Source organism: Dysidea avara, chromosome 14, assembly GCF_963678975.1.
Source record: "Dysidea avara chromosome 14, odDysAvar1.4, whole genome shotgun sequence".
Classification (NCBI taxonomy): domain Eukaryota; kingdom Metazoa; phylum Porifera; class Demospongiae; order Dictyoceratida; family Dysideidae; genus Dysidea; species Dysidea avara.
The window spans coordinates 4,814,502-4,886,590 of NC_089285.1; the positions used below are offsets into that span (position 1 = coordinate 4,814,502).

A 72,089-nucleotide genomic window follows, 5' to 3' on the forward strand; every position below is an offset into this window, starting at 1 on the left:
AGTTGATATTGTGTTACTATAGTGTATTTGTTTACCTAAATAGTTGTTGTTATATGTGACGGTCTCAGCAAAAATCCAACATGTTCTCAAAGTTTCAAAAGTTTTTTGTTTCTCAGCATTATCTTCTGTATTCAAGGAGTAGATCACCAAAGGTTTAGTCTTCTGTAGTGAGAAGTTTTTGAATTATAGTGCTAGACAGTAGTGTTCCACTGATAATTAGATCAGTATTGAATTGGATCCGATATTGGACATTTCAGCATCAATCGGTATTGGTTATTTAGTATTCTGATATATGCTGATTAGTATTCACTTGCGCCAATCGTCATTGTCATAACTATCATCATAAATGCTATACTAGCAAAATGTAGGGTATAACAGGCTGGAAATATTGTTGAGCATCATTGTAGCATAAAAGGTGCAGGAATTGCTTCATTAAAGGGACAATGTGCTGTTTACAACATCTGACTTTTTGGACCCTTCAAAATTATGTGATGACTGTACTTTACCACCTGTAACATGAACTTGACAAGATACACAATGCAATCAGCTGGTCTTGGAGAGGGGTTGAGTGGCTTCCATACATCAAAACATAATACAGCATGTAAACAGCGCATTGTTCCTTTAAACATTGAGAAACTGCTATATACTTACTATGTTTGCACGAAAAAGATCAAAATACTCTAATAGAATGGTCACTGCACAATAAAATATGACACTACAGAGCGAAAACCCAACTAGTTTGCATAATTCTGATTTTTCGAAATATTTCATTGAAATACATTGAGTAAAAAGCACGTGCTACTAAAATAATTTATTAAATTGTGAAACAAGGCTTGAATCGAGATAACTAAGTGACCAACGGATTCGCCTGTTAATGGTAAATAAGAATATCTTTATTTTGTTTCAGTGCCTTGTAGCAAACGTGAGTTATCATCATTTGTTTACATTGCAGTATATCATTACATAAACGTCGCCATGTCTATGTTTAAACAGCCTTTTTGCTTGAATGCATCAGTGTATGTATGGTAAAAACCATACCTTGCTGAATGCCCCAATCCATTGTGAAGACAATGAGCCAAGTCCCATTTCCATAGCTTGTTTACTTTGTGAGTTATGATCGATTAAAGAGTGCCTATAATTTTTCCCGTATAGTTGCTGTACAAATTGATTGTTTTGCACTTCCTGCAGTCTATCACTATAACTCCACAACTATTAATCATGTAAGCCTGAAACTTTGACAGCCCATTGGTTTTTCCGTCTGGATAACAAAGAAGTTATAGAAAGTAGTTTGATAAAAATCCAATCTAGTCGGGTATTCGCTCAGCAGGTCACAAATATTCTAATACATAGCTAACTTGAGAGGTGTGTATATTGTGTAACAATTATTGGTATCTGTATTGGTGAAAATTTACTGCTAAGGTATCGGTATTGGATCAGTAGGTATTTTTCTGTATCGGTGGAACCAGTAGTAAGAGCAAGATAATATAATTGTACAGCAAATATGTTGAAAATATACTGCAGTTGCTTACATTCACCACCATAACTTCTGTTTGCATTAGTTTACAATGTTGCAATTAGGCTTAAAATGTTCACTGTGGTATTGGCAAATCACCCAAGGAATAGTGTTCGCCCTGGATAGTCACTTGCACATATAGGTATGAAGACGGTATAGTTGGAAGAAACGACGACGATCTCGCCTACGTTTACCACATTATAAACAAATGCACGTGACATGCATACCATTGGGGCTACAGAAACACAAAACAAAGAATTTTAAACTCTCCATGATCAGGCGAATAAGGTGGTGTATAGTTTGAGCCTTCCTTCTCTAATTACTGACCTGATAAAAACACTTGCGTATTTTTCTTTGTAGTATGTGTAATTAGGGTTCCACCAATACAGAAAAATACCTACCGATCCGATACCGATACCTAGCAGTAAATTTTCACCGTTACAGATACCAATATCAATAATTGTCATACAATTTACACACCTCTCAAGTTAGCCTGTGTGACTGCTCTATTAGAATATTTTATTGTGCAGTGAATGTCCTATTAGAGTATTTCGATCTTTTTTCATGCAAACATAGTAAGTAGCAGTTGCTCAATGTTTAACAAAGCAATTCTTGCAACTTTTGTGCTAGAATAATGCTCAACACTATTTCCAGCCGATTGTACCTCACGTTTTACTAGCATAGCACTTATGATGATAGTTATGATGATGACGATTGGCGTGAGTGGATATTATTCGATATCGGAATACCTAAATAACTGATACCGAACAATACCAAAAGCCCAATATTGGCTCTGATACGATACCATCAAGACACACGGTAGTGTGTCGTGCGGCCCAAGAAGCCGGCTCGCAACACCTGTGAGTATATTGACAGGAAGAAAGAAAATGCAATTTTTGCACCTCCGTAGCTCTGTGCTGCATTGATGAAATGAGACGATTTTTGCTGTGGACACTTCCTCCAACTTCAGTACTCCACATTCCATATTTGAGCAAAATCGCTTAAGGCGTTCCCGTGATATGCGACTTCAAAAATTGGCTTAGTTTCTTCGTTTTTTTTTGTCTTCTTTTTCTTCCTCTTTTTGCACACTTACAAAAACTGCTATAAAACGCGAACGACTTATCCGATTGCCTTGAAACTTGGCACACAGAAGGGGGGGAGGGTATAAAGACGCATCTCTGTACCAACTTTGGCTGGAATATGATAAACAGACAAAGAGTTATGAGCGATTATTCACGAAAAATAACACCAATATGTTGTCACGCCTACAGGGTAAACTGCGTATGGGAAGAAGCTAAAAATCGGTGGGTGAATAGGTTAACTATTGAACCTCAAACCTTTTGTGGTTTGAAAGAAATCGAGCTAAAAACCAGGAAGATACAACGAAAAAACCAACGATGTGTAACAATTATGCAACCAAGATTAGCTAATAAAAAACGACTACTTGCCACACCTACCAGAAAAACCGCTTGGGGTAATGCTTTGAAATTCGCGGTACAGATGGAGTAATCATCTTAGAAAGGCTCTTCAATGGCGTAGAAGAATCAGACTTAAAGCCACGGAATTATAACACGAAATCCAACTTGGTGTAGCGAGTGCGAGATACTCTAATAGAGCAGTCATCCTAATAGAGCAGTCACCCTGAACAGAATTCAAGAGATCAGTTAGAAACAAGTAACCTGTATAGAGATCAGCTACAAACAAATCACCCTGTAGAGAGTTCAGCTACAAACAATTCACCCTGTAGAGAGATCAGCTAGAAGAAGTTACCTTGTAGAGAGTTCAGCTACAAAGAAACCATCATGTAGAGAATTCAGCTGCAAACAAATCACCTGTAGAGAGTTCAGCTACAAACAAATCTCCCTGTAGAGAGATCAGCTAGAAGAAGTTACCTTGTAGATCGTTCAGCTACAAACAATTCACCCTGTAGAGAGATCAGCTAGAAAAAGTTACTTTGTAGGGAGTTCAGTTACAAAGAAATCACCATGGAGAGTTCTGTAATAAATATATTAATACCATACCTGTTTCACTGCCCATACAAAAGTCTCAATAGTAGCAGTGAAATTTATCCTGTATTTCACTGGTAGCAGTGAAAAAGTTGTAATTGTAATTTCACTGGCTAGAATTTATGTTAACAATTAGTGTTGACACATGTTTAGTACATAGTGACAAATTGCGTACATAGCAATGCTAATGCACAGCATGCGTATATGCAGCGAGTATGGTATTAACTGGGAATAGCATGGGTAGCAGTGAAATTTGGGATAAATACCACTCTTGTTGTATTGGAAATGGTAAATTTCCAATACAACACTCGTGGTATTTATCCCAAATTTCACTGCTACCCATGCTATTACTAGTACGTATTACATATATAAAATGTACATTTACTGATAAAATCAGAAATATTTAAAGTATTCAACATTTGTTTCATCTTTTTCTTCTTCCTGTGGTAAAGAAAAAAAGATATATAGGTTAAAAAAACTTCAAAGCCGGCCGTATACAAATGCAAAAAGAAGTGAAATCTAATCCAAAACAGCCAAGCTGTAAAAAAAGAGTGCGCCCCCCAAAAAGGCTATGGTGAAAAAAGATGTGAAATCCAAGGTGGCAGCCAAGAAATGGCTGTGATGGTAGGTTAATGGTAAAAAATTTAATAACAACAATTCAGGTGAATTTTGTGCCAAGACCAAGCGGCACCAAAATTCACCTGAATTGTTGTTATTAAAAGTTTTACCATTAACCTACCATCACAGCCATTTCTTGGCTGCCACCTTGGATTTCACATCTTTTTTCACCATAGCCTTTTTGGGGGCCGCGCTCTTTTTTTACAGCTTGGCTGTTTTGGATTAGATTTCACTTCTTTTTGTATTTGTATACCCCAAAGCTGGCCTATGGCCGGCTTTGGGGCTTTTTAACCTATCTTTTTTTCTTTACCACAGGAAGAAGAAAAAGATGAAACAAATGTTGAATACTTTAAATATTTCTGATTTTATCAGTAAATGTATATTTTGTAGTACATATATTTATTACAGAACTCTCCATGGTGATTTCTTTGTAACTGAACACTCTACAAGGTAACTTCTTCTAGCTGATCTCTCTACAGGGTGAATTGTTTGTAGCTGAACGATCTACGAGGTAACTTCTTCTAGCTGATCTCTCTACAGGGAGATTTGTTTGTAGCTGAACTCTCTACAGGTGATTTTTTTCCATCTGAACTCTCTACATGATGGTTTCTTTGTAGCTGAACTCTCTACAAGGTGATTTCTTCTATAGCTGATCTTTCTACAGGGCGATTTTATTGTAGCTGAACTCTCTACATGATGGTTTCTTTGTAGCTGAACTCTCTACAAGGTAACTTCTTCTAGCTGATCTCTCTACAGGGCAATTTGTTTGTAGCTGAACTCTCACATGATTGTTTCTTTGAAGCTGAACTCTCTACAAGGTGATTTCTTCTAGCTGATCTTTCTACAGGATGATTTGTTTGTAGCTGAACTCTCTACAGGGAAACTTCTTGTAGCTGATCTCTCTACAAGGAGGTTTGATTATAGCTGAACTATCTACAAGTGATTTGTTTGCAGCTGAATTCTCTACATGATGGTTTCTTTGTAGCTGAACTCTCTACAAGGTAACTTCTTCTAGCTGATCTCTCTACAGGGCAATGTGTTTGTAGCTGAACTCTCTACATGGTGGTTTCTTTGTAGCTGAACTCTCTACAAGGTGATTTCTTCTAGCTGAACTATCTCTTTCCGTAGTTGAACTCCCTACAAAGTAACTTCTTCTAGCTGATCTCTCTACAGGGTGAATTGTTTGTAGCTGAACTCTCTGTAGGGTGATTTGTTTGTAGCTGATCTCTATACAGGTTACTTGTTTCTAACTGATCTCTTGAATTCTGTTCAGGATGACTGCTCTATTAGGATGACTGGATGACTGCTCTATTAGAGTATCTCGATCTCGCACTTGCTACACCAAGTTGGATTTCTTGTTATAACTCCATGGCTTTAAGTCTGATTCTTCTACACCATTGCAGAGCCTTTCTAAGATGATTACTCCATCTGTACAGCGATTTTCAAAGCATTACCCCAAGCAGTTTATCTGGTAGGCGTGGCAAGTAGTCGTTTTTTATTAACTAATCTCGATTGCATAATTGTTACACACTGTTGGTTTTTTCATTGTATCTTCCTGGTTTTTAGCTTGATTTCTTTCAAACCACAAAAGGTTTGAGGTTCAATAGTTAACCTATTCACCCACCGATTTTCAGCTTCTTCCCATACGTGGTTTACCCTGTAGGCGTGACAACATATTGGTGTTATTTTTCGTGAATAATTGCTCATAACTCTTTGTCTGTTTATCATATTCCAGCCATAGTTGGTACCGAGATACGCCTTTATACCCCCCTTCTGTGTGTCAAGTTTCAAGGCAATCGGATAGGGCATTCGCGTTTTATAGCAGTTTTTGTAAGTGTGCGAAAAGAGGAAGAAAAATAATAAGAAAAAAAATGAAGAAACTAAGCCATTTTTGAAGTCGCATATCTCGAGAACGCCTTAAGCGATTTCGCTCAAATTTGGAATGTGGAGTACTGAAGTTGGAGGGAGTGTCCACAGCAAAAATCGTCTTGTTTCATCAAGACAGCACAGAGCTACTGAGGTGCGAAAATTGAGTTTTCTTTCTTCCTGTCAATGTACTCACGGGTGTTGCGCGCCGGCCTCTTGGGCCGCACGACACACTACCGTGTGTCTTGATGTATTTTGTTGCATTTAAAGTAGATATCTTCTAGTGCACTGAAATGATGCATGTGAGCATGCACATATGTTGAACAAGCAATTGTACATGTGTGTAATAATACTTTATTGTACATACAGTGTCGTGCTAAGTATAGTATCTGTCCTGGCTATCAACAACTTATAGTGACAAAAACATGCACTATGTACCCTCTAGTTATGGGTTGGTTGCGTTGTACTATGAACTTTTCATTGCTCAAGTCCTCCATTATGTGTATCCGTGTACAAAATCCTTTGTATAAAACATCTTAGCATAGAGTTACAGTGCGGTGTGGATGGGCGTGCCATTAGGGCCGGTTCTTCTCTTTAAATTACAAGAAATTAGGTTGTATGTATGATAAGGATTTAACGCTTATTCAAAATGGAGCTATATTGACATGGTATAATTATTTTCCTACATCACATTTCTATAATCTGCTTCACTTGTGTTCCCTGTACTGATACTATAGTCATATCCCATTCCTGTTAATTCAACATCCTTATTGATAGTATGCACTTTAACACTTGGTGTTTGAAGCTGTTATATAAGTGCAGAAGAGAGAAGTGTGACTTTAAAGTAAACTCAATCTTATCCTATACATATATGACTATATTGCTGTAGTCAGTAGCTATGCTTTTTAACATGAGACTTTGTATTGAAACATTTGGTAGCTGTTTGTACCATCCAAAATGAATTAACATTATATGCATGTGCAATGGACACAGCTATATGTACAGTAGCATAAAGCTTACAAACACTGAAAACTGAAAAAAGGTACAGTCATGCAAAATATGATGGAAAGGTGACATGAAATCTACACAGTGAAAGAATACAAAACTGGTTGTACCAAGCAGAAAATTATTGCAAGTACATGCCAAAACACTAAAATGTGGTGTTTGTCCTAGTCAGTGAACATGTTACACCTTCAATTAGGGTGATAGAATGTCACCTGTGCATGTCACATACTAATAAAAAGCATGTGTACAGCACTGAACCATGTAAGCTTCAGCTTTTGCACTAAAGGAATACTTACAGTTCCCTATGCCCTACAACTAATAATGTCATCATCATTCACCTGTATGCTACTATAAAAGCACTCGGCAAAAAATGTTGGTATTTAGCTAAAGTTATACATGTAACATGAAGAAGTACACATAACAGTGTTGCTTCAGAAGAAGGAAAAGAAGGTGCATTAAAAAGTTGTAGCCAACAGATTCCTAAAGCAAAAAAAAGAAAGTTGCTCCATCTGGGACTTGGACTCACAACCTGACAGTCATGAAGCATACGCCCTACCCATTTAACCAAAAAACACTTGCAGTCAGGGAATGAGTAAAACCTGGTTATAATGGTGTGCGTAAGTTGAATTGCTTAGGTGTTTACTTGCGGTTCACCATGCGGTTCATACAAAAATTCCAGTGAGTTTTGCTCTATAGCCCTGCATTCAACACACTGTAGATGGCAAACAGCAGCAGTTAGGGTGGCGCTGAACCGATTAAGGGCAGCCGCACAAAGTTAATTGTACAGCATGTTTGTGGTAATGCACGAACAAACGCAGAAATTCATAGACCACAGCGTAGCATCTCAGTTGACTAACAGAACAAACCCTGTCAGACCGCCCAGCTACTTTTGTTGATACAACTAACGTTATTCACGCTTTAAAACTATTGGCTTGTCACAACTCTGGTTAATTCACTGGTGAACGGCACCAGCTGCCATCGTGTGATTACTGTTATACGGACCGCGCCCTGATTAGCCACACCGTCTCTTTTCTCGCTAAATGACTTCAAAATTATGCACCACAGACCATCAAAATGTGGTATAGGCAATGGGTAAGCGATACTCTACAATAGTACGCTTCGAATTGTCGCGATTCGGATTTGATGGAGTTGTTAGCCAATGTTGTAGCCCACAGGTGTGCGTTTTCACTACTTTCCATGTTGTTATCAGTGAAAAGGAAAGCGTAGAATTGTTCTACAAGGTGAGAAATGGTTGGAACCGAAGTGGCTTAGCGCTAGGTTGTTCATTGGCCAAGTTATTTAAAAAATCGGGTAAAGACTTCAGAGTTTTATATGCGAAAAATGAAGGCGTGTTATTTCATGAAACTTTGTATGCTAAACTATAGTATGTTCACGTCGCGCTGAATGGACACTGTACTTATATGGCTTCCCCATAGGAAATGTATTGTGAAAATTTTGATTGGCCGTAAATATTATGTCAAATATTTGAACAAAAAGATTTTGAACTATTTTTAGCGGATCAAGCAGTACTACAAATGAGCCAAATTTCAAGATTGTGTGTTATTGCATCCATGAGTTATTAAATGTTTTTGAGGATTCAGCTCAACGTGAACATACTATAAAGCATCACAGGCTATCACAACAGCTTTTAAGGCGTAGATTAAGTTGTACACTAGTGAAGTTTTGGGCTACCCTAAAATAGCTCATTAAGCGCGTGGGTTGAAACAAATTGTTTTGTGCAGCTGGACTTAATCGGTTCAGCGCCACCTTAACAAACTTGGTGAAGCTAGATGGTGAGCGCTTCGTGAAGCAAACAAACTGCTTTGATACATGCAGTGGTTAGCAAGATAGCTGAGTGATCCGAATAGAGTGTAGATAATTACAATTCAGCTTTATACGTATAGATAATTAGCAAGAGTTCATATTATATATAATGAGGAGAGTATTCTACTCTCATATACCCCTGTAGAAGGGCATATCGTGAAGTCATGACGTAGCTTTTCTGAGTTCACCGATTTTTCTTTGTATAATTAATGATGTCATTAGTTGAACATGGTGTCAATTGAACGCGTGCCTAACAATGTCACTAGCAACCAAATTAACTCCAGCTCTAAGCATTTCTCACCAAACTACATTTCTTGCTAGGCCATTCGTGAATACAGCTATCCTGAGCATTGTGAGTGTGAAACATTTCTTGCACTTTTATGGCTGCTTGTGCATCACAAACCACAACATCTTGTCGTTACGTCATAGCTTCACGATACGTCCTCTACAGGGGTATGTGAGAGTAGGATACTCTCCTCTGTGTGTATATGTGTATGCGTATATATATTATGAACTCTTATTAGTGATATGTGATACATGTACACCTGAAATGGTATATCAGTATCTAATAGTTGTGTAGTCATCATATAATATGTGTATTAGTGCTGGGTGGTATTGAAAAATAGCAAACAGTATACCTTCCATAAAAAGTATCACGGTATTGCTAAATATCGCAGTATTAATGGCAAAGCCATTGGTATTGAAGTAACTGCCATTTACCTCAACAAAAGCACCAAATGCCCATGGTAGCTCAGCAAACCTAAGGTGCAAATTACCACAAATAAACTTGTGTACATAGTTTGGTTAGCTGACTACATCAGCACCTGCCTACAAACATTGTCGCATGTCTGGTTGCCTTCTAAATATGGAATGAAACAAGCCCACAGGGAGGCCATAGTGCCCAGACAGTATGGCGGTATTAAATAAAACAGGTGGTATCAAAACTGGTATGACTTAAATATCACAGATTACTAACAATACCGGTATATCACCCAGCTCTAATGTGTATCACTATATAATACAGTTTGTAGTATATCAAATTAAGTGTGTTTGTATGTGTTATTACTCCATTGTACTGTTATATAACAAGCTTTGTAGGAAACAAGTAACCAAGCCACTTGTAGTATCCTGTTTAACAAAACTAACATTGATACCTGCTGTATATGCTGGAACATCTCCACTTTAAGTAAAAATCATAATCGAACACAACATTTGAACTTCAGCACCATTATGTATTAATCTTATTGTATTAGCCAAGCCCAGGTGCATGATTGGCCTAATTTGGGAAATATTGGGTAGCCCAGAATGTGGCTGAGTGAAGTGCCTGACCAAGTTAGTGCACAGCATTCTGCATTAATATCATGATCTCATCACCATAGCTATTAAATAGTAAGCATAATTCTGGTCAAGCAGCTTCATTGTGCCCTGTTAGTCCTGAGATACTGGGTGTATGCATGTATGACTATTTGTGTGGGTGTTTTATCCATGATGGGCTGTTATTCAACTGATAGAGCTGGATAGCATCTGTGAACCCAATACTTCTGTCTGCACCTTGAATTGAGTGCGCACATGCACAGCTATAAACAGTAACACTGCATGGTGCACATGGCCCATTGTCCCCCCCTTACCTCCTGTTATGATCAATGATGTTAACTTCTATTTACAGAGTAAACAACATTTAACACCTTATTGTATTAGCCAAGCTTACCCAAGCTCAGGTACATGATTGGCCTAATTTGGGAGAATATTGGGCATCCCAGAACGTGACTGAGTGAAGTGCCTGACCAAGTTAGTGCACAGCATTCTGCATTAATATCATGATCTCACTACCATAGCTATTAAATAGCTAGCATAATTCTGGTCAAGCAGCTTCACTGTGCCCAATTTCCCCAACTCAAAGTTATGCACACACAATAACCACATTGTACATGCAGATGGATGAATCCGGTAGGATCCACTCATGTAATAAGCTACATCCAACATCACACACATCATGAGCATATCAAGCAGTACACATAAACCAAGATGACGAACAATGCACATAAAATGAGTACATCAAGCAGTACCCAGCAGTACACATACCATGAGCATATCAAGCAGTACACATACACTGAGTATGACTAGCAGTATGCATACCATGAACATATCAAGTAGTACACATACAAAGAGCAATATACACATGACAAGCAGTATACATACACTGAGCATGACGAGCAGTACACATACAATGAGCATACTGTATCAAGCAGTACAGATATACCATGCACGACAAACAGTAGACATACAATGAGCGTGTCATGCAGTACACATTCACTAAGCATGACAAGCAGAACACATACACATGAGCATATCAAGCAATACACATACAACAAGCAGGGCATACCATTATGAGGATCTGAGATTAACATTCAGAAGCTGCTTCATTGTGACTGGAAATGTTGGCATAGGCGAGGAGTGCTGGTACTGATTGTAACATCTTCAGAGAGGAATGTACGTACAGTTGGTAAGCATTGCTGCTCCATCTCCCAAGGACCTTAATGAGCCAATCTGGTATGCCTGCTGCAGCAGCAGCAGTGGTTGCTGCATCACTTCTGAAACTGTAACTGGAATAGTTCTGTTTGCTATAGTTCGTATCCTGCAGAAGGCGACGAATGGTACTTGTAAGGTGCTGTCTATTTAATGGAGAAAATCTGCCACCTGTAAAGACTGGTGAATTATCTTGAGGCTGGAGGACTGCCTCAACATATATCTGGAGAGCTCTAACAGAGCAGGTGGATGTGCCACTAGCGTGAATGGTAATTGTATGGCCACAACGGAAGGGGTCTGTCTTAGACTGCTTAATGAAAACTGTATATTTATTGCCAACCAGTTGCACATGCTGCCAGGTTAGGGATGTAGTTGCAAATTCACTGGCTCTCAAGAACCCATAAAAAGCCATGGTAAATGCTGCCCAGAGCAGACATTTCTCAAGGGGGACAAAGAAGAGTCAAGGCAGAGTTGTAATTTTAATGTTTGGAGAATGCTGAGTAATGGGTAGGCAAGTGTGAGTTGATACTCCTTGTGATCTCTTGATTCCTGTGCAGAGCAGGTGAAACAGTTCATCCTTTGTAGGGTCTTCAAAGCCTCTCTCTAGGTATTCCATACGAATGCCAACAAGGTATGCTTTGATGGTTTTATATGATACCTGGCAAGCCATATAGCAGCAGAAATATCATACGGTGAGTGATGAGGCTGGGAAGGGTACAGTAGAGTATTGAGCACAGAATTGATGAAGTGCCTTGACTCCAGTGTGATATGTTCTCATGGTTGATGCAGCAGCCCCTAAGGTTTGATAATGGCTGAGGAGTCTCTTAAGAGCTGGTTCGGCCATGCACGGATGGTATCTGGGTTGTTGGCTGATTCCGGAGCAAGTCTGTGGAAATAATGTACCTGGAAACAGGAGAGAGCATTGGCAATACAATTGTTAGTGCCATCAATGTGGGTAACTATGATATGTATGTTGCACAGAAATAAAGCGTGTGGATAAGGGCCATGATTTGCAAGCATTCTGGAACCTTTTTTCCAAATGTCTACAACCACTTGGTTGTCACAGTGCACTAATACTTTATTTCGAGACCAATGGTGGCCCCAAGTGTTTACTGCTGATGCTATGGAAAATAGTTCCTTCCATGCAATGTCTCTGCCTATTTGATCAGGTTACTAGTGTGCTTGGATCTAATGTCCATACCAGTAAGACCCCCCCCAGTCAAGGTCAGAAGCATCCATATAGAGAGGCATTGATGGGGAGGTGGACCAGCTGCTCTCCAGGATGTATGATATTCCACTCCAGGTGGGGAGAAAGGCCAGCCACCAATTAAGATCTAAGTATGCATCTCTACTTAAGTGGACGTTGTGATGTATTCGTGACACTTTGCAGCTAAGGTCTATCAGTGGCAGAGGAAGATTCTACCAGCTGGGATTACTTTGCATGTGAAGGATAGCTTTCCTACTTTAAAGTAGTTGATATTTGGTGCATTTGTCCTTTCGCCTAAGCGACTGAATTGATAAGATGAGGTCTGCCTTTCTTTCAGGTGAGATACCGGCAGTCATCCCCTCAATATCTATGACGATCCACAGGAATGTGAGGGTCCATCAATTTTAGAGGTCTTAACAGGAGCGTTGATGGTTGTGCAGAGCAGAAGCATTGCTTGCAGGTTGTTTGAGCATTCTGTTGAGTCAGGTGAGCTGGTGGTAAAGAAATCGTCAAGGTAATGGAAAACATGGCGCATACCATGATTGTGTTGGAGGGACCAGTGAATAGCATCAGCTAGTTGGTTAAAGAGGAAGGGGGCAGATTGAAAGCCAAATGGGAGACAAGTATCTATGTAAAATTGGTCACACCATTTAATCCCAAGGAGTTTCCAGTCCTGTGGTCTTACTGGGATGAGGCGGAATGCATTCTTGAGATCAATCTTGGTCATTAAGTCACCTCTTCCTAATGTGGATACTATTGCAAATGCGTCGTCTACAGAGCAGTAAGATAACGTATAGTCACGCGAATTGATTGAATCATTGATGTTGGAGCCATAAGGAGTAGATAAGTGGTAAATTGCACACTAGTTCCCATCGTGCTTGGGGACCAAGCTCAGTCCTGAGCAATGGAGGTTGGGGAGTGGAGGGGTTCTGAAAGGACCCAAAATTCGACCTGCCTGACACTCTGCAGCAATGTTAGTATCTAGTATGTCTGGTTGCTGGGATGCAGAAGTGAGATTGGTGTTAAAATGTGTAAAGTGTGGTCTGGTGTAGCCGATGTCACAGCCATGTTGGAGATTGTATATAAAAGTTTACACATATGTTTGATCAGGATGAGATAAAAGTTCTCTATGGAGATCATGTATGTTGATTGGGGTTCTGGGTGTGTTGTGTAGCTTATGTATTACAATAAGATTCTGTAATCGCTGTGGTAAGTGCTCTGCAGGGATGCATGGTGACTGGGGGAGTAGTCAATGGTATGTGCACAGGCTGGGGAGCTTTAGTGCCCAATGAGTGTGTATTAGTTTGAGAATGCATGACCATGTAGGGGTTACGTCCCAAAGTGCAAGAATAAGGAGTGTGTACATGGTATAAGCCTTCCATGCATGAGTTGCATTCTAAAGTTTCAATGTAAGATGTGGTGTGGCCACTGTCTAAACTGTTGAGGTGTGTTGTAAAAGTGTCTGTGTACCCTATAACTTCAGTGCACAGGATGTGTTCCAAAGTTGTAGTGTATGTTGTGTATGCATGGCCAGGCATGGCCTCATTGTTTGTCTGGACAGGAGATGTGTGGGTGGCGGCCCTTGCAAGACAAGCAGATGTGCTGATAGGTGCATGCATTTCTTGAACACTGTTTGTTGTTATAGTCACTGCATATTGGAGGTCCGGGTTCTCTGTAATTAGGTGGTCTAGTGCGTTGTGAGCTATCACAAAATGGCGAGTTAGGACAGTTGTCTGGGAATGGTTCTTGGCACTACAATAGAGACATGGCCAACGTTGTGTGTTGCTATTAGTAGTGCTGGTAATAGTTTCATGCCATAGGTCTGGAAGGCATTGGTCATATTCACACTTCGTTAAAATCACGTGTTTGGGTTGTGGTGCACCGCAACTATTAATTATCCTTCGAGAAGAACAAAGAAGCGAATGAATGATGAAAGCAAACAACATGGTGCAGTGGACAGAACGTAATCGGAACAACAGATTCATGAATCCGCCATCATTACCTTGGTTGTCTGATATTTCTGGAACCATACACCTGGCACTACTGGGTATTACAGCAGACAGGCAGGCAGGCAGGCAGGCAGGCAGGCAAAATGTAGGTGAAATTTGAATTTTTTAAAACTCACTGTACATTGAAATATTCGACTTTTCGCTTCATTTGCCCAAGGTACAGCACTGTTATTTACCAACCCCTACTATACAGTGCTATTGTACTGTATGATATTTGCTTTTAGAGAGACACACACCCAAGATGTGGGGGAGTCTGAGGGCATAACCTTTTATTACGGAATGGCCAATATATTGCCAAAATGCATGTTACAGGTGCCCTTTATAAATGGACCCATAACTCCTTCATCCTAAGGGCTACGAAGTAGAAATAACCACCAATTTGTTGAGTCGTCTCAGGCGTTTCTAATAAAGTTTAACGCGAAGTGATAAGGATGAGTATGGAGAACTATCAACACTTATAAACACACAAAAAACGCATCAAAAACAATTGTACTTGTTTAAATATCGATAACTTTTGCTCTGAGCATCATGATGTGTTCTACTCAGAATAAAACTGTTCCTCTTGTGATAAGGATTCTAAAAATATACAGTATGATGCAACCCAGGGTTATAACAAGATGGCGGTGCCCATCTTTTACTGCTGTGGTGAAGAATAACAATGCGACTTTCTTCACTTCAAAGTGCGCAAGTTATGTGTTTTCCTGTAAGGCTTTTAGATGTTTGGGTAGAAGGGAAAGAGGGCTTTCATATGGTATATAGCATTCTGTGTTAATTAATGGGTGAGGTCCTCACATATCACGCAAAATCACACAAGCCATAAAAGATCATTTCCTGAGGTTTTTCTGCGGTTTTACAAAATAACTTCGGTAAGAAAGGGATAACCAATTAGACAATTTGTGTTTCACAATTCTGTAGGTTCTATATAACAAAATGTGTTCCATGTTTGCAAGTATAGGTAAAAAGCTAATGGTGTGTGTTTTCCAAAGCTTTACAGCAATAAAATTAGCATACAGGTTTTAGAAACAGTACTATCAGTCAGACCTTCATCTATATGAAATGACTTAATGGGAGTCACAATGAGAGTAAGGGGGGATGATGGTATAAAGATCTTTGTGTTCATAGCTGGTTTACACTCGTGGCATCTAAAGGAGCATGCCATGTACCCAGGATATTTTAGACTCTCTCAGATGCATTCTCAGGTACATGAGAATGACTTACAGTACCTGAGAATGATGAAAACAACTGTTGATAGAGCAATTGTACGTATAAGTATGAGCTTTTGTTCAACTACCACAAGAGAGGAGGGGTACGTAACCCCATTCCCCACCCCTGGATATCTCTCCACTTTTTGGTTGTATATGTAATCTGCAGTGATCATGGTTAGCTAAAAAGTATATAAAATTGAGTGGCAAATAAAGAATGTAGATGAAGAATGTATTTGCGTGGGTGGTTGAATTTATATGAATTTGCTGCTGGTAAAAATTAACATAACTGTGAAATGGAATATGCTATGAACTTGCAACAAGTATCAACTTAGTTCAACTTAGCTACATCAGTGACATACTTGTATAGCTTGTCCCATTCTTCATCTTCATCATTGCAAAATTCTTGCAGTGTTGCAATGCTGGCAGTAACTAAATCAGCTGCTTTTGCCATATTCATTTTTGTACTTTGCAGTTGGTCTGACAAGCCTTTTGTAATAGACAGTACACGCCAAAATAGAAATAATGCTGTCAGATATTTAAATGATTGCACCTGCAGTAAAATACCTGTTGCCTCAGTTGCTTTTTTCCTATCATTTCCATCTGCAATAACTTGCAAGGTTGCCAAAATTGCACCATATGTGGTGTATACAGCATCTACAGCAAAAAATCTGCATGCCCACCGAGTGTCTGAGAGGTGTTGAAGCTGACGTACTGGTTTATTGGGGCAGAGCATGGACTGTTGTTCAACATATATTGCATGTGCCTTAGTTGTGGAAATAAACACATAAAGGGTCTCCATAAGTGCAAAAACTCTGATGCCTCACGTACATTTCTTGTGGAGTCTACCAAAACTAAGTTCAGGCAGTGGGCATAGCAGTGCACATATATGGCCATAGGTACAACTTCCTTAATCCGCATTTGCACGCCTGAGCAATTCCCACTTATTACTGATGCTCCATCATATCCTTGAGACACAATAGTACTTGGATTAAACTTGTGGTAATGTAAGGTCTTAAGAATATGTGAAGCCAACCCTTCTGCATCAAGGGATTTTACCTCTACATACGTCAGGAAACGCTCATTCTGTGCTGCAGAATCATCTACATATAGCAAGCTGTTCTTTTTTACTACAGTCCTTACTTTCATCTGCTAGTATGGAAAAAAAACCCAGCTTTATTGACTGCAGCACAGATTTCATCTTGCACCATACCAACCATAGTCCGTAACATATCGTTCTGAATACCAGGGGATGTATAAGTGGCATTCCTGGGTCCTTGGCTAATCCTCTCTTGTACTATAGGATCATGTTTAGCAACTAAAGTCAACAATTCTAAAAAGTTGCCTCTATTTTGGGATTCAATAGACTCTCTGTGTCCTCGGAGAGCTATTTCTTGTCTGCTGCACAAAAGTAAAACTTCTGCAACAGACTTTACATAATGCCGGTTTTTGAAATTGCAGCTTCTATTGTGCTTCCCATTTGATCTGGCAATAAAGTACCACGCTTTGCATTGATCTTGTATTGCTCCCATGCTACTACAACCTGCTTGTGGTTGTAGCAATTGGAATGGACATGGAGTGCACCAGTCTTGCCAGTTGCATGCTTCCAACTCCTAAATCCTACTGTAGTAAAGACTGGCTCAGGTCTACTACTAAACGTACTACCCTGTGACCCAAACAAATGACAAGGATAACAAAAACATGCATCACGTTCAACTGAATATTCAAGCCAATCATAATTCTTGTACCATGCAGGGTTGAAACATCTAGATGTTTTGGAAAACAATGTTGTTGGAAATGTGATGTTTTTTGGCATACTGGGGCACAGAGTGGATTGTGGGCAATGTCACTGGGTGGCTGCTGTGCAATACAAGATGTAGATCTAGAATCAGTTGTAAGACTATGAGCAATGTTAGTAAGGCTTGGGGAAATTGGTGACCTAGGCAAACAAGCTTGTTGTGTTTTTGCTAGACTTTTTCCAACTCCATATGTATTATTACAATTTGACAATTCATCCGAGCTACTGTCAGTTAGAATGGGGCTAATACTGTGACTGCTGTCAGCCTCAAGACTAAGTGATTGGGATTGCTGGCCTGGATAACTACTACTGCTGCTTATAGCAGGTACAGATTCACTGTCACTAATGTCACCATCACGTACCTCGGATAGTTCATCTTGATGCAAATGGCTAGTCCCAGGGGAAACTTCAAGCTCACTATCTCCTTGACTATCACTGACTAGTTAATTCGACTGACTGGGCTGAGATGATACCAGTGGTGACAACTGGCCTTGACTTGACTGCTCAGCTTGGTCCGTTCTGGGCTGCTTATTCGCAAATTTAACGAAATGGAACAGCGTTAACTGCGAAGGATCCATCCTAATGTTACAAAACACGTGAAAACACTTGAAACACGTGCATGCACGTGGCAGACTAAAAGGGAAAACCCAAGGGAAATCTTTCGTTGTGGGTGCAGTCTACAACGCTACTCGCCAAGCTACTCGCGCATTTTGCTTGGCTATGTAGAAGATCTGCAATGGCAACAACTGTCATGGTGGCATGATTCATGGTTACAGCCGGGTTGGTGGTGAGGGGTACTATAATTTTGTTAAATGCATTACTTTTACGCGTGGCTGGGTGACTGGCATTTTCTGATGCCTGGGCAAAGTGAGGTGATGCCTGGGCAAATGCCCGGGTGTAGCTACGCCACTGCTGTAGACACCACAAAATTATTTCAGGAAGCGCTTATGCTGCTGAAAGAGCGAGGTGCTTATAATTTCAAGTGTTGTATGTGAAACATTAAGGCTGCTGAGTTGTCACTTTAACTTTTGGACTGCAATTGATGAAGAGACTTTAGAGTTTAGACGGACTGATACTCGACGGCTTGTTCCTCTGAACACACTGACTCAGCCACTCAGTGCTGGACGGCGAGATCAGCAGCGAGTGATTCATGTGATTGGATAGTACTCGAGTGGAAATTGTATTACTTCATCCTGTTAGTTGAGACTAAACTCCAGACAACTGAAAGGGCCTGTTTGTTTGAACAACTTCCAGCCGGGGTGAATAGAACGCGGACCATTGTACTGAGACACGGGTCATAGATCTGAGCGCTACTGCTACTGACTATGATCAAAGGTAAGCTATGCATGCTACTACGGGCCTAGCACAGTACTTACTTTAATAAGCTGTAACTAGCTAGCTGTGCTACAACAAAAAACTAAACAAACTAGTATTTTAGAAATTGTTAATTTAAAAATGAAGTAGGGATCTATGCAATAAAAAGTAGTGAAACAAGAGATGAATGATGGTATTACAGCATAGCTCGATGCGAAAGTCCCTACTTTGGCACATTAGCTATAATTTTGCTCAATGCCAAAGTAGGGACTTTCCCATTGAGTTATGATGTAATACCATCATTCATCTCTTGTTTCACTACTTTTTATTGCATAGATCCCTACTTCACTTTTAAATTAACAATATTTATAATACTAGTTGATGTTAGGGGAGAGCCACGTTTCTGTACCAAAAATAACATCAGGTTGATGTTTGTGAATTAGGTTGGAGGGCTCTGCTCTTTTAGCTAGTACACTGTGAAAATTAATCACAAATAATTTTAAAGGGGTTGGCTTATTATTTATCAGTGCATGAGAGGGATCTAGTCCCTCCTCTGCACTATTCTCCTGTTTTTTCTTCTGTAGCGATTTCCGCCCTTGTTCATCTCTTTGAGCTTGAGGCACAGTTGTTGGTTGGTTTCTCTCTCAGCGGGAGCCTGGAGTGATGTAAACTTTGGTGAATAGGCTAGATGGATCAGCCTTTTGGAGGTTTGTACAATTTCACAGAATAAAAATCTTGGACTATAAAGTGTCTACAGTTACCTTGGTTTATCGGATTTTTTTCTAATCTAATGGCCTTGGTCAGACTAGCTTTTTCCCTGAGAATCTTAAAAATATCAGTAACATGCTTAATATCATCTGTCTTACGAGCTTCTACTTGGATTCAACAAAGTTATGAACAATCAGGTTAAGTTGTCTTCTTTGCCTCTCTCTTTCCTCATTGAATTCTGTGGTAACTGTGCTTGCTATAAGAACAGGTGGTTTAGGGGCACTGTCAATATGTGTAATAAACATTTCACAGCATTTAGATAATTGAAGGATCAGTTCTTCCTTAATCTCAAACAGTATTGTTTCAACCACTGCTATCAGGTACACTGTCCTTCAGAATTTGCGGTGCTGCTTTGGTCTTGTTTTCATCGAAAAACTCAAGGGCCTCATCAAGGTTTGATGCACAAATGGTGCAGAAATACACAAGATTGATGCTAGATTTATATAGAACTAGCACTGGTACCTGCCCTATGTGTAGGAGCATCTCCACCTAAACATTTTAATGCCAGGAAGAGGGACCAAGCATTAAACACCATCACTGCTCATGTAGCTATGTAGGGTACATGGTGATGTCACATTTTTAAAGATCATGAGGTTTTCTTATGTCATTAATGATGCAAAACACTAAAGTTTATTGTTTGTGGTTTTGACAGGAATGTAGTTTAATTATTCAATGCGTCTTCCCTACCAGTGACTTCAACATGCTGTATAGAACAAACGAAACCTTTGCTGCTTTACATGACAACTAATGCAACAATAATTAATATATTGGGAACCAAACATAAATATTAGTGTCCTATATTTGCTGTGTAACATGCATGTCGATAGTGCTTTAAAGTACATGATCCTTATGCAGTACATAATAATTTATAGTGAAATAATGAGCATGCAAGACTAATTAGTTAAACTGTATGCGAGCTAAGGCAATTGTATATACAGTATACCCTACATTACATACAGGCGGTGTACACATGGTACAGTTTCAGTTTCTACATTATGATGTTTACCTTACCGACTGTCACAAAGAGAAATGAACTTGGGCATAATTTAAAGCCAACACAATTTGCAAATATAGTTACTGCATGGCAAGCGAAGATTCAGAACTTGTCCTATGCTATGCACTTTCAGTTCTGATGTTGCAGTGACACATATACTTCTTGCCATACAAAAACCCAGTTTTGAAACACCTGCAGTGTAACTGACCATTAAGGTAATGTACGAATCTTTATAGTGAAAGCATGTAAACAGGATTATAGTATGTCAGTGCACACCTATGTGCTTAAAACAAAGGTGTAGATATTCTGGATACTGGTGAAAGAAACTTTTACCTACTCTAATACAACACACTGGACCAACACATAGATGGACAAATATGTTGGCAATTTGCCTGCCCTATCCCAAAAGTGCTATAAGAGTCCCTATGATGTGAGGCAGTTAAGTGTCAGTGCTGAAAAACTGAGCATAAGAGTTTGTAGATGAAGACTTGCATGGAACAGATAGAACAAAAGGTGCATCAAAAAGGTCCCAAATGTGAAAAATGTTTACCTAGGTGGGGATTGAACCCTGGCTGGTTATAATAACTTGGGGTTAAGGGAGGTGCACAAATCGCCACAGTTGTTTATCTTTCACAGGAATGTAGCTCAACTTTTCAGTGATCCTTCCCTACACCAGTGCCTTCATCGCCTTATAAAGAGCAAACAAAAGCACTTATTGATTTGCTACAACAACACTCGAGTAGCCAAATGATTGGCGTTTAATTTTGCTAAAGTTCCGCGTCGATACATGCTTTGCATGCCAAGATACGATGAGCTAAAAGTCGTGTTTTAAAAAGGTGTGCACATAAAGGTACAGAGCAAAAAGAAAGGAAGAAAGGAAAAGAAACAAAATGCCGACACGTGGATTCGAACCCACGACCTCTTACATGCTAGTCAGGCGTTCTACCACTTGAACAGTATGTACTGTGGTTTTCAAAGGAATGTTGCTCAAGTTTTCTCTACACCTTGGCCTTCTACGTGCAGTAGAGAACGAATGGAAGCACGCGTGAACTTGCAGTAACAAACTTGAAGTAGGCGGATGATGAGCACTTCGTGTTGTGTACATGATGTGTTGATATAGACAGTCTCAGGGGAGTAATCGGCGTGACGGACAGACGGACAGCTTTTCAGCTTTATATATATAGATATTGCATTTTTCATCCTTCAAATTGGAGCACTTACTGTGCACCCATGAATGACACCACTAACACTGAATGCTACATTCCTCATCATCCTTAATTACAGATTTACACTCAACACATGTGTCACTTCCCTTTCTTTGACCAGTTTGCTTCCGGTGAGATTGAGCTAACCAGTTTTTTTTGCTTGAGAGGTCCAGTAGATATCTTATTCCCAAATAGTGCATATCAACTGTTTCAACAAACACAAGGACAACAGCAATTCTGCAAAATTGTAGGTCAAACCTTTGAAGGTATTGTTAGTAGATCTGAATGCCACGGTACAACAGCTGGAATGTTTGTTGGGTAAATCGTCAAATTTCGCTACTATCTGGATCACATGTTATTTTTTGTCTATGTGATTTTTTTTAAATTTGCAGAAACGATCAGTGAATAAGCTATAGCACTAGTTCTCACCTTTAGCCCATGCTTGTGCTCTCAAGTTTAAAGATCAAAGAGTTATTGTTTGTTGTGTATATATAGACCACCATCATCAGACATCACCTACACTCAAGCTTTAATCTCAATACTTGAAGATATTGCACAACTCCTCCCATATGGATAGGTGGGGACATAAACCTTCCTAATATCAACTGGAATAACAGTACAGTTGTAAATAACAGTTACCCACTTGCAATTTGTAACAGTATCCTATACTTTATAGCATATAATGGTTTCTCACAAACTGTTTTAATTCCCAACAAGAAACCCAAATTGTATAAGACATCTTCCTCACCAACAGACCATCTACAATTACATCATGTGAAGTTATACCAGGTATCAGTGATCATGAAATTGTCTCGATTTCTACTTCAGTTGTCATATCTCACAACAAAAACACAGAAAATAACATTCCTATGGCACAAAGCTAACTTTGACTCAATAAGACACCGCATAACTGAGTTTGCCAATACATTTTTAAAAGTTTATCATCACAGCAATCCAATCAATGTATTATGGAATGACTACAAAGCACTGTGTAAAGATTGTATGGCAATGCAATGATACCACAAATGGAATCTGTCAAACAGCAACTACCTTGGATTACTAGAAATATTAAGAGACTGTCAAGAAAAAAGCAAAGAAAATATAACTTAGCCCGTAGGACAAACACAGATGATCATTGGAAAGCCTGTTACAACCTAAAGAAAGAAGTCCAAAGATTATGTCATTCCTCACACAACAACTATGTTTCATCCCTCTTAGACTCTCATAGTAAATGTACTAAGAAATTCTGGCGATACATCAAAAGTATGTGTAAAGATCAGGTCTCTATCAGTACCTTGCAGGTAAGTGGAGAATCCCATTCTGACAGCTGCTCCAAAGCCAACATTCTCAGTGACCACTTTTCCTCTGTTTTACTGAAAATGACCAATCTCCTCTTCCTGACATAAACAACGAGCCAGTTCCTAACATCTCACAAATATCAGTTGAAGTAGATGGAGTGCGCAACCTCTTAGTCAACTTAAACCCTCACAAAGCAGCAGGTCCTGACAGCATACCAACACGATTGTTTAAAGAAACTACACAGCAAATGGCCCCGCTACTTACATTTATCTTTCAAGCATTACTTGATCAGGGTAAATTACCTTCTGATTGGAAATCAGCTAATGTCACACCTATACACAAAAAAGGAAAAAGAACAGACCCTCAAACTACTGACCAATTTCCCTGACTAGTGTCTACTGCAAGACTCTTGAACAGGTAGTATACTCGTCAATATTCTCACATCTAGAAAACCAACAAATATTAATTGATAACCAACATGGGTTTCGTACACAACAATCATGTGAAACACAACTTATTAGTGGTATCTCTGACTTCCAACAATACTTCAACAATAAAACACACATTGATACTCGCTTTCTCAATTTTGCTAAAGTGTTTGACAAAGTTTCTCATACTAAGCTCTGTCACAAGCTATCTTATTACGGAATTAATGATCAACTTTTATATGGATCAAAAACTACCTATCTGATCGATCTCAATCTGTATGGATTATCTAGTAAACCAATTTCAGTTGTTTCAGGTGTGCCGCAAGGGACTGTACTAGCTCCACTACTATTTTACTTTACATTAATGACATAATACTTCTGTTAACAGTACAATCAGACTGTATGCGGACAACGTTTTAATATATGTTATTGACTCTGAAAATGACTGCCACATGCTACAAAATGACCTTAATAAACTGGAACACTGGGCAGACTTATAGTCAATAAAATTTAATCCTACTAAATGTGTACACTTAGGCATAACTAACAAGAAAACTTTCCTCAAATATAGCTACAGTATCTATAGCCAACAGTTAAAACAAGTCACTTCAGGCAAATACCTAGAAATCATTATTGACAGCCATCTCACTTGGAAGGACCACATTAAACAAAATTAGCTCCAAAGCCAACTCAGCCAAAACATTCCTAAAACAGAATATATACCAGTGCCCCACAACAATCAAGTCTAACTGTTATAAATCCATTACCAGACTAATTTTTGAATATGCCACACCAGTTTGGTGTCCTTTTTGACAAGCTCAGATATATCAAATGGAGAGGATACAGTGCAATATGGCACGGTTTGTGATGAATGACTACTCCCGATATAGTAGTGTTACAAGTATGTTAAATCATTTATCCTCACCCACAGTAGCAAATAGGTGAACTTACTTAAAACTATTTTACGAAATTGAAAAGACTCCTGTCAAAACCACCATAAACTTGACACCATTGGCTTCAGTCACACGGGGTCACCCCTACCGCTATACCATCCTTCCCATCAGAACTGAGAGACCTTTGCGCATTCCTATCTACCTTCAACCACCAAGATGTGGAATGATCTCCCTGAGTCACTGGTGATGATTAACAACTTAGATGAGCTTAAAGAAAACTAGCACACTATCTGTTATAGCACTCATTTGTACCATTATCTGTGTTGTATACTCTGTATGAGGTTTACACAGTAATAATAATAATAGTTTTCGAATATGGATACGTCCCCATCATGAAGCTACCACTCTGCACGGAGTAACCACTCTACAAACAAGCTTATCTATGTAGGCTTTTAGTGAACTCCGTACTTTTTCCATAAACGATTCAATAGCACTGATTAAAACATTAAACTTGCATAATGAAAATTCTTTGTGATTATCTCTAGGATATATCCGTTCATCGTAACCAAATATAACCGGAACGTACCTGCTGACTCACACTTGAAAATTTTAATATATATATATATATATATATATATATATATGTAACACTTTCACACCTCAGATCAAAGGAACCGCCCAGGCTACATTTCGTATGTAGCCAAGCTGGCCGGGCTACAACTGGGCACTGATTGTATAGACGTAGATGCTGAAATCGATTGTGGGGATCGAATAATACTCACGTGATTAGGATTCACAACTTGGATTTCGCCATGAAAACCACACAGACGGAGAGCGTTTTGTTATCCTCGCCATCCTACGAGTTGAAAAACGTTGGGCTAAGGTGAAAACTAGTGCTACAGCTTATTCATTCAATCGTTTCCACACGTTTTCAAATACAGACACACCCCCATCACGAAGCTACTGCTCTGCACGGAGTAACCACTCTACAAGCAAGCTTACCTGTCTAGGCCTTTAGTGGACTGTGTAGTTTTCCCATAAACGATTCAATAGCACTGACTAAAACATTAAACTCGCGTAATGGAAATTCTTCTTGATATCTCTAGGATATGTCCGTTTATCATAACCAAACATACTAGCTACTGACCCATAATCGAAAATTTTAGGTATGCATATATAATACATCCAGTGGCTGCACTTGTATTAGCTTGGGTGATTGATTACCCTGTACAGGCTATCAGCGTAATAAGTGTTACATATTAGTTGTAACAGGGCTTTGCCTGATATGTATGCCCTCGGGCATACATATCAGGCAATGCCCTCGCACCCGTGTTACAACTATTACACATATATATATAGTACATCCAGTGACTGCATTCGTATTGGCTTGGGTGATTGATCGTTCTGTACAGCCTGATAAGTGTTACATATTAGCTGTAACACAGGGCATTCGGGCTTTGCTTGATATGTGAGTAAACCCATAAACAAAATCAAAAAATGTGGCTAGAATTTTGATGCGATTTGCTGTTGTTCATCACTTCATAGCAACTAAGCCACTGTAGTTACAGTGTTCATTTAACCTTCTTCAAGTAGCCCGGTGAACACACTTTTAAGTGTTAAACCGCTAAGTTACCTCACCTAGTGTCACCATGCATGTCCATATTTGTGTAAACATGTATTTTCCAAAAGTTTTCTGTGGGGTGTAAGGGTCAATGCCATACATACATTGGATCCCAGTTGCTTCTATAGTAATTACTGTCATTAGTTTACAGTATTTTAAAGGTATTTTATATCTATGCGAACTTTGAAGATCAAGTCTTACAAATACACATGCTATTTTTTTAAAAATTATTTATTAAGGCTTTACAGCACAAGTGCTGAAGGTCTGTAGGCCACCTGGTCCTACAGGCTGTTTAAAGTTGTTACAGAAAGTGTGTTTGAAAAGGTGGAGAAAGGAAAAAAATCCATGACTGGACCTAGGCAGCCTCGAACCTGCAGTCATCCGATTAATGCTCGAAAAAATTTGCCTCCTGCATGTGTATATGCATGAATACAAGATTTGTTTTTAGGTGTAAAATACTTTCTTAAAATGCGGTAACATTTATTTTCATTCATTGAGTTTACAAGTAATGTACATGTGTCATGGTACCCTTCTCTCATGCATGGGACCGACCATGATAAAATGTTCATTATTAGAGAATCTGTAGAAATTATCCAAATGCATGTGTCACCATTAAAATAGGACTGTGAACAAGTATTCTCCCAGGTGTCTACTGTTCAGGTGTCCTTTTTGAGGAGTTCCATGCACTGCACCATGCAGTAACTTAAACATTGTAGTGTGGAGTGGGCTTGTGTAAGTGCACTGTGATGGGGTTTGACTTAGTAAAGAAGGTAACATGTTCTGGGCACATGGTGGTTTTATTTTAAAGTCCACCTTTTTAGTCAGGACCATTTTGGATCCATTAGACAGGATGGCTGCATTGGATCTATAACATTAATGTCCAACTAGAGAAATAAGAATCAACAGTAGTGGTCTTTCAATACAAGTGGTCACTAATACAGGTTGTACTGTACTTGTATACCTCTATTATGTAAGACAAACTTGGAGTGGTTTATTAGAGGTGTATACTCCCAGTGTTAGGCCGTTACTTTTAAAAAGTAATATATTACTTATTACTCATTACTACTAAGCAGTGTTGGGAGTAACGCGTTACATAATATTACTTTTGTGGTAACTAAGTAATATAACTCAAGTTACTTTTCTTACAAATGTAACACGTTACCTAAGTTAGGTGCACTGATGCCTTGTTCATTCTAGCTTAAAACGTGGTTGTACAGATGATCATGAATACCACAAGTAAAAGCTACTAATTGCAAGGTTATAAATACATTTTACTACTGCAGCACAGGTGACTGATACAAGTAGGCTGGCACAACATAGTAAACTGTTAACCTCAGAGATTAACTTGGGCATGCCTTTGTGGTCAGTACAAATCAAAAACACAACTTAATTACATGTCAATACCATCATGTCTGGCCTCCCTCCTAGCCCAATGCTAACACTATAAACTTTGAAAGGACACTATTTCCAGACAAATTCAATTATGGCCTGACACCTCGTGTAATTGACCGGAAATTGTCCGGTGTCAGGACGCTATTTCGCACACTGATATACATGGTAGCATATATGAATGCAGCTACTGATAGTTCATTGTGGATTGTATTTTCACAGTTGCTGTGTTAACCATGAAATCCATAAAAATTACGTACTGTGAAAATATCCTCATGCAATATGCACAGCTATAATATTACTAGTGTATTAAAATAAAGTAGAGATCCAAGCAATGAAAAGTAGTGATACAAGAGATGAATGATGGTATTACAGCATAGCATAGCTCGGTGGGAAAATCCCTACATTGGTATGTAATCAAATGATAGTATAGGAGCTACAGCATCTACACTAGCTATTAACACTCCAAACTCTGACATGATGGCCGTCATGATGAGGGCATATAGGTTGGCTCCCCTTGAACGGATGAGCACCCAAACATCTTCAGGAATGGAATGAGGTTGTCCCTAGCGATTGCTTGTAGTAGCACATTTTTGTGTATTGTGGAATTGTGGTGATTTCTAAATGTGACCTGATTTACGAAAAAGTACCTTTTCCACACAGTTTGCATGCTGGTAATCAAATATTATAACACTTAACTTCTTGTACTGATTAAGCTGCTACCAAAATGTAGCCAAGTACTGTAGTTTTACTCATGGAAAATTTCAGACACTTTTATGTAATTATGGAGCTTCAAAGTTAAAAAAAAATGATCAAATTTTGTGTGTGAGAAAGGTACCTTTTTGCAAATCCAGTCATAAAATACTTCTTTGTTAAAGTCTGGCTACAAAAGACAAGAAAACAAACAAAATCTCAAGTACAGTTTGTCCAGTCCAGTAATCCAAGTCCAGTAGTCCAGTCCAATGAATGGATATACCCAAGAATTTTAGTAACAGCATTACAATTAATATTGATACTGTACTACCGTATATATATATAATGGAAAAATTAAAAACGTTAAATTTTCAAAAAAAATGATGCTTGACAGCAAGTTTGATAAAATGTTTTCAAAACAGTGTCTTCATCACTGCGCTGCGCCTTAGATAATTAGCTAGTAGGATTTGCGAGCCATACAAAAACCTTTATATCATCGCATTTAATGCCTGTTATGACTACACTAATTAACTAATGCTTTACCTGTCCAATGAGTGAGAATGATAATGGATAGCTGTGGTATAGCATATTCAATGTAGTCTGTTGTTCAAGATTTGTCACCATGTCTACAAAGAGATATACATACAGTATAATAGTAGGGATCATGAAAGTTTGCATCTTTTCACAAAGACCATCGATGAAAAACCAGCCTCACAATATCTTCAATGGCTGTAATGGTTTGGCATAGTCATGCCCAGAAGTGCTTTTAGTATAACCTGAAATGCTTTCAATAAGTTGCTACTTTTAGAATAATTATTTAGTGGATTTTTAAAATTGTGACCCACTGAGCACAAACCGGCTGTTTCCGCACATTCCTTAAATTCAATTTTATTGCTTCTCTGCTACCTATAGTAACAAAGAGGTGGACAGCCAAAGTTTCAGTTTTTTGCGATGAATAGTCTTGGAGTTATGGCAATAGACAGTTGGAACAGAAATAAACTTGATTTGTACAGCAACAATACGGCAAATGAATTACAGGCGTTTACTTAATAGACCATAACACACACCTGAAATAAGCTACAAAGATGGGAATTAGCTCAGTCTGTTCACCATGAACTGGCACATCAATCAAGGTATAGTGTTTTCTTTATACATCTCCGTGTGGACAAAGAAGAAGGCCATTTCAACAATTAAATGATGACGATAAACTTTATTTCTACTGCGTTGTAAATATGCTCCTTCTTGTTTTAACGTTGTGTTTGATGTTATCTCGTATCATATTTCTATGATGGTTTTTAGATACAGAATTTTTGGTACCACCCATCGCTTTAGGGGGAACTTTACTAAACAGTACTATCATCCTGGTTTACTCAGTAAATTTTCTCTATATCAGTACCTTCACACAGCAAAAATAGTGTTCCATTACTACATATTCTAATCCCGTCTTTATTCAGTATTGGAACAACTATTTTTAAAAACTCCTTGTAATGAGACAAAACGAACCTCAAATCTATAAATGACTCTAATGTTATTCACTATTCGGGTCTGTGTTTGTTTGAGCCAAGGTAGAATATTTGAACTATTAGTTCCAACACCTAAACATAGACGGAATAAATACAGTCAGTATTTGTGTATGAATTATGCTGTGTCAATTGCTGTAAAAGTAGGAATCAATTTACAGCAACAATAGAAGATGGGTTTTGGATGTCAAGTAACTATGTGCTAAACATTCAGCTTTAAAATGTATGTACAAAGATGTAATGTATAAGACCACTACAGTGGAACTCCTCTAAGACGGACACCATTGGGGAATGAAATATGTCCTTTATATGGAGGTGTCCTTATCTAAGGGGGTTTCTAAAATTTAGTTTTAATGCATGAGACTAGACCAAGTGGTGGAGCAAGATGGTTTAGTACCATGTGACCCAGGTATGATCAGTTTTATAGCAACAGAAGTGATGTTATCGGGGATTGCGCATCCGTGGTCATTTGAAAGTTTAGGGAAATCAAAAATAGCCAATGAAATTTGTTTGAGGCACGAGATCAACTGGATCTTGGCGCAAGTCTTGGTGTGGCAGAATGTCCGCGGAAAATACTGGCGGTAATCTCGGTGGTAATAGTACGCCTACAGTCACAACAGTTGTGAATGTGGTGGGAGCAAGGAACACCACAGTGACGTCCAGTGAGCATGGCAAAACTGTGACAGTGCCGGTGTCCAATAATGCACCTGTTGTTCCCCCAAGAAACCCACCACCTACTCAGAATTCTTTGCCAATGTTGTTACAGCTACTCAGTCAAGCGTCAAGTAATACTCCTCCAGTCACAGCTGTTACTAGTCGCAGTCCTCTTGTGCCAGTGAATACACCAGTAAAACCCACGTTGAGTTTTAATGTTAAAATATTCAACCCACTAAAGAAAACGGACTTTGAGACTTGTGTTCTTAGAGGAGTGACTAAAGAAGCCATTTTAACACCAACTTTGATGCGAACGGAGTTGAGAAAGCAGTTTGGAGCAAGTTTAATTTCAGCTGACCCGGATTGTTCAATAGGGTACCTAAAAGGTGGTAGCAAACTGACCATATGTTCCTCAGCTGACATCGATGAGGTATGGAAATGTGGTATGAACGGAGAGAGTGTCACCTTGTGGTGTTATGCACCAAAGCAAAATGAACATAGCAGTGACAGTGATGATCCTTTGCCACAGAAAAAGAAGCGTAAGAAATTAAGTGCACTTGAAGAAAAGAACAAGAGAGTGGAATCTGTAATCTCACAGTTACGGGAAAAGCATGGAACTAGATTTACTAACATTCAGTACAGACTCTGGGGGGAAATGGTTGATGTTGGTACTCACAAGTAAGTGTGCATGTGGTAGCTAGTATAATGTGGTGTGTTATGTATCGTTGTACATTATTACAGGTCTTTGGATGATCCACCCGGCATTCCAGCATTCTGTGGTCGTCAGAAGTCGTCAAACAGTAATAGTACTGTACATGTCCTGACAAATGCCGTGTCAGAAATGGCAAAGAATATCACTTCAATTAGTGCTGCTCCTAACAAGCCTGATTTATGCACATCAACATCAATCTCACCAAGGAAAGTGGCTAACTTGAGGGCCAGTTACCTACAACAGTTACGAGATCTGTATCAGCTATTTGATTGTGGTGCTATCACACAATCCGAATTTATTGAACAGAAGAAACCTATATTGGACCAACTTACAAAGCTGAAACCTTAACTTTATGTTCAAGACTTCACCCGTAATTCATGATTTTAATATGAATGTGTGTATGCGTATGTATGCACATGTCACTGTAGCTTTTGTATCTTCTAATCAGTAAAGTTGAAATACATGTCAATGAAAAATTGAAGTTATCAGTTGTGCATGATATTCTTAGACATATCCAGAAAACTTTATATATTGTCTACAGTTATCCACTGTAACTGACTGAAATTCCATCAGTAATATGCTTGCTATTGACAGTGATGTATTCAGCAATAAGTTATTTGCTTGCAGAAACTGTTTAACTTCTCCAAAAACACACTCTATTGGGTTTAAGTCTGGTGAATAAGGTGGTAAGAATCTGACCAAGGCTGCAACACCACAAATGGCATTCACGGCAGCATCGGTATGGTGAATGGAAGCGTTGTCCAAAACGACTATGGAATTATGATTAATTCCATCAAATGGCATCAAAAGAGGCAGCAGCTGGGTATACAAAAAGTCCAAAAAGGTATCTCCATTGACAGTATTTTCTGTAATGTATACATCCTGCACACCATCCATTGATAGTATGCCTATAGCAGAGTAACGTACTCCCCTGAGCTGCAGCTGGTGGTCCTGAGGAGCAAGACCTCGAATGCCATACCCATATTGACGCAGTGCATTTCTCCTATCACAGCCTGTTTCGTCTGTCCATAAAATCATTGCTGGATCAAATGCAGACATTTCAGCAATGAACTGTGCCCTCAGTAACTCTGATCTTTGTAAAGCTATGTGTGTAATCTTCTGTCGACTGAGCCCAATTTTATTCACTGCACGACATATGGTAGATACATCAACGTGACATCCTGCCTTCTGAAGTTCTGCTTGTAGTTCTCTCAGAAATATTCCTGGATTAGACAATATGAGGTCAATTAAAAGGTATTTATCGCTTTCGCTCAGTTTAGAACAGCAACCATTTCGTCGTACTGTTTTTTCCACCTGACCCGTAGCGTTAAACCTCTCAGCATACCTCAACACAGTTCTTTCGCTAACAAAAAGTGTTTTGGCCACATCTTCAGCTGGTTTCTTAAACGAACATGATGCCAGACAATGCGCCACCGTAAATCATTTGAATAAGACCAGGGCATTGCTACTTCAATGTGATTGGTTATTAATCACGTGTGACCATGGCCCCAAAACGCTTAAATGACCACGGATGCGCAATCCACGATATTGAGCATGTGTTTCCCATGGTGTGTGGCCTCTACTGCCTTATCCAGACAATTAGGCACCACAAAAATTTTATACATGCTCCCATAAAGACTTGGTTGTCTATACAGATTATGTAGTTTATCCTGTAATACAGTTTAGTACACCAGTGACTATTTTCAGAAGACCTGGGTAAGAACATTAACAGCATTTGTACTCGTATACGCATTCATATGACTTCTTGTAACTTCAGCGCTTTGTCTCGCACTTTGTAGAATAGAAAATACAGAGGATCAATGATTTTCAGAGTGGGGGGCCAAAGATAGCCATAACCAGTCAACCATAAACTGATTAATACCCATGCAGACACACAAGGTCCCATTGATACAGCTCCTCTGTACCCAGTTCATATGTGCATTTATATAAAGGTGTTGTGGGGTGTGTTATCACTAGCTAATAGCCCTACACCTATACTACATAGCTATATCTCTTCACTTCAATGGCTGCAGTGCTCCTCTACACCTACTGCATTTGCTCGATACATGTATATATCATGTGAGAAATCATGGTCACGTGAAGGTCTTCTCTTTATGCGACTATGTGCAATTAAAGCCTTGACTGGATACAAATGGTATTCTCAGGTGCCATGGAAGGTTTGGGAATGCAGAAATGACACAAGGGACCAAATTCCAAAAGCTTTTGTTGAAAGTTAAATATTTGCAATTGAAGACATACACAAGAGAGAACTGGTTGAAGACATGTCAGCAGATGAGTTCTTTTTTGTTCATGTCAATTTATTTCAAGACAAGGAGTGCCTCAGTTGATTATTTCAGACAATCAATAGCAGTTTAAGTGTGCAAGCACAACTCTTCACAAGGCATGGAGTGATATAGTGACAGAATAAGAAGGTCCGTGATTTTACTTCTAAGTATTACATTCAGTGGAAGTATATTGTTGAGCTAGCTCGGAGAGTTTTATTAACAACTGGTGGGGCTGAAAAAGTGCACTCTCAGGAAAACCATTAACACCCGATCTTTAACACAGAGACAGTTGTCCCAGTATTGACAGAGGTAGAAGTAGTTATTAATTCTCATCCACTGGTTTATGTAGACAATGATATCAACTCAACCATAGTCCTTACACCCTCACATTTTCTGTCACTTCACTCAATGTCATTCCTGACCATACTGGAGAAATTGATCCGGAGTTTGATGTTACTGTAATTTATACTAAGAATCATTGTAGGGGCTTCACTACCGGTTCGCGTCTAACACGAGGTTCAACAACTGTTTATCACGCGATGTCAACCAAAAGTACACGTGATACATTACATAATCCCTATAGATATCCTACACTCCCTCCATTGACCAGTTGGTCAATAAGGGATACTGTTCTAAATGAAATAGGTGTTACAATATCAATGCATGTCCTACCATGTGTGCATGTGAGTCAGTCTGTATCGTCACTCATAACAGCTCTAATGAACTCATTAGCTTTCTGTGCTGCAGCTCTCTTTGGCCTGTTTGTGTTAGGTGTACGTACCTGCTGAACTGCCAGATCTGAACCAATGTTCGGTGTCTCATCAATCCTTCTATCAGTCTCAAGCACATTCATACCAGATTCAGCAGTATCATCTCTATTACAGTCCACTTCCAATGGGTACAAATACTGTAGTGGTCTCCTTAAAATGTTACTGTCAGACTCCCCAGAGGGCAACTGCAATACAGTACCTCTAACTTGGCCATCTCTACTTCTCAATATTTGCTGCACTCTTGCTAATTTCCACAACCCCCTGAGTTTACTATCACTCCGTAGCAGCACAACTTCACCAACCTTCGGCTCTCTATTCTTAACACCACTCTTGTCATAACTATGACACTCCCTCAACTGCAGCAAGTACTCAGTTCTCCACCTTCTCCAAAAGTGGTTGAGAGTACAATTAAGGTGCCTCATTCTTTGGTTCACTGTTTCATGACACACATCTACTCGAAACTCACTATCCTCGGTTGGTCTTCGGTAATGAACCGCATCTGGCAAGCTCAATAGTCTTCGTCCGGTCATCAAGTGAGAAGGTGTTAATGGCTCTTCAATATCTTCTGTCGATACGTAAGACAATGGTCTGGAATTTAATATCATTTCTATGTCTGTCAGGTCAGTCAGCAGCTCATCATAGGCTAGCTTGGCCTTACCAATTGTCTTCTTCAAGCAACGTTTGGTGGACTTCACCATACGCTCAAATATGCCACCCCATCAGGGGGATCTCTCCAAGTTGAAAACCCATTCTGCCTTAAGCCCTGTCAAATACTGTTGCACCTCTCTATCATCTATCACCGATTGTACCGTCTTGGCTGCTGACTTGAAAGTCTTAGCATTATCCGAAATCATCATCACTGGAAAGCCTCGCCTGGCTGTGAACCTCTTAAAACTTCGAATAAAGGCTTCAGCAGTCATTCGAGGAACTATTTCTAGGTGTACTGCTCTGGTCACACAACAAGTGTACAAGCAGTGTTATTTGTGTTGATTCCCTTATCCTTGATGTATAGAGGTCCTGCCAGATCAACACCAGTATATGAGAATGCAGGGGCCTCTCTTACTCTAAAGTCAGGTAGTGGGGGTGCTGGCGGTACTGGGTATGGCTTACATTCTGTCTTATGACAAACTGTGCAGTTAAGTAGCACTTGTCTAACAAACTGCCTACCTCTGGCAATCCAAAACTTTGACCGTATTTCCGTCAAGGTTTCCTTGACGCCATTGTGGAGTATCCTCTTGTGCGCATTCTCAACCACCAACCGTGTGAAACAGTGCTCCTTGTCCAACAATGCGGGGTACCTCGTGCAGTACGGGACTTGCGCCTTGTCAATCCTCCCCTTGCACCTCCAAATTCCACTATCTAAGAAGAGGTGGAACTGTTGTTCCCAGGCTCGGAAACTCTTGTGCTGCAGTAAGCTCCCTTGGGATTCCTTCACCCATAGATCTTCAGCTCTCATCAGCTCAGAGGTCGTCAATTCCATTCCATTGTCCACGTTATTTCCCTTCACCTTAAAGAGATTGACAAACTTGATAACGTAGGCTGTGACCCTTAACAGACGACGCATTTGGCTGAACTTCTCACAATCAACTAACTTCCCAATATTGCACAAGTCCCAAGTGGACGAGTTACATGCGATATAACAGTGAGTAACTCTCACCTCCTTAGCACATTCTTCAGGCATACACAGCTCCTCCTCTTCAATAATGAACCTAGTGTCCACAAGCCAATCTGGTCCGTGTCTCCACAGTTTGGATGTCACTAATTCTGTGGGGGTAATTCCCCTTGAAGGGAGGTCTGCAGGATTTTCCTGTCCTGGACAATGCTTCCAATACTCTGACGGTACTAATCTCCTCACTTCGTTTACCCTATTCTCCACAAATGGCTTCCATTCCTTGGTTGTCCCTCTAATCCAATAAAGTGCTACCTTCGAGTCAGTATAACAACATGGCTCTTGCAACAGAAATTCCGTCGTTAGTGCCACAGAGATGTTGGATACAAGGTTCGCTAGCAATAATGAAGACAGAAGCTCAAGTCTTGGGATTGATAGTTTGCTAGTTGGCGCCACCCATGTCTTTGATGCCACAAAATTTGCAACTGTGCCAGCACTTCCTTCTATTCTTAGGTATACAACTGCTGCATAAGCTGCTGATGATGCATCACAAAACCCTTGCAGACTGCAGCGGCTCAAGGCCTTATCTAATAGTGTGAAGTAGCATCTGGGGATTGACGTTGTAATTCCTTGGAATCCTGACACTAGTGCTCTCCATTTATCCAGTAAATGGCCTGACAATGGCACATCCCAGTCTACCTTGCTACTACAGAGTTCTTGGAATAGAATCTTAAAGCAAACAATGACAGGGGACACAAATCCAAGCGGATCATAGAACTTCGCTGTCACACCAACAATGTGCCTCTTCGTTGGCTCTATGGCGCTGATCAATATTACCAGTTCATTGAGGTCAAATAGTAGTTCATCTTGGACATAATTCCACCGCACTCCTAGGATTTTCTGTTCATTGTCTTGTTGCTCTAGCCTTCCACCCCAAAAGGTGTTTGGTGTAAGTCTTGTCTTCTTCCTTAACTGGTCCGCCTTCTGCATCAACTGTAGAATGACTCTCTTTCATATTCATTTTCTGTTGTAAGTTTGCCGAATTGGTGATGAACTTTCTGAGGTTAAAGCCTCCCTCTGACAGTATCTGCTTGGATCGTAAATACAGTTCATATGCGTCATCATCACAGTCAGCGCCAAAACTTACATCATCAACATACACTGACCTTAGAAACCTCTGTACAAATTCTGGGTGGACATCATTGTACTTCTCGAGATGGTGTCTGATGGTAGCATTTAGGAGGAAGAGACTTGATGATACACCGAAAACAACACGACTGAAACGGAAAGTCAGGACCTTGGGTGTTCTCTCATTGACACTATCTACCCACAGAAATCGGAGGGCATCTCTGTCCTTAGGGCAGACTGAAACCATTAAGAATGCCTTTTCAATGTCTGCAACTAGGGCCACCTTGTGAGACCGGAACCGTACGATAATGTCCATGATCTTCTGTCCAAACTTAGGGCCAGTATACAGACAATCATTCAATGCCAGACCGTCGGTTCTGGCTGAAGCATCATACACCACCCTGAGTTTGGTAGTCTCCTTGTCACTCCTAATGACAGCATGATGGGGTAGATAGTGCACTTGATGACTGGGGGCCTTGAGTTCATCCACTGGTTCAATAATTCCCCTACTTAATTGGTCCTTGATAACTGCATCATACTGACACAGTACACTGGGTGTATGTCTCAAACGTTCAAGCAACCCGCCTAACCTCTTTAGCGCAAGTTCATAATGATCTGGTAAAGTTGGGTGAGATTGCTTCCATGGGAGAGAGACCTCATACCTCCCATCTCGAAAGGTAATATCCTTCTGAAAGTCTTGATAAACAGATGGCTCGTTCTGCTTTACTCCGAGTGATTCCAAATCCCAAAACTTCTTAAGGGTACGGTCAAGTTCCTGTAAACTATCATCCACAGTGTACACATCCACTAACAGGGTGTGGGTGGTAACAAGATTCACGGGAGTCGCCGTACATAATAATCCGTGTACTGGACCAGATAACACCCACCCAAGTTTAGTATTAACTGCTACTGGGCCATCTGCTTCGCGAAGGGTCTGTCCAGTAACTAGCTTCCAATAATGATCACACCCAATCAAGATGTCTATCTCCAAGCAATCCTCTTCGGAACAGTGGCCAGCAAGATCCAAGCGTGAAAGGTCTTGCTCGCATGTATCACAGGTTGACAGGAAAGAGGCTCACAGATTGAAGGCACTGACAGCAGAGAAAGCTCAATCATACTCTCATTCTTCGTGTAAAGTCCAATAGAGACCACATCACATAACTGTCTTTCACCCTTGCTGGAACCAAACGTTTTAATTATCATTGACTCGGCTTGTCTTGGTCTCAGAGACAGAGCTTCCTTTAACTTGTCAGTGATGTACGATCTCTGGCTTCTACTGTCAAAGATTAACCGTACATTCCTTGTGCCTTGTGGGTGATCAGGTCTAAAAACCTGGGCTTTAGCAGTTTGTAACAAGACTGGTGTTTTTAAATTTCCACAATAAAGTGAAGCTGTGTCTGATGTGGAGTTGGATGTTGAATTACCGGAGGGCGGTGCTGTCTGAGGTGCTGGGGGATTTCCTGCCCGGTCATGTGTAGTCAGGCCTGAATCGACAGGGGCTTTAGGTACCTGGTTTATAGGTACCTGGTACCTGGTTTATGGTGTCTGCCATTACAATTGCTACACCTTAAACGTGATCGACAGTCACGGCTCATATGATACTTCTTCAGGCACACAAAGCACCTGCCTGATCTTCTAAGCACAAGTTTTCGTTCAGCCACATCTGATACTGTTGAACATGAAGCCAAAGCATGTAATTGGCGACAGAAACAGCAACTAACTATTGAAGCTCCACCTCCTGCCATCAGTGCAGCAGTAGTAGGAGGGGGTGCTCTAACTGGCATCTTGTTAAACTTTGCGTTAGTGCCGGATGCTCTCTCTCTAGCTTCTATCTCTCCTTCAATAATCCTCATCAATTCATCCAACTCCCACTGTCTGTCCTTCACTTCACGGCTAATAACGAGGCGTAGCTCAGGAGGAAGTTTGTTCATGAACACAGACAACAAAAGGCTGCTGTAAGAATCTGATTCTATACTCAAGGCCTTCAAGCCTCTAACCTGTGCTTCAATTGAGTCATACAACTGACGGAAAGCCTTAATGTTATTCTGTGAAGCGACAGCATCAAGATTTATCAAAGTGTCTATGTGCTTGGCGATTATCTGCTTCTTGTCACCAAAACGCTTAGCAATAGCTCCATCGTAGTTTGTAGCTGTGATTCTCAAACCGGATATTGCCTCAGCTGCTGATCCTTTCACCAAGGAGTTCAAATATGCAAACTTATCGATTGAAGACAAATCCGAATTCTAATGTATTGAGGATTCAAAGGAATCCCAGAACTTGGACCATTTGGTCAAGTCACCATTAAACCTTTTTAATGACAATTTTGGTAACTTAACTCGGGTTGTTGCAGTTGGAAGAGCAGGTGGTGGTGGTGGTGTGACAATGGATGAGTGCCCACTTACTCGTACCTCCTTTGCTGTAATTGCACTTGTTGCATCAATGATTGCCCTCTGTACCTTCTCTTTAAAGACATCAGCCTGTTCAATTTCATTTTCTACATCAGTTTCGTCCACCTCGTCAAGAATATCAGCATCAAGCTGTTTCACAGTATCTAGCTTTTCTTCAAGCGCCGCCTTACATTGTTTAAGCTTAGTCAATGTTGACTCTGGGTTGTCCAGGTGTTCTATCGCATCGAGTACCTGTGTGACCATTCTAGTGGCTGACGCTCAGTGGCCTCCACGGATTTTCTTCTTACGAGCTAATTCCGCCATGGCTTCTCACAGCTGTACAATTTATTAATAATCTCTACACACTGTTAATTCCACAATATCAATCACGAAACCAGTAGAATAACTAAAGTTCCAATTGACACCCACTTCAAATCTAGATAAACGAAAACAGCACACAATAACCGTTCAGATGAAAAGAATTTACTCGCCTTCCGGGGTACCGTTCTCCCGGTACCAAGGATTTTGCATTTCTGGTTAGAAATTTCAGCGGCGAGTTCTGGCAGTATCCACTTCAAAGACGTTGAACGGTATCCGTTGGTCGCTGGTTCGCTGGTAAGGCTCGAAGGACCATGTAATTTACACTAAGAATCGTTCTAGGGGCTTCACTACTGGTTCGCGTCTAACACGAGATTCAACAACTGTTTATCACGCGGTGTCAACCAAAAGTACACGTGATACATTACATAATCCCTATAGATATCCTACAGTTACAAAGAGAACTTTTTCACAGCAACTGTTAGAAATTTGGAAGCATAGGCAGAAATGCTTAAACCTATTTTAGGTTCTTTGAAGAAAGAAATATTTTCAAGTTACATGAAGGACCTCAGCTAACACCAAAGAAGTTCCCTCGCAGTTCTACAGAATTCAGTTTGAGGGTGGGAGATGTCATATCAATTAAAGAAAATCTCCATAGGGGTTATTGGAAGGTTGGTTGTATTTGTGAACTAATCTAAAGTCTGATAAGAGAGTCAAGGATTACATTTGGTCCACAGATTATAATGTTGCTGATACCACTGTGGGAAATAGTTTAGCATCAGCAAATGAAGACAAAACTGATAACATTGATCGGTTATCTGACTACAATAATAATAGCAAAAATGCTGATGTGGCCGATCTACCCATGAACTCTACCCTTGTACTACTCATAAGTTGGCAATTGAAGCAGGACAAAAGCTTAGACAATGGCTGAACTTTGATAAATATGATGAGACATTGTATGAGACAAGAAGTTGTGGCTGTAAAAAGAGAGGTGAAATAATGGATCAACTAATTATGTCTAATTGTCATGAATTTTGTCATGATCAGTCTAATTATGTACTCACTTGATTTAGGTGGGACTTTTGTAATATGTTGCTTTTGTGTGTTGAGTATAAGCTGATTGAATAGTGAACCAGCACTCGTACTGTCTGTGGTAACAATGACTATATATGTAAGAGTTAAGCACTGTTGAAAGTGCTATATGTCAATTATAGCTATATGAAAGAGACAAACATGGAAGCCAAGTGCTACATTTCGTCTTGAGACCACTCTTTGAGTACTATATTTGATGTATAGCATGAGCCTAGGCAGTGCTTTAACTGGTATAGAGAACTGTCAACTTGAGGTACACTCAAGGCACACAAAACAATTAGAAACTCACGGAGTAGTGTAATCATCAGCAAAATAGGTATTGCACCTGTAATGGACTAGGATGAGCCAGAGAATTAATCTAGTCTGTCTGCTCAATGTCTAAAAGTTTTCGATTGTGGTTCTTATTAAGTCGTGATATTTCTAGGACTCATCCACTTATGTGAACAAACGTAGTAAGAACATTTAGTGCTGCATGCTGACCACCAGCAACCATCATCAAAATCTTCAAGTTTGTCTATAAACTGAATCCAGTAGTTCTGCTCTTACTGGTTGGGTTGACTGGTCAGTCAGCACAATACAGACTATCATGACTTGGTTGATTGGTTGTACTGGCCAGAATGAGTGATTAGTAAAATAGGTCTGGCTGTTCTATAACAACCTGATATAGAACTGTGGGTCTTTCTACAACTGGGGTAGAACAGTTGCATTCTATATGGCGTTTATAGGACTGTTATATTTTGTTTTTTTGCTTTGATCTATGAATGCCATACAGAATGCAACTGTTCTACCCCAGTTATAGAACACATTATATATGTGTGGGTGGTACAAGTAAAATCCAGTACAAGTAAAAAAATTCAAATATTATTTCCTTTGAAAAATGCAACTTAAATTTTGCATTATGATGTCATCATTATGGCATCATTGTTACGACTTCACAATGCACAAAATTTTATGAAATAGATACATTATGTTGATATGACATTCATCATGGACTTAATTATGTAAAATAAGATTTTAAAATGGAGCAATATTACTTGGATTTTACTTGAACCACTCACACACGCACGCACGCACGCACACACACACATATATGTGTATGTTATAGTTAAACACTGCCGCCCATGTGTATGGAAAATATAACAAGAGGAGGCATGTCAACAGGCTTTGCTGAGTGCTGTATTTTCCTTAAGACACCATTTGAGTGCTGTATTTTTCGTACACATAGGTGGTGCTTTAAGTGTTATATTGTACTTCCTGGTCATCTGGCTCAGAGTAATTTTCTATAGTACTCAAACCGCTGCGATTTTCGGTGATCAGGGTATCAATAAGTGTTTATATAATCTATTTCTAGTCGTAGAACGAACTAGTACAATTAGTTAGTCTAGTATTAGCGATTTACAATGTCACGCACATGATCAATCATGCTGTCTCGTGTTTAAATATAGCTTTGTGATCAGACGATCAGTAAGTGTTTATGCAATCTATTTCTAGCCATAAAACGAACTGGTAGGATTAGTTTGGCTGGCTTTAGTGATTTGCAGTGTCACGCATGTGGGGTTGTTTTCGTAACTCCGCATAGCTGTATTGTATTTGCCCGAGTGTTCTGTATTTTCCCAATTAAGTGCATAATTGTACTGTATTTGTCCAATTAGCTTAACAGCTGTTTTGTATGACTCATGCAGTACAGTTTGCAGCTAATTAGTACTGTATGGACAATACAGTACGTTGCATCACTTTGATCCTCCCACGCAAAGTACGACATATAAATGTAATAGCTGTTGTAACACGGGCATGAAGGCTCTGCCTGATATGTATGCCCAACTGTCCAAGGGCAGAGGGCATACATATCAGGAAAAGCCCAAATTCCCCATGTTACAGTTAATATGTAACACATCAGACTGATAGCCTGTGTAGGGCAATCAATCACCTAAGCCAATATGAGTGCAGCCACTTCCCACACACTGTTAAAATAAGGTTCTTTATTAAACACCCCTTGGGGTGTTTTATCTACAATTGTTGTCAGGCTCCCCTTTAGGGTGTCCCAGTACACCCTTAAAGGAGTTTCAGTAACACTCACCAATGGTGTTCCAATAAACTTTAAATAGGTATACACAACACCCCTGGGTGTTTCAATAAACTCTTTAGCAGTGTTCAGTAAACCCTTAGCAGTGTTCAGTCGTCCTACAATTTTATTAGGGTGATATTAAAAGTACAAGCATTGAAAACTGCTATACATAATGTATAAACTTCATTTCATAAGAGTTTACTGTTCTATACACATTTTCTCCAGATTGGAATAACAGTCTCCAGTTGCGACAGCTACTCATCTTTGAGATTAAACACTTAGTGCTGGAATGGAACTAGTGATGGAAGACTCGGCTACCCTCATCTTCAGGATCGCGTCCAGTAATAACCAGAAATGGTTCTGACTGACAATTTGAAACTGCACAGAGTCTACATCGACATCACGTCACTGCAAATAAAAGAATAAAAATATATAACATATAACAAGCATGACAATAGGTACATATTTCAAGGAACTATAGTCTTGGCTGTATACTGCACAATACAAAATTTTGAGTTTACTCGAGAAGGAATTTGGTGGATAATAATTATATTGGCGAATAGTTGTGTCAAATTGCATTTTTTGGTGAATCAAAATCATTTTGCCAAATTTGCCAAAATTTTCTCCCACCGTACAGTAGTACTGGTGATTTTGGATGCCAAGAAACTACTGATATTGACAGCCTGTCCAGAGTTGTGAATTTATATGCTAATAAGTAATTAATGCTTTCATGCAGTGAAATTATTAGAGGTTTTAAATGTCAACCAATTTTGTGAATGTACACTACAGGTAAACATACCTCAAAATTCTTAAGTAACACACTATCCCTTGCAAACCGTCTTGGATGTAACAGATGACAAATCAGCTTCCAAGTACACAATCAGTAACATCTGAGAAAAATAAGACCTTGTTACATACATTCAGTATTCTTAATTGTTACTTACCATCTGGATGGATAAAAATCATTAGCTACATTCACCAAGAAGTCCCAATAGCTTCTTAAAGTATGGCCTGGTCTTACACTAAACTGTTGACATCAATTTTGTTCTCCACATAGGCCAGTTGATAAAATGAAGTCCTTTATATTGTCGTCAATTGGAACGGTTGCTTTAAACTTGTTTTGTATCTATATACCAAAAGAAAACATAATTTTCAAACTATAACAAATTATTATGATACACTTACCCAAGTACTTGACTGCAAAGAGGGGAATTTGATCAATGACCTCTGACAAAAGTGGACATTCAGTCGCTATTAAAGCCAGGCATTCAGTAGCCATCAGAAATTTCCAATCTATTGTCGTTGGGCTCCACTCTCAAGTTTTTTAGTTGGTTCATTACTGATAATTTTGTTTGCTACACCCTCCTCTGAATTCTTAATCTCTAAAATAAACAATAAACCAGTATATCAAGGTTTTACACTTACCAACATACTGACACAAGTCCACTGTCCATTGTCATCCAGGACCTAGCTGGGTGCTTTTGAACCAGCTTCTGGCACACCACATTGTAAACCTCTGACTTTGGATGTGAAAATGATGCATGTTCTTGGAATCTGAGCTATCTCCTGTTTGCCCTGCCAGTTATCAAACCAGTGGAAATGGCCTCTAACATTGTCAGAGAATGTATCAAGTTCTACTGAAGATACCAGTCTCATTACGCTGTTTAGAAGTGAACACTTCTAATCGTCGCCAGTTCTTTCTTCACAGCTGCTTCTTGACTATAAATAGATCATGTATTATTCACGTCAAAGTTGCCGGGCCGTTACTTACCTTTTCCCACTCTGGGCGCCAAGCACTGACAGCCGGGTACAAGTCGTCTTCTACATTCCGCCGTCGATGCTGTTAAATTTTGGTACATTTCTTTACTATCAAAAGCTGCTCGCACATTATCGTCTCAACTGCTTCTTTCGGTGGCCATATTGTGCACCTGGTCTCGCACCTGATACACGCTATATAGTGCGCACTGCCGTTCAAAACCTGGGCGTTCAATGGGACACAATTGGATCGTCAAATCATCACTTATTTCTTGGTTATTTTGACGTTCTGGAAGGTATGTGTGTATATAAATGCCAACACACGGGCCTAGGTTTGCAGGGAGTGTAGCTCAGTATCCGCTCAGAGTATCCGCTTGAATTGTCCATTGGCCTTGTCACAGTCAACTTTCATTAGTGAACATGTGTTGACATCCATTAGTTCTTGTAATTTTAAAGGTCAAAAATTCTTGATAGCTAAGCTTGATGTATAAATCGGACTCACAAACTGGCATTTTGAATCACATTGCAGTGTATGATGATGACCACAAGGCTACCCGCCGGCATCACAAAGGAAAATTGCCTTCCATTTTGAACATGATATGGAGTCTCTTAATAATATTATTACATGAACAGCTGACGATTGGAGTGATTAAAAAGATGTTGGATTATGAAGTAGCATTTAATGTGTAGCCTTGTATTGACACTGACCTTACCATGCTTACATAATAGATTGCAATCCTATGGCTGACAAATTAGTACAGCACACAGAATTATTTACTTTATCGACAGTGCACGCACATTCATGCTTCTCATATCTGTGACCTCTGTTTTTTGCACAGTGTACAATTTATATTTTAGATGTCTGTAATTGTACGGAATTGAATTATTATTATTAATACACACTAAAATCAAATATACAGAATGTACAAACACTATTAGTACTTGTAAAAGCAGCTACTGACATGCACAATCTAGCAAATTACAGTACGTTGATGGATTGAGTGTGGATAGTATTGTTGATCTGTCCGTCTGCATGCTGAGCCAGTGTAACATTGTTTGAGCTTCACTGTTGCACTTAACTAAATCAGCAACACTGCATGAGCTTACAATCTTATAGCATCACTGTATGGTGTGTAGACTCATTCCTACATAAAAGAAATTCATTTCAAATGAATCAAATGTATTAGTATAGGGTGTACAATAACACCTTTAATACACCCCAAAGGTGCTTCACTACACCTATTACAATCCAATAACATTATAGGTGTAATATAACACCCCTGGGTGTATATGTACACTTTTAAAGGTGTAGGTGTTCCATAAACACCTTTGTAAGGGTGTAACTGAACACCTCTGTTTTAACAGTGCACCAAAGTATTTACCACCCAAATTTCCGCCTTCACCGTCCTGCTTACTTTGACTTCTCTATCAGGTGTACCACTCAGTCTGCTGTGATTTCCCCTGCTGCTTCTCAGGCTGGGGTGGTTGCTGCTGCCGGTGAGGAGGTTAAGGATAACCAGTACCTGGACATTGTCAACAACACTGGAGGAGACTTTATTCCTCTTGATTGCAAGACCTTCGATGTGTGGTGGTCTCCATTTGCCATCTCCACCTCATTTTTCAATAGTTGACAGATCTAAAGTTAGGAATGGTTTGCCCCCAAAGATTGCTAGAATACAGTTACTGCAGCAACTTTATGTAACCCTGTGGCATTATAATGCCAGGATGATTCTTTGCCAGTATGCTCTCTCACCTCAGAGGATGATTTAAGTAACGTAATGCTTGTTTGCCAGTACAGTAAGCTAGTCTAGGCAGTTTAGTTGTAACTTTAGTTTTTTTAGTTAGTTTTTTAGTTAAGTTTTCTTTGTAGTAGGTAATTATGCAATTTCTGGTATGTAAGTTTTATATCTTACAGTACGATAGTACTGTATAGTAGAGACCACTAAGGAGTAGGTGTGGCCCACAAAATAACACCACCCAAAAATCAGCCTCAATTTTCCTTGACAACAATGAGGCAGTATTGGTTAGGTAAAACTAAGTCCAAACAAACTTTCAGATTGACCTGAAACACTTTCATCAAGTTGCTACAAAAATTTTATTTAAAAAATTATTTATTTAATGGAACTTTCTAGTGACTGAGTAACTGACTGATGCCTTCAGACAAGTGTAACTCAATAACGGCTAAGGCTACGGGCTTGATTTTTTCACTGTTCGACATCGCTTTCGTCCGAGAGATTTCTTTTGGCATACCGTAGTATGTATAATGCATTCTTCATGCACTTACCAATGTCCTCCTTTGTATCTCATTCATCTTTGCTGACAGCAAAAAGTGTCGATTGGCAGTGGCATGTGATGGCTTCCCTTCATAACGGAAATCGTCCATATTTTTCATAGTAGCTATTTTGATTGTTGGGGTGCTTTTCCAACAGTTCTTGATTCGTACTGCTGTGTAACGGGTTGAACATAGCTGACAACGAAGTGTAATAGATACTTCACTTTTCAGATGATAATTGCTTTAGCTGGGGCATGCGGCACCATTTCTTTTGCAGCATGCATGGGTTCACCAGTCATAATAATTATTTACAAAAAAAGTTAACAAACATGACACAAAAAAATTTGGAATTTTCAACTAGAGTAGTGACCATAGCACATCGATAAAAAGTGCTGAAACTAGCTGGAGTAGTGCATGATATTAAATCACAGCAAAACAATAAGAAGTGTTATATCCCTACTGTGCTCAAGATACCATAATGGAAATGACCAGATGGGGTATAACACTCCTTATTGTTTTACTATCGTGCACTACTCCAGCTTCTTAAGTTATTACAAAACTCATTAGGGGTAGAGGAATCAATTGCATCAGCAGGGAGTTGGTTCCATAATTTGATGGTTGATGGGATAAAGGAAAATTTATACACATCAATTGGAGTCATTGGTTGGTGATAGTAGCCACTCCTTAAACTTGAAAGTTTGGGGGTAAGATCATCTGTTGGCACAATCAAATATCCGTTAATTATTTTGTAAAGAGTACTTAATTTAGCTTGGGTTCTTCTTGCCTGTAAACATGGCAGATTAAGAGAAGACAACATGTTAGCAACACTTGAGTATGTTGGAAAACTCATTAAAACAAAATCTAGCAGCAGTTCTCTGGATTGATTCTAGCTTGTTTATATTCAACAAGTTAAACAATTTACACATGATAGCATGTCAAAATGAACACTAGTATAACTATGAATAGTGCAGCCACTGGATATATTATACACAGTTGTATGCATACCTAAAATTTTCGATTATGGGTCAGCAGCTAGTACGTTCTGCTGGTTCTGGCTATGTTCGGTTACGTTGAATGGACATGTCCTAAAGTTGATATCACGGAGAATTTCAGTTATGCGAGTTCAATGTTTTGATCAGTGCTATTGAACCTTTTTTTGGAAAAAGTACGGAGTTCACTAAAGGTCTAGATAGGCAAGCGTGGTTGTAGAGTGGTTACTCCATGCAGACCAGTAACTTTGTGATGGAGTCATGTTTCTGTTTGGAAACAATTGGCGAATAAGCTATAGCACCATTTCTCACCTTAGCTTAACGTTTTTCAACTCAGGATGGCGAAGATAACAAAATGCTCTCCGTCTGAGTGGTTTTCATGGAAAAATCCAAGTTGTGCATCCTAATCACGAGAGTATTGATTGATCGCCACAATCGATTTCGGCCACGACGTCTATATAATCGCTGCCCAGTTTTAGCCTGGCTACATTTCATAAGTAGCCCGACCAGCTGGGCTACATACAAAATGTATCCCAGACAGCTCCTTTCATCTGAGGTGTGAAAGTGTTGCATATACATATTTACCAGATTAACATTAGACATACTAAAGTACACATCAGGCAGAATTGAACTAGCACTACCAGTGGATAGCTACACTATCGTACTATTGGTTTCATTATTCAAACTACTCGAGGCCGGTTTTAAGAGATGTCTTTTCTGAGTGCCAAGTGGTATGGCAAGCTCAAGTGTAGTTAATTGCAAATAAGTGTATCTATATTTGCCATGCGAATTATCAGCAACAATATCAGTTATTGGAGCATTTTTTGCATATTACGTACTAGTATGGCAGTAACTGGGAACCACTGATCCAATGATCAGTACATCTCTAAGTGGTATCACAACACAGCTACCAATAAGTCAGGTTGTTAAGCACATGTGCTTAAAATTTTCGAAGAAAACTTTATATATGTGAAGTGCATATGCCTAATTAATAATTATGGTGTACCTAACACAGAATCAGTAAGTTGTAATAGAGTAGTTCGTGGTCACCACGCCAGTGTATAAGGATATTTGACTCCATTTCTGTGTGAAATCCTTCATGATGAACAAGAATATCACAATCCAGAAGGCTGATTTGCTGTATGCATAGTGAATGGAGACCTCAAGAAATAAATAAGCACTTGAGGAGACATAAATTTTCCAGTACTTCAAACTTTTCTTCCTGTGTGTAGCTTTGTTGCGTGTTGAGCCTCACATTGAACCATGTGCACTTATCAGCCATGGTTAATCACAAAAAAATATGTATGTATTTAATAGACACATGCACTTAACAATCCAACTCTACGGCATGTGGTAAAATCATTAAAAAACAGTAATTGATGTAGATATGTACCCATATAGGTACATTGTAATATTGTAATCTCATTTTTATCACTTGGATCTTATTTTAATGCACTAATATTTTTAGCGTAAGTCGCCACTTATAAATTATACAGACTACGGAATATGTGACCGTCTCAGCAAAAACCCGATCTGTTTGCACAATTAAAAAATTTTTTTTTATTCACTCAGCATTATTAGCAGTGTCCAAGGAATGGATAACCACGATTTCAGTCTTCTGTGGTGTGTAGTTTTGAAATTATAGCACTAGACAGTAGGAAGAGCAAGATAATCGATTTGTACAGCGACTGTACTGAAAATTAACTACAGGCGCTTACATTCACAGTCATAACTTCCGTTTGGATTAGTCTACAACGTTGCAATTTGGCTCACAATGTTCACCATGGATCAGCACATCAGCCAAGGTATAGTGTTTGCCCTGTAGACACTTGCGCATATCTATATGAAAGCGGTTTAGTAGACGAAACGATGACAATCTTGTTTACGTTTACCGCATCGTAAACAAACGCACGTGCCACGCATACCGTTGAAGCTACAGAAACGAAATAAAGATTTTCGAACTCTCCATGAGCAGGCAAATAAGATGGTATATAGGTTTAATCGACTTGAGTCTTCCTTCTTCGAATACTGGCCCAAGGAAAACTTGCGTATTTTTCTTTGTAGCATGCGTAATTTTACGAATTATTTTTAAATTTCATTTTTCTCAATACGCATGCTTGTGCGAACAAGTCGGGTTTTTGCTGAGACGGTCACATATATGAAATTGCGTAAAATAGTTTTGTAGTGAAAAAATGAATAAACAGTATGCTTTTGCATCAAACCTGAATGGCTGACCTCATCTTCTATGTTTGTCTAATTGCTTACCCGTATTGTCAGGTGTACCAGAGGGAAGTATACTTGGCCCCTTACTGTTTCTAATTTACATTAATGATCTCTTTGCTATTCATTCATCCAATATGTTTGTCTTTGCTGATGATACAAAGCGCTTATGAAAATAAGATCTAAGCTGGACATTCAAAGATTTGTCATCAGTTTCTCATTGGAGTAGTAACAATAACCCTTGCCTTCAGTGTCCCAATTTTTTTTTACTTTATCACAACAAATTTAGTTCATGTATACTATCAACGGAAATGCCATTTCTTGCTCCGATAGTTGTAAATATGTTGGTATCTATTTCTCTGATACTTTATCATAAAGATTACACTATCAAAACATTACTTCTAAAGCTCTTAAAACTTTGGATTATTTCCCCGCATATTTGAAGACAGTTACTGTTTGGAGACTAGGAAGAATCTGTATGTTTCAATGATTAGATCTACTTAAATATATTGTTCTTGCTTGTGGAAGCCCTATTTACTATCTGATATTGAGCTGTTAGAAAGAGTGCAAAGGAGGGCAACCAAATATACTCTTAACGATTACACCAGTAACTACAAAGAAAGGCTTTTGAGACTGACACTTCTTCCAATTATGTATATTTATAATTTAGCTGACATCATGTTTTTATAAAATCAGTAAAACTTCCATCTGAAAAGTTCATCATATTAAACTTGTAGAATTTGTCTCTGGACCCACAAGATCAGCAGGATACAAACTCAGGCACATGAAAACATCTAAGAACAGTGTAATGAATTCCTACTTCTACTGTATACCCAAATTGTGAAACAGTTTACCACTAATTGACCTATTCCAAACCCTCCAAACTATCAAATTCAAACTCAAGAACTATTTTTCGTTAACAATTTTTACAGTAATAATCTATGTACTTTTTCTTCTGTTGCCTCTGCTCCAAATGTTTAAACATTCAAGCTCCTACAAACTATTTTATTCTTTAACTTGTACTCTTTATAGCTACCCCTTGTAATTATTATTTGTGGATATATAGCTAATTGCAATTTGTAAGTAATTGATTATGAGACCTTCAAGTCTATAAATTAACTGTTAAGCTTTTTAATTAAATTATATATATTGATCTGTACAGTCCTATAAAGTATTTATTAGTAAATAATTTAATTAATAAAATCTTCTGTGAAACAGAGTTATCCAAGGACTGTATATCCCACAAAAATTTCACAATGAACCAACAAGGCACCAGAGAGTTACTCATGAATTTGCAAAATCTGCCGATAATTGGTCAATCGCTGAAGTACAGAGTGTACCTCATCCCAATAATTGGCGTATGATATGCTTTGCGATTTCACTCATACCAACCACAACGATTACTCACGTGAGATAATTAAAATTTGGTTTGCTAAGAGACTAAAGACTGCTCTATTCAATAGTTCAAACCAGAAGTTCATACATGATTTCAGCAAAGAATTACAATCGCTAGACCAATTGGTGGCAATAATTGGTGACTTATGCTTGTACTATTTCCACTGTTATTAACAAACTTAGAAACAGGTAAACAAGCTACACATGTATATAGTTACATTGTTGAATTATACAAAACTATCATATTTTCATGTTTGTGTAATGCAAATATGCAGAGATGCAACATAATTAATGGACATAGTAATCATTAGTGCATAAATGAATGCATTGAAATTCAAAGGTTTGTTCAATTAAGAGTATTCAAATGTAAAATCTAAATATTTTAATCCTGTTGGAGGGTGTAGTGTTTGAATATAACTAAGTGCACATGCAGCTGGAAGTGCTACAGGATAGACACATTCCAGACTACAGGAATGTAATTTAATATTTGCTATTGTTTACACTTAATTAACAGCCTGCAGACTGAAGCTAGCTACATGTGACAGGTGTAAAGTTGTTCATAGTAATAAAGCTTGTGCTTGACTATTGTTTGCACTTCACTTTACTATCTGTAACAAACATAGAATTCTCACAATAGGTCTTTTATATCTCAAACATAATAAATGAAAAGGTTTACTTGTGGGGTTTTAATTGTTAGAGACATTCATATTATTTGCAGTTTGCATTTAAATATTGAAACCCTCGATTGCAGAATTTTTATGCACTAGTAATCATTCATGTCTGCACGTTGCTAATCACAGATATGTATGGAATAAATCACTTGGGGTTAAAGGAGATGCACAAATCACCACAGTTGTTTGTCAGGTTTTGACAGGAATGTAGCTCAACTTTTCAGTAATCCTTCCCTACACCAGTGCAAAGGCGTAACGATTTTCAGAGTGGGGGCAGATAGCCATAACCAGTTAACCATAAACTGATCAACACCCATGCAAACACACAGGGTCTCATTGATACTGCTCCTCTGTACCCAGTTCATACGTGCGTTTTTATATAGGTGTTGTGGGGTGTGTTATCACTAGCTAATAGCCATACACCTATACTGCATAGCTATCTCTTCACTTCCTATCCTGCTAATGGCTGCTATGCTCCTCTACACCTACTGCATGTGTTCAATACATGTATATATCATGTGAGAAATTGTGGTCACGTGAAGGTCTTCTCTTTATGCGAGCTTTACATACTTGACACTACAAGGATTACAGCAGTAATGGTTGTTATCCGCAAAGTGAAACATCGTTACCTTTAAGAAACTACAAGCTGGGATGTCTGCTCTAGCAGGTGTTCCCAAACTGAGTGAAGAGCACGTGAATACCACACTATGTTCATGGTTGGCCACTTTCATTTTCAGCATCCTTGTTTGTTTCTCTTGATGAACCACAAAGTCATAATAATTTCTGGTTTAATCGTCGGTAGTCAGCAACTCCCATACATTCGTACACTACAGCGAGACTGCCCTCTTAGACTTAGATCTGTTACCAACCTCAATTTGAGTTGCATCTTTCCCACACTCTAAAATGCCACAGATGTGGCACTCATTCTACTGTTTAAACTTCTCACTGCACGGGATCCAAGAAATATTTGAACAACAGATATCATGTGCAAGCATAACATAAATAAAATTACAGGAACTTATGTGTTTAGCACAGTACGATGAATGACTTGACAGTTGTGGTGGACTGATGATTCCACACCCCAGAGAGTGCTTTTGCATGACAGTTGTATGGCTTCTTGTCAGTGGATTATAACGGTCGGCCATTGGACATTTACCGACCAATTAGCTCGAAGACCGCCCATTTACCTACTGAAACGGTCAAGGATGACTGACCGATTGCCGCTAAAAAAAGATCAGTATACTCTAATAGAACAGTCAGCTACTCTAATAGAGCAGTCGAACAGTTTTTAAAATAGGTGTACCTAAAAGGCTCAAAAAAGCAAAAAAAAAGTTGTCTGACTCGGGGAATTGAACCTGCACCGTTCAGTGAAGTGCAATCTGTACCATTCTACCACATGCTCACATACTATTTCAGTGGTTTCTAAAGGGTTTTTTAATGTCCTGCAGTTAAAACCATAACACAATACATCACATTGGATAATTTCATATCGAAATAAATCATCATAATGTTATTATTACAGATTTATATGTATGTGGTTTAACAACGTAACAGTGCATGGTTGCTGAAGGAGTTTTGGGTATCAAAATACTCACATCCAAGCTTTGAAAATCCTTTTTTTTTTCATGGGGTATGCCACAACTTGGCATGCTTACGCATGCTGCTAAGCATTGCCATACAATGTTAGATCATGTCAGATCAACGAAGACTAGTTATAATCCTCTCTGCTTCTTGTATAGAGGTATGTGTTTCTGTGTGTGTATATAACTTTGGCAGATTGGCTACTAATACTTGGCCAAAAAATGGGGTGGGGGGGACCAAAAGAAAATAGTGCAGGCCATGATCTCCTGCATCCCTAGTTTTGACGTCCTTGCACCAGTACTTTCATTGCCCTATAAAGAACAAACAAAAGTACTTATTGATTTGCTACAACAACGCTCACTTTGCCAGATGATGGGGGTATAATTTCACTAAAATCCCATGTCGATATGTGATTTACATGCTAAGATAATATTAGCTAAAAAGTTGAGTTTTATAAAGGTGTGCACAAAATGGTTGCCAGAGTGAAAGAAAAAGAAAATAACTTCTTCAACTTGGAACCTTGTATTTATGAAGCGCGTGCCCTAGCCACTAAATCAATTGCCTAACATTAACAATTAGTCTTAAAAACTATCTTACAAGTACACAGAAAAATTTGGAATTTTCAACTGGAGTAGGGACTATAGCACATCAATAAAAAGTACTGAAACAAGCTGGAGTAGTACACAATGTAACATCACAGTAAAACAATAAGAAGTGTAAGATCCTCACTGTGCATTTCCATTATGGTATCTTGAGCACAGTAGGGATATAACACTTCGTATTGTTTTACTGTGATTTAATGTTGTGCACTACAGCTTGTTTTAGTACTGTTTATTGATATGCTATGGTCCCTACTCTAGTTGAAAATTCTAAATTTTTCTGTGTACTTGTTTTTTAACTTTTTTTTGTAAATAATTATTATGACTAGTGAACCCATGCATACTGCATCTGAAATGGCACCGCGCATCCCAATTATCATCTGAAAAGTGAAAAAATCCATTACACTTTGTTGTTGGCTATGTTTAATCCATTACACAGCAGTACAAATCAAGAACTGTTTGAAAAGCACCTCTGCTATCAAAATAGCCACTATGACAAATACAGATGATTTCCGTTATGAAGGGAAGCCATCATAAGCTATTGCCAAATCGACACTTTTTGCTGTCAGCAAAGATGAATGGGACATAAAGGAGGATGAAGAATGCATTGTATGTACTGTGGTATGCCAAAAGGCACCTGTCAGGCCAAAGCGACGTCAAACAGCCAAAAAAATTCCCTAGCCTTAGCTGTTATTGAGTTACGCTTGTCTGAAGGCATCAGTCAGTTACTCAGTCAGTCAGTCAGTCACTAGAAAATTCCATTAAATAAATATTTTTTTAAATTCCTTAGCAGTTTGTTGAAAGTGTTTCGGGTTGATCTGAAATCTAGTTTGGGCTTAATTTTACCTAACCAATACTGCCTCATTGTCATCAGTGGAAATTGAAGCTGTTTTTTGGGTGATATTATTTTGTATACCACGCCTACTCTTTTGTGGTCCCTACTATACAGTACTATCGTACTGTATGATAAAGACATGTGTAAGTTGACTGACATAGGTGTTTACTTGCAGTTTGCATGCAGTTTACAGAAAGAATTCAAGCAAAATTTTACACTACACCCTTGCACTAAAGGCGCTGTAAACAACGAATGACAGCAACTAGAAGCTTTATTCTTAATTTAAATGCTAGCTTATTCCTAGATGATGAGTGCTTTGTTTGATGCCAGAACCGCTTCGATACATGCAGCAACTGGCAAGAAGAATGAGTGAACTCAAATTGAATGCAGACAGACAGACAGACAGATGGCTATTCAGCTTTATATATATGGAATGATAAGAGGCACTATAATACAACTTACTATAGACATAGCCATGAACAAGCAAGCATAAAATTATAGGGAAATTTTCAATATTAATTGGTTATTGCATAGATCTTTTAGCTTTTGTATTTGATCAGTTGGTATTTTTCCATATTGGTATAGTATTACTTTGTCTAATATCATCATCATTGTAAATGGCTGCAGTGATGTAAAGCCAAGCTATATTCTAAAGGGTGTGGCCTTTAAAAGCCTGGGTGAAAAAAAGTTATGAAATCAATAATCAAAATGATGTTACATCATTGCAGCCATTTCATGGCCACCACTTTTGATTTCACAACTTTCAGGCTTTTGAAGGCTGCAGCCCTTTTATACAGCTTTGCTGTTTTTACATGGATCTGATTTTAGCTTGAGACGATGTTACACTACAATAAGACACTCACAAACGCAAGCATGAAAATAATTTTCAAGAGTGTAAGTGTACAACCACAGTCACTTGTTGGAATGTGTTTGGTTATAAGCAATAGTTAGTGATGTTTTGTTCTATAAGTCATGTATCTTAAGTAATTGTTTCATTTCATTTGATTTAGTGAGAGAAGAAATAATTGACAAGCTTCAACAAGCAAAGGTTAATGGCTCAACTTTAAAACTGTCATACACTACCATTTTGTTTACTGGATCAGCCAGAGCAGGAAAAACAAGTTTCCTTAACTTGCTTAGTAAAAGAAAATTCATATCACATCACCACAGTACTGGGGTAGTAGAATCTGAACATGTTTTGACAGTAAAACGAGCTGGGATGGTTGAATCAGGCAGCAAATCAAAATGGGTAGAATTAGATCACAAGAATATGATAGCACAGCTTAACAAACTGTTGTCAAATGTGAGATTAGTAGAGAATACTAAAGAAAGCACAACAATAAGACAAACTAAATCACTATCCAATCTGCAAGATCCATCAGTAAATCCAGATGTCACTACTTCAGATGCATCCAGTAAAACTATATCATTGATAAATTTACAATCACCACCAAGCAGTCTAAATGTCAAAGAAAAGAAATGTGCAGTAGAAGATAATATTGCATCAGCTCAGTCTTATTTGGTACCATCATTAGGTGAAGTGTGGAACATGATCAACCTTTTGGACACAGGCGGACAGCCTGAGTTTGTTAATCTCCTTCCAGCTGTTAGCAGTTCAATATCCCTTACCTTTATTGTCCTAAACATGGTAGGAGGAGTAAAAGCTTTAGATGAGCCAGTATTGGTTGTTCACAGTGAACATGGAAAGAAGTCATTTGAGCCTTATCATTTAGGCCTGACCAATCTGGATCTTGTTAAGCTCCTCATGGCATCCTCTAAAAATTCTGGTTTAAGAACTTCACTACCAATCCAACCATTACACAAAGGTGTAGAAAGTGATAACACATATCAGTGTTATGTGGGCACTCATGCAGACAAAGTAAAGGCAACACAGATTCAGGAAATCGAGAGCAAATTAGAGTCTGTTGCATTTGAGCTGAAATGTAGAAAATGTTTATGGGAACAAAATGAAAATGTATTATTTACAGTAGATAACACAACAGCTGATAGTGACAATATATGGGACCATCTACAATCTGAAATGAATGCAAGCAGATGTAGTGAGGATCCTAATGCTGAAGTAATTCGTAATCGCATTCAGAAACTTGTACAGAAAAGAAATGTTTATGATGTACCTATTAGTTGGTTTATACTGTTGCTTGAGTTACAAAGACTCTGTACTAAGAGAAAAGTTAGCTTTTTATTGTATGGTGAAGCATGTTATATATGCACACAAGGAAACCTGTGCCAAGACAACAGTGATTTTCAAAGTGCTTTATTGTTTTTCCACATTATGGGACTTCTGTTTTACTATCATGATGTTCCTGGCATGTGCAAATATGTCATTGTTGACCACCAGTGGTTGTTTAATAAACTGACTAGTCTTGTAAAGGTTTCTTTTCCAAGAAGCGGCTTTGATCAAGAGGCTATCGGCCAGCTTAAAAATGAAGGGTTATTTACCAAATCGTTGATTCATCAAATCCAGTTAGAAAAAGACATTGACAAAGAATGTTTTATTGCTTTGTTGATTCATTTAAAAATCATTGCTCCAGTTGACCAAGAGAAATATTTCATGCCATGTGTGTTACCAAGCTACAGTCTTCAACAATCTGGTCACATTATTCTTGACCAGTATGGTCATCTTCAGTATGAGCAGTTGTGTGTTCAGTTCCCACATTGTCCTCTACCACAAGGATTCTTTTGTTGCCTGGTTGTAGAAATTTTTCAAAATTTGCCAAATAATTGGGTACGTCCCCGACTGTCCAGAAAATACAGTCACCATTCCTACAGCAACCTGATAAGTTTTCACACATCAGATACTGGTCATTCTGTGTCACTAATTGACAGAATTGGTTACCTTGAAGTTCAAATAAGACATGAAGAAGACACGCTTCCTATTCATAATGAAGTCCGTGAAATTCTTCTGAGGGATTTGGATGGTGTATGCAACCACCTTCAATATGACAACAAGCAGTTAGAGATTGGCTTTTTGTGCAGAAATGACAAGCATACAACTGAAAATCATTTGGCAATTGTACCAAAATTTGATGCTAGTGCAGAATGGATATTTTGCAACTATGGCAAAATGAAGCTGAAGTCTTCTCACAAGGTGTGGTTTCAGGTAAGCATATTAATACAATTACAATGTTTTTAAGCATTATTGCAATTCTCTAATATTGTAGGTGTCATTATTAGCATTTAGTTTAGTGGTAATAATGTAGGGGTGGATCCGGACTTTTACAGAGGAGGGTTTACTCTGAAGCCTGGTAGTAGTAGTTTCAGTCCAGCTAAATAGTAATAATATTTCATAGCAAAAATAATAATCACTCTTCAGCAAAGTTTCATTGTTGAATCTTACCATTAAACTTTTGAAATGCAGTTCCAAGCATTAATATTTTAGAGGGTTTTATTGGGTATGAAGATACTGGGGTAGCAAACTGAGTGTTCTGCCTTGAATGATACAATGAATTTGGTTTACTAAATTTAAGAAAAATTTGTCATCAGCTTATCAAGTAATTCTAAGGCTCTTCTAGAAAGGGGGATTCCATGGAATCCCCTGGATCTGCCTCTGTAATGGCTAATATACAACTAGCGTATTCTGTTGACGTGTCCATTTTAAGCAGCTTACTGGCAAGGTTTCACAATAGTGTATGGGCACAATATAATAATCATACCTTTTACTACTATGGACAATTTGTATGAAAAGGCAAACAAAAGGTTATATAACTCCATACTTACTCCATACTTACTTGTGTTGCTAACAGAATCAAAAACTCTTGCTACTAATTATGAACTCTTGGTAACATGTACAGCCTAGTTGTGCATGTACGTATTTGTTTGCTAGAGTGTTGTACATGTAGATTTTTCCAAATGCAATAAATCCATACCCTTTATAACCTAATTATGGTGATTTACTCATTATTATTAGCAAGCTGATAAACCAAACTACTCAATACAAGATGTTCATGGAAAAAGTGATCAAGAAGGTATGCCAAATGTAAATGCATGAAACATTTTACCAGCTCTTACAATACAGCATGTTGGCTGAAAAGTAATAATATTATAATAAGGGGTGTCTCTTGGCTAAAAAGAGGTTTAAAGGCTTTATACTTTGCCAACAACAGTGTACCGTATTAAGTATAAATTTTCAAGGGACATGATTTCACAGTTGCTTGGCTACCCACGAAACTTTCATCCTTGAAAAGTAATATATTACATGAGTGAAAACAAATCAAAAATGAAACCCCAAAAATTCTGAAGTTAATCCAAGGTGGTGGCCAAGAATGGCTTTGATGGTAGGTTTATAGTAAAAATTTTAATAACGACAATTCAGGTGAATTGTGCCAAGTCCATAGCCTTTTTTAGGGTCGCACTCTTTTTTTTTACAGCTTGGCTGTTTTGGATTAGATTTCACTTCTTTTTGTATTCGTATACCCCAAAGCTGGCCTTTTTTAACCTATCTTTTTTTTCTTTACCACAGGAAGAAGAAAAAGATTTAATCATAATCATAATCAAGATTTAAAGTAGATTTTTAATATATACTTTAACTATTTTTGATTTTATCAGTAGGGATTAAATGTGCATACCTACAGGTGTAGGCGACCTGCCTACTTTTTTCTATGATCCCTATTCAAACTTAAAATTCTCTTTGTTTACCTTTTTGTAATAATAATATTATTATTATTATGACAGGTTAATCCATGCATGCCACACTCAAAGAAAGGATGGCACACCAGAGGTAATGTTTTTGACTGAACATGTGCCCCAGCCATCAATTACTGACTCGAAAGTGAAGTGACCATTATGCTTGCTTTCAGCAATTTTAAACTCATTTCACAGCATTACAAATGAAGAATAGTATAGAAGCACCTCTGTAATTAATCCATTCACCACAGAAAACACAGACGATTCCCATTTTACAATGCAGGAAAGCCATCATACTACCATGAATCAACACCTTAGGCTGTCAGCACAATAAATGGGACGCAAAGGAGGACAAAGGTAAGTTCATGATGCATACTTCAGTATGCCTAAAGGCACCTGTTAGACTGAAGCAGTGTTGAAAAGTGAAAATCAAGCCCATAACCCTAGCCATTATCAAGTTATGCTTGTCTGAAGCCATCAGGCAGGCAGACCAGGCAGGCAAGCAGGCAGTTCTATTGAATAATATTTTGTAGCAGTCTATTGGAAGCATTTAGGGTCATACTGAAGGCACTTTCGGACTTAATTATACTTAACCAATACTGCCAAGGTGCCAGTGATATGGTGAAGCTGGTTTTTGGGTAATATTTTCACCATGATTTCTAATATACAGTACTACTGTACTGTATGATTATCATATCTAACTGAACTATTATTCTTTTGCTGTATAGAAGCCTTCAGGAACTCATTTATATGCAGGACACTGTTTCATCTAATAGCCACGATATTTTAAGGCATATAAAATATGGGTAACGGTTAGACCTCCAAAACCACAAGTGCAAATAATGAGCATATTCCATATTGCCTGGAGTATTGTGGCTGAAGCTGTTTAACCTCGGTTGGTAGAGCGAACTTTGTATTTGGCCTGAAACTTCTTGTCGACTAAAACACACTTACTTACTGGCTATTTTCAAAACATAGCACAAGATAGTCTTTGTTTATACTGACAAACATCTATCCTTCGCCATTATATCCAAAGTTTCAAAGTGCATCTATTATTTTCTTGCATAATATGTCACATTTTCCAATATTTTTCAAAGATTATCATGGCTATTACATAACATAAGCTCATACACACTGGCATCCCGTAAATATGTATTCTTGGTTACTTCTTTGTACATCCAAAATGACATAGTGTTCTATAAAACACTGTGCATGCATGACATAATGTGTCTTGTAAATAAACATGTTCATGGATTTTTCTGAAGACCTCTATACCTGTGGCTAGTTGTTCTACCTTGCAAGGGATTTACATATCCCACCTTACACATCAGCTTCTAATGATAAGTAAAATTGAAACGGTTATAAATCTGCATACAGTGAAATGTTCTCATGCATAAGTTATGTGGTGAAACTTTTAATGTTTATATAGCTACATTGCTAGACATATGTAACACTTTCACACCTCAGATCAAAGAAGCCACACAGACTTCATTTGCAATGCAACCCAGTTGGCAATTTGCAATTGCCTGGGCTACATCTGGATGTAGCCTGGGGATTTAGACTATAATCCCAAAATCGATTGTGGGGATCGATTAATATTCACGTGATTAATATGCACAAGTTGGATTTAGCCATGAAAATCACTCAGATGGAAGCGTTTTGTTATCCTCGCTATCCTATAAGTTGGGCTAAGGTGAAAACTAGAACTACAGCAAGTTTTTGAATACAGACCACCCCACATTACTTAAACATGAAATGACTACTCTACAGGCAAGCTTAGACCTTAGTAAACTCTGTTATTATGCTATAAATGATTCAACAGTATTGATTAAACATTAAACTTGTGTATCTAAAATTCTCCATGATATTAGAGTGTTTGAATAGGATATTTTAGAGGTTTTCAGCCTGCGTTCATGTCTCATTTTTATATAGTGATTCAACTATTTGTTTTAGCTTAAGAAAAGACATACCAGCTATATTTACACAAATTTTTTTGTATGATTTACATGAATGACTGCTCTATTAGATTTATGTGTAAGAAAGTTTCGTACCAGTTTTGCATACAATTATTTTACAATGAAAAAAACAAATTACAGTATTGCTTTTATCTTTACAGTGACTGTCCATGCTAACTGTGATCAATCAGTACCCAGTAACTTGCATACAATTGGAATGTTAGACACAGGTGAGAAAATATGTTGTAAACTAATTGACAAGCTCACTATACGTATAATACCTATGCAGTACCTGAAATGGGAGATCTGATCACCATTGTAATTCCAACTATTAAAGCATACTGGGAAGATGTTGCTTATTTATTGCGATTCAAAATTATTGATGTTGATGCTATAAAGGCAAAGCACAATGATGACCCAAAGAAATGTTGTCAGCAGCTTTTCAGAGACTGGCTGAGTACTAACAAAGGTGTCACACCAAAAACTTGGCCAACATTATTAGCGAAACTTGGGAAAGTAGAAGATCTTGTAGCAGTTATAGAAGAGATCAAATCTACTACTGTAACACCTTAGTGAATATGGATCACACTATACACAGACTGTATCATCATACTACGTAAATGCATACACATGGTACAATTTCTAGATTCGGCATGCACATTAATTTTTACTATATGCTAACAATTCTTGTACACTTAAGTTGTATACCTTAATTGTAAGCTTAATTTTTAGAGAACATGTAAGAGATTACTTGCCTATTTTTATAAATTGTAGGTGTGTGTATATGTACTGTGGTGCAAGCACTGTTTGCATATCAATAACAATTCTGTACCAGTTAGTAGTAACGTTTTGTATTATATCTTTTATATTGCGTATATTGCTAAACTTTCATTGCAAGTACTATTGTAGTTTTTGAGCTGTGCTTAACCACTGCAATTCTATGCTCAATGGTCTCAAATACTGTGTGAGATTAGTGGTGGCGTCAATAAGATGCAGAGATAGTTCAAGTGTTCTATACCCCCAAGCCTTACTATTACTTGATCTGATGCTGATGCTGCTTGATCTTACAGTGACAAAACACTGATTTTACTTGAAACTGCTACCTAAGCATCTCTTCATACAGCATACATAATATAAGTCTCAAAAAAACAATTATTGATTAATGTTTTAGAACTATTGCAACTACCCACAGTAGTAAATGCTTCAATTGCATTTCTAAGGGCTTAAATTAACAACGAAACTTGCCTGTACAGTGATTATTTGCTATATAATACTGTAACTGGACTGAAGCTGCAACTCAGCAGCTACCACACTCCAGAGTGCATCATAGTGGTACCTTCCTCTTTAAAAAAATCTGGATCCACTCCTAAGATGGTGTTACATAGAGAAAGTGCAGCAGTGTCAGATTATTGAAGGGATATATAGGTGACAGGTTAGTTAAGTTTATATGCTGATTTTCAAACCCTTCACAACTATAGTAACTTATTGTATTCGGAATCACATGCACCTGAAGTTGTTATATTACTGTAATGACTACATACATACACAGTATTATGTAAGACATACTACATACCTATGTGCTCTATTAGACTTACTGTGACTATTGTAGATCAACTTTTACTGTGACTTGCATTTTCACTGGCGATTTCATGATATGGCACAAGTATTGGTGTGAAGACCACGATACTGAATCCAAAATCTATTTCCAGAGCAACTGTCAACTAGTCATCTGATTAAAATCACTTTGATAAAACAGCAGCATTAACAGCAAAATACAACAGCACACCAGTGACACCAGCAAAATATATTTTTATACAGCCTATTAATTTGTACACAATTCTAAAGACAGTTCTATAAAATTCCAGATTCAACCTTTTACACATTTACTTTCAATGTTTACTAGCTGTTTCTGTTTTATCTTTATTCTGTTTCCCCCTCCTCATGTTCCACATGATAAAATAAGAGCAAGTATCAAATCATTCACTAAAAATGTTCTCTTTAAAATTAATGATCAAGGAATAATGTTAATAATCTATATGAGAAATATATTTTTTTTTATTAAGTTGAATCCAGTTCTAATGGACAAGGTTTGACTATCAGCCTTAGATAGCTCTTGTCAGCTACTTGAATTTTATCTGATTGAATATTCTTGTCTTAGCCTGAATCACTCCAAGAAATTAACTCTTTTAATGATCCCATGGACTATCTGGCATCATCATTAAAACTAATCACCAACTTATTGTTTTTCAGCTCCAACCACTTCCTTTGACGTAGATCCAGTATCCATTCTTGTAGCCACTGGTGCCAAAAATGTCTTGGACTCTCTTCCACTGTGAAAAAAGCTCAGAATAATAAGGTCTATAACAGTCTTATTATGTTGGTATTGGAATGAAATAGTACAGCGTATATTAATAGATTAGGACTTTACTATAACAAGCTTATTGAATACATTTAAGACAGTCATATATTAGAGATTAAATCACTAGTATAGTGCAGTGTATTATCAGACTATACTAAGCCTATTTCAACCATATATTGGCTACTATACTACTGTACTTTTTTACTTTCCATAACCTTAATTAAATAATTTCTATAATTATATTTGTAATGAATTTAATTCTGTAAATATGTTAAAACCACAATAGGTACAGCTAGTAAATCAATGTCTCCTTGGCCATGGCAGTATCAAATCAATTTCGTCATTTATCAGTCTTTATCCAACTGCAGCAGGTAAGACAGTAAATACAATTCACAAGTTCCATTACAAATTACCTGTATTATCATCACTATGTAGAACTCTGTGACAATCTGTTAGTTGTCTGGTAGAACTGTCCCACAGCTCTAATACAAAGACGGTAAATATAATGTGTATTCTGGACAATCGTTGGACTTACAGTCTGTAACAATAAGATTCTCATAAAACTGAGACCTTGTCTGGAAACCTAGTATTACCATGTAGAACGGCGGCTAGGTCCCACAACTCTATTAAAGATGGTAAATATAATGCGTATACTGAACAATCATTGTACTTACAGTTTGTAACAAGCTTTTAAAACTGAAACCGAGTCTGAGACCGACAATCCATGTACAACTAAGACAAGTCTGATAAGACCAGGTCTCACAACCCTAAGTGGAGGCAAACATAATTCATATTCTGGATTATTTGGTGTACTTAGAGGTGTTATCAGTGAGTCTAACCAGACATAAAACAGCCACTTAGTATGTGACTTTGTTGGGCTAACGTGTTACGTAAGCTCACAAGAAGCATCTGATACACTGATAACCAAGTCCAAGAATCTTGTAATCACTAAAGTACAACTGAAACAAGACTAAATATAATATAATTTGCATACTCTCAGTGAACTTACTTTTGTTAGCAATACGAGCATGGTCAGTGAAATAAGGACAAACAAGACGGAACAGGTTCTTGAAAGCACTCAACTCATTTACAGTGCCAGACAAGGTAGCAGCCATCAGCTGTTGATAAAAAGTAGTGAAAAACATGAAGAAATGAGACCGGTTCCCAGAAGAAATGAGACCAGTTTCCATAAACCTAAACAAAGGTAAATATAAATTGTATACTGGACACTCTCAGTGTACTTACTTACAGATGTTAGCAATAAGAAGAATCTCCTAGAACTGAGACCAAGTCTGTAATTCCTACCCTATTGAAAAGAAAATGAATAAAAACCCAATCAGGCTTAATGCACTTACAGCTGTAAGTAATTAGAAGATGACGTTGGACAACTCCATGAAAAAAGAACAAAACTGTCCACATATGGTCGCTACCAGATTCTTTAAAGGAAGCAGCTGCCATTGAAGGAAACTAACACTGCAGATGTTGTACACTGACAGCCTGTAGAACTAAGAGGTTCGACAAGAAATTGTACCTCTGAAGAGATAATATACAAAATCATAACAGCAGATCATGCATACTCTTACTGTTGATGGCTGATGAACTGTGTCCACTCGTCATCCGCCATAAGCTGAGATAACAGGATAGCTATAAAACATGTAATACGTACACAGCACTGAACACCAAAGTTGAATAATTTGCAGGTCATTGTCATACAATACACAATAAACAATTTAATACGGCTAAAACTATCGTACAAGCTATCATTTTAGTCTAATACTTACTCATCTAGAGCTGTTTTTGATTGCTGCCATCGAAGGAATTGTCCACTTGGCCGCGCCACTTCACCACTACAGCCAACAGGGATGTACGAGGGTTGTGGTCCATAACTATCATCGTGGCTCATTGGACGATGGCGCCGATCGCGCACACTCTTTCCGCGAGATACACCGTCATTGGCGTCATATCACTCACATTTACAACCTCTGATACAACAATAGCGACAAAGATGGCGACTTAATTACATCTAATACGCATGCGCACACCACTGACTCCTCAATTTTAAACAAGCATTACTACGAACTTTTGCAGGTGTGCTAACTGAGCAAGAAAATCTAGATTTGTATGACTCATAGATTGAATAAATATTTTTTCTGGTATTATATGCTTTACTGACTATGAAAATGTGTGTGTATGAAATTATCACAAACTGAAGCTAGTTAGCTAGCTATAGTGATTAACAGAAGTGTAGCTACTTATTGTAAGATCATCATGACTTTGTTTGGTACAAAAAAAATCTTAAGTCACATGAGATGGTGAAGCTAAAAATGAGACAATAATGGCTGATCTCAGTGATGGTGAAGTTAAAAAGTTATCACATTTAGTTAAGTAAACAAAGCCATACAAAGAATGTGTATTAAACTAAAGTATAATCTGTTTCCCATAATATAAGATGGGGTTTTTACTAAAGTATAAGATAGTTAGTATAATGCAAGACTATACTGAGATTATTTGTATAGTTTAAGCCATTAGATATACCATCTTATATTCCTCTTTTTTCACAGTGTTCCATTGTCTTAATGGATACCTTTTCTGTAGCTTCTGGAACAAACATTCCACCCCATCTGTCTACGATCTGTACATGCGGCTGGATTTTACAAAACCAGGCTTCCACACACATCCAGATTTGTGATTTCAAAGAACCATAACTCAACATAGGAATAAGCTATCACCTTCACATTTTGCCGTGTTATTGCACCATTAGGCATGAGGCTATTATGCTCCAAAAATTGAGCATTATGCTTTTGAGCAAGAGTTCATAATATATAATATTTGGGAGAGTATCCAACGCTGTATTGCCACTTCAAAACGCACTGCGTAATAATGTTACGCAATAGTCGTCATCACCAAAGGTGTTAACTTGCTTCAAGAGCTATAAGGGCCTTGAAGTGCTTACAGGTCTTCTCTTTGGTATATCAACGCCTATCAACAAGTCTTTCATGGCGAAGCCATGAGTTGGAGTTTACTGAAATTATACTAAAATATTCAGATATATTACACAATGTTGCACAATTAATACGCAGTGCGTTTTGAAGGGGCAATACAGGCGTTGGATACTCTCCTAAATATATATATTATGAACTCTTGTTTTGAGCAGTGCTCAAAAAATCGCCTATTATGCTTTTGAGAATTGCCCATTATTCCCAAAATTATGCCACCATAATTGGCTAATAATGCCAGTTCATTGCTGTATCAGGCCATTTTCATTGATGTTTAAGCTTCAATAGTCTTGAAGTGTTTAGCTGGTTGCTGTATTAGAGTACTTCATTTCAATGTGACTGCTTTATTAGAGTAAATGATATTCAGTGACTGTTCTATTAGAGTTTCTGACTGCTCTATTAGAGTATCTCGATCTTTTTTTAACGGAATTGTGCAATCTGCAAATTTTCCTACTGTTAAAGCTTTATAATCACCTCAAAATGCTAGCATAATTCCTGATTCCCACACATACCCATTATGCCCGAAATTATGCTGGCATAATCGCCGCATCCCTATGCACCATGCAGCTACAGTGTGAAATTGTAGGTTAATAGCACACTGACTGGGAAAGTTATAAGTGATTAAAGTTGAAGAATTGGATGTGTGTGGAAGTCTGGTTTTCTCAAATCTGGTCACTTAATAACCGATGATCAGTTGGTATAAGAGGCACATCATCATGTGGGGATAGCGGATTGATTGATTGATAAGTCATGATCAAATAATTATGGCCTCTGCTTCAGTATAAAAGCTGTCATCAGTTCCTCAATATCTGAATTACTTAGAATAGTCATAGTTGCCTTCTTTGCTGCCTTAATCATAATTTCAAAGACTCCAGCAAAATGTGATGCATAGGGTATGGGGTGCCGTTTGTATCAAAATTATACCAATACAATAAGTATAAAAAAACTAGTTTGCTGTTCATGGTTTACACATAATTATGTACATTTTCATAAATAAATAATTACTCTCTTTAAATAAATTATTTACATTATTTACACTGCTTGAAGGTTCTTAGTTTACTAATTTGTTAAGCTGCTTTACTGTAGTTGAACTGATAGTAAAGTGTCAGTAACTTTAAGTATATGGAACATAATTGTTTTACTAAGTTTTAAACTCTCAGTAAAACATCTGTGAATGCAGGTTTACTGAAAACTACTAAAATACCAAACAATTAACTGTTCCATATACTGAGGATATACCACTCTAGTAAACAAAGAAGTTTCAAGTAGTGTTAATATATAATACTAAAATGACAAGTATCTTCTCTATTATGTGCCATTTCACAGGAAAAAGTCACATTTCCGGACCAAAATTCAGCATGGAAATGTACAGGAAATGTAACTGTTGAATTTACTATATCAAACCTGGAGTAAACCTGTATACCGTAAATGTCACATGTTGTGACATTTCCTAAAACATTGGAAATATCATGTGTCTGTACATTTCCTCTGCCAAAAATTTGACGTGTATTTAGATTTCCTGCATGTATTCAGAAATTTGACATTTACATGAGATTTCCTTATTCAAGAACACATGGCATGCAGTGACATTTCCTACACTACACTGTTAAAATATGGGTGTTGTACTAGCACCTTTCAAGGGTGCTCAGTTGCATGTTTAAATATACCACCCTTAGCCTTAGATGCTATGTAAAGGTGTTATGGGTACACCCCTTGAGTGTTAGGCAGCACTGCTAGAGAGCTATAGGTACACCCCTAGAGTGTTAGGTAGCACTGCTAGAGAGCTATGGGTACACCCCTAGAGTGTCAGGGCAACTCTCCAAAAGTGCTATGGGTACACCCTAGAGTGTTTAATGTATAGTTATGGGGTGTTGCAATAGCACTAGGCACTTGTCTATTAATTTCCGAAGCTTTGTGGGGTGGAGCTCTTTTCATTTTGGCCTTTATGTTACGCATGATTAATTGGGAAATACATATAACCTATGAAATACAGTAATCAAACAAGAATACAGATAGGCTTACTTGCTTCTCTCTATACACTTTGTGTAAGTAGAAATTTGTACCTATAACGTAACCACCAAAAAATTTTTAATTGTGGGTTTTATTCACAGAATGACACCCTGGGTATTTTCACCACACCCCATCAGAGTTAAAGTGCAGCACTTAATATGCTATCCCAAACAAGCTAGCTTTAACCAATCAAGAGCAAACAATGCCAAGTTTACTCAACATTAAATATATAATCACCCTTGCAAGTGTTTATCTTGCATAATAGTGACTAATACATTTTAGCATATATTTTAGCTACAAATCAGCATAATGGATGTTTTTATGATTGCTGTTGAATTGTGGAACTAGGAGAGTTTAGAACAACAAAGAGGGTGCTTGAACATATCATTACGAGGCTTATAGATTAGGCAACACCAGGTATAACAGAATTACTATGAGTGGTGTCTTCATGACACCCTGACACAAAGGTGTTGAGAAGCACAAAGGGTGTTCACACACATTCTTTTGGGGTGTTATACATTAGAGAACACCCTACAGGTGTAGTTGTAGCACCTTTACACTATTTGTGAGTGCTATCACAACACCCCTATACAATCGTAGTAGGTGTCACACCAACACCTGAATTTTAACAGTGTATTCAGGAATTTGACATTTACATGAGATTTCCTTATTCAAGGACACATGGCATGCAGTGACATTTCCTACACTATTCAGAAATTTGACATTTACATGAGATTTCCTAACTTAAGGACACATGGCATGCAGTGACATTTCCTACACTATTCAGAAATTTGACATTTACATGAGATTTCCTTATTCAAGGACACATGGCAGTGGCGGATCCAGGATGGGGCATTTGGGGCAAATGCCCCCCCTTCAAGAAATTGCATACAAGATCGAGATACTCTAATAGAGCAGTCAATTACTCTAATAAAGCAGTCACAATGTTCATGAGGCAGTGTAGCTTACCTATGAAGCTATAAATAGGATTTTATTTTACATAACAGACGTGACATAGTTGGTAAGGATAACTAGCTATTATTGTCGTGACCTTTTTTTTTTCTTTTTTCTTTTTTTTTGGTCTTCAACTGGTTTTCAGCAAGTTTTTTTGGTCTTCAACTGTTTTTCAGAAAGGTGCCCCCCCCTCTTTCCAAACTCTGGATCCGCCCCTGCATGGCATGCAGTGACATTTCCTACACTATCCAGAAATTTGACATTTGCAGGAGATTTCCTTATTCAAGGACACATGGCATGCAATGAGATTTCCTGTACTATTCAGAAATTTCAATGAGATTTCCTAAGTCAAGGACACATGGCATGTAGTGAAATTTTAGTCCGAGATTGTCACTCCAGCTGCTGTCATACCTGACTACTGTAACACTTTACAGATTAGGATAAGGTCTTGGTGTAACCTAAATGCAATATATATGGTACATTATAGAGGCCAAGGACACTTCATGTAAATTTCAAGAAATATCATATTTACTGGACATTTCCTACATTAACAGGAAATCTGGTAACCCAAACCCACAATGAAATAATACCTTGGTAATATAGGTTTCCTATACATTTTGCAAACTCTATTTAAGTAGGTAAGTAAGCTAGCTATATATAGTTGTAATGTACTAATGCTGTCTGTTCCTTGCCATTTAGGAAATATCCATAAATGTCATGAAATGTCATGTGTCCCGAACTGGTGGAGAGGATAATGCACACTTAGTACCATACTGTCCCCCATCTATACTGTGCTTAGGAAATGTGTTGACACATGACATTTACTGACATTTCCTAGACAGGAAATTTGCATTTTGACACTACCTATCCTGAGTGCAGGCAATGTAAAGAAATTTATGAAAATTTGATCTTTCCTGTGTTCTAGAAATGTCAGTAAATTTCATCTATCCTGCATTAGGAAATGTCAAGAAATACCATCAATACTGCTATTAGGAAATGTCATGGAAATTGTGACCTATACTACTTCAGGAAATGTCAAGGAAATGTGCAAATTTCATGAACACCGGAAATGTACATGGAATTTCTGTACATTTACTGTGGATTTTCGAATACCTGAAATGCAGCTTTTCTTCCTGTGTTTGTTGTCCTGTTACACATTTTGGCACAAAACTTGAACTTTGAGATGCCATTTGTATCAAAATTTAGCTTTAATTGCATTGCCAAAAAAGTTATGGAAATAGTTGCATTGCTTGATTGATTTTCCTTGATATTGTTTTCCCAAAATGTGCAAGAATTGTAAGGTAGTTTTCATAGTTTATTAAATCATGAACATTATTTATTAGATCATGAACATTATTTGTTAAACTATTAAATTCTTTACTTCATGTACTACACTGGGTTACATGAGTGATGCTGCACAAGGTTGCATGAGGCTACACTGAGGCTACGCAAAGTTACATGAGGCTACACTGGGTTACATGAGACTACGCAAGCTTACATGAAGCTACACAGAGTTACCTGAGGCTACACAGGGTTACATGAGGATACATTGGGTTACATGAAGCTACACAAAGTTACATTTGGATAATTATATGAGCCTACACAGCAGTGGCGTAGCCAAACCCGGGCAAGCCAGGGCATTGCCCGGGCATCAGACTTCTTTGCCCCACCATCAGCTCCTAAAGTAATTATAAAGACGTGGGCTGGATAGCTCGAGATTTTGCTAAAGTTACTTAACTAGTCACTGTACAAGAATAAGTATAGCACAACTTATACAACACTCACCGTGCCATTTTCGCCGATGGTTTCCTTCTTTTTGGCTAAAACAGAGATGGGGTTATCCAAGGGATTTCCCCTACGAGTAACTTGATTGTGCACAAATAGAGGAGGAAATAAATAGAAGCAAGATCACGTGATTACAAAAAACGCAGCATTGTGGCAAGGAGTGAAGGACAAAGAATTGGTTTCACTATAGTGGGCTGGACGGTTTACATTTGGATTAAGTGATCACGGTAGCTATCGGTGTGGTCAAAACTCGGGAGGCAAAGCAGTCTAGAGGTATTTGTGAAATTAGCACCCATCTATCCGTGTGGATACTGCTCAGTTCAAACGGTATGGAGTACTTGTTCAGTC

At 38.3% G+C, this 72,089-nt stretch overlaps 3 protein-coding genes and 2 long non-coding RNA genes across 10 annotated transcripts; 2 read left to right on the plus strand and 3 right to left on the minus strand.

Annotated features, from left to right (window-relative positions):
• The first annotated feature begins 30,146 nt into the window (after window positions 1–30,146).
• Window positions 30,147–31,412, plus strand: LOC136243974 (uncharacterized). Its single transcript, XM_066035510.1, has 2 exons — window positions 30,147–31,030; window positions 31,094–31,412. Exons 1-2 carry the CDS (start codon window positions 30,258–30,260, stop codon window positions 31,410–31,412), a joined length of 1,092 nt encoding a protein of 363 aa, XP_065891582.1. The 5' UTR covers window positions 30,147–30,257.
• Window positions 31,413–35,071: 3,659 nt separating this feature from the next.
• LOC136243975 (uncharacterized) lies at window positions 35,072–39,507 on the minus strand. The gene is made up of 5 exons (XM_066035511.1): window positions 39,259–39,507; window positions 38,388–38,901; window positions 37,975–38,340; window positions 36,768–37,930; window positions 35,072–36,721 (listed from the first exon to the last, which is right to left on the minus strand). Exons 1-5 carry the CDS (start codon window positions 39,505–39,507, stop codon window positions 35,072–35,074), a joined length of 3,942 nt encoding a protein of 1,313 aa, XP_065891583.1.
• A 3,320-nt stretch (window positions 39,508–42,827) lies between these two features.
• On the minus strand, window positions 42,828–44,637 carry LOC136244405 (uncharacterized). Of its 3 annotated transcripts, none has more exons than XR_010695231.1 (6): window positions 44,493–44,637; window positions 44,159–44,440; window positions 43,907–44,103; window positions 43,666–43,847; window positions 43,521–43,611; window positions 42,828–43,129 (listed from the first exon to the last, which is right to left on the minus strand). It is a non-coding gene; the product is annotated as an uncharacterized lncRNA (long non-coding RNA). The 3 variants fall into 3 exon arrangements; XR_010695230.1 differs by having other exon boundaries at window positions 44,147–44,440; XR_010695229.1 differs by having other exon boundaries at window positions 43,907–44,440.
• Window positions 44,638–55,911: 11,274 nt separating this feature from the next.
• On the plus strand, window positions 55,912–62,511 carry LOC136243977 (uncharacterized). The gene is made up of 5 exons (XM_066035512.1): window positions 55,912–55,984; window positions 56,049–58,159; window positions 58,967–59,024; window positions 61,799–61,867; window positions 61,927–62,511. The coding sequence occupies exons 1-5, from the start codon at window positions 55,912–55,914 to the stop codon at window positions 62,208–62,210; spliced, it is 2,595 nt and encodes an 864-aa protein (XP_065891584.1). The 3' UTR covers window positions 62,211–62,511.
• Window positions 62,512–64,230: 1,719 nt separating this feature from the next.
• Window positions 64,231–65,905, minus strand: LOC136244294 (uncharacterized). 4 transcript variants are annotated; one of them, XR_010695144.1, is made up of 9 exons: window positions 65,778–65,905; window positions 65,580–65,623; window positions 65,352–65,529; window positions 65,242–65,302; window positions 65,006–65,114; window positions 64,671–64,955; window positions 64,532–64,619; window positions 64,410–64,478; window positions 64,231–64,358 (listed from the first exon to the last, which is right to left on the minus strand). It is a non-coding gene; the product is annotated as an uncharacterized lncRNA (long non-coding RNA). The 4 variants fall into 4 exon arrangements; XR_010695143.1 differs by having other exon boundaries at window positions 65,246–65,302; window positions 65,778–65,904; XR_010695142.1 differs by having other exon boundaries at window positions 65,006–65,190; window positions 65,778–65,904.
• Window positions 65,906–72,089: the final 6,184 nt, after the last annotated feature.

What these genes read in the sequence shown, in the direction of transcription:
- LOC136243974 (XM_066035510.1), top strand. Translation starts at nt 30,258, where the DNA reads ATGTCCGCGGAAAATACTGGCGGTAATCTCGGTGGTAATAGTACGCCT. An exon ending in GTTGATGTTGGTACTCACAA is followed by an intron (nt 31,031 to 31,093) that starts GTAAGTGTGCAT and finishes ACATTATTACAG; the next exon opens with GTCTTTGGATGATCCACCCG.
- LOC136243975 (XM_066035511.1), bottom strand. Translation starts at nt 39,507, where the DNA reads ATGGTCACACAGGTACTCGATGCGATAGAACACCTGGACAACCCAGAG. An exon ending in ACTTTACACGAAGAATGAGA is followed by an intron (nt 37,931 to 37,974) that starts GTATGATTGAGC and finishes TCAATCTGTGAG; the next exon opens with CCTCTTTCCTGTCAACCTGT. An exon ending in GAAAGTTCATCACCAATTCG is followed by an intron (nt 36,722 to 36,767) that starts GCAAACTTACAA and finishes GTCATTCTACAG; the next exon opens with TTGATGCAGAAGGCGGACCA.
- LOC136243977 (XM_066035512.1), top strand. Translation starts at nt 55,912, where the DNA reads ATGAAAATAATTTTCAAGAGTGTAAGTGTACAACCACAGTCACTTGTT. An exon ending in CTCACAAGGTGTGGTTTCAG is followed by an intron (nt 58,160 to 58,966) that starts GTAAGCATATTA and finishes CATTATTATTAG; the next exon opens with CAAGCTGATAAACCAAACTA. An exon ending in TGGAAAAAGTGATCAAGAAG is followed by an intron (nt 59,025 to 61,798) that starts GTATGCCAAATG and finishes TTATCTTTACAG; the next exon opens with TGACTGTCCATGCTAACTGT.